The following is a 72089-nucleotide window of genomic DNA, read 5'->3' as shown; positions in this document are numbered from 1 at the left end:
AAGTTACTAAAATATAATTCCTCTGTCGAATGTGATTTTCCCTGCTTGCACAATTCTCACAAAAGGATTCCTTTCAAACCAATTCTTTTATAAACATTATTCCTTTCAGAGTAATTCTCATTCTAAAAAATCAACCACAAAATGCATGTCACCTAAATTAACAGTACTTGAAAAATTAAAATTAAGGTCAGCAAAACTAGAGATGAAAAATAATTAACAGTATTTGATGAAAAATTCAAATTTCTTCAAATAGTGCAACCGCTGCAATGTGATAAACAATACAAGTTCATTAATAAACTAAAGTCTTCTTAGCTTTATTTTCGTTTTCCATCAAATAAAATGTGTAAGCATCAAGTTAAGATGTTGAATGACACCGCAGCGGTGAAAGGAGCATGCCCTCAAGTTGGAGGGCGATGATTTTTCAACTAGTCTTTTGATTTCTCTAGCAACCTTAAAATTCAAGTGATAAGGTTCCCATTCATTAGTTTCTTTGACAACTGCATTGCATACGAAAAAACAAAGAATCAAGTGATAGATTCACAAAAATATTAATAATGGTGGCAACAATGGGCCTGAAAAAGTGTTAAGTAATTTGGTGAAAAGGCATGGCAAGATCGCAACGCCAGATTTTAGCTTCACAAATTATGCGGCAAAAGTGAAATGGGTGTGATGTGATGCGGTGTTCTGGACATGATCTGGTTTTAACGCGAAACCAAATACATACTAACATATGATGAGTGGACTGGAATGAAACAAAAATGTTGTACCAATTCTTAAAAAGGATAACTGGCAAATGACAAGGAGTATAGACCAATTTCCCTCATTGGTTGCATTATTGCATATGTAACATAATGTTTAAATTATTGGCAAATAGATAGCAAATGGCGTTGAGCAAAGTGATATTTGAAAAGACTAACGACATAGTGGATTGGAAATACATTTATTTTTTGAGTGGAAATTGAGATTGTGGATTCTAAAATGTTGAAAATCAGTTTGTGTAAATTTTCTTGAACGGCAGTCTTACTAAGAAGTTTGATCCGTGAAGGGTTTGAGGCAGGAATATTTTTTGCCCCCTTCATTATTCCTGATAACAACATATGGATTATGGACCAAATTTGGTGTGAAAGAGGACAATGAAAAGTAACCTATTTTACGCGGCTCTATCTAATTATGAAACAAATCCTCACCACCTATTGCGCAGCATTCGCGCAAGAGGTGAAATTCAAGAAGTCTGAGGTGTTCTTCAGCAGGAATGTTCCAACTCCTTTTTTCATGTTTGCAGCAGAATTTTCGCAGCAACAACATAGTAGCTGGTACATTTTACCCTGGAGCATATGGCATAGTCATAACAAACTCCTTTGCGCAAAATCACCTAGAGAAACACAGAAATTATCCACAAAGCGAGCACGCTGCTGCAACAGTGGTGTACAATAAATCAACTTGCAAGTCAGCGAAACAGACCTGCTACTCCACCAGTTCTTGTGCGTAAGCCAGCAGTCGGTAAAATAAAGTGTAATGTCAATGCAGCCTTAAGTGCAGTCGGTAAAATATAGTGGTTTGGACGTGCTTTCTTGATGAACACAATCACTTCATCAAAGCCAAAATAACAAGAGCTGTAACTTATGAGTGTGCCCGAAGAGGAAGCATATGGTCTTTATCATGCTATGCTCTGGGTGAAAAAGAACATGTTGAAAAATTGTATTCGGCACAAAGTATTTTTTTTTCAAACTCCGCTGTTGAGTTTTCTATGAGGAAAGCTAATGGAGCAGCTCATAGCTGAGTGGCTACATACACGGCTAATCCTCAAGTGTTTGAGACTATATGAAGTTGTATTTATGATGTTATTATTAATTAATGAAATGGCATAAGTTTGTTTACTCCAAAAATAAAAGAAAATTTGGGCACAAGTTGAACACAGAAATTGCAGGGTGAATGAAGGCATGTCTGCAACCCTCTGAAACAAATTCCGACCGCAGAGTATAAATTGCTAACTCTTTGACCATTTTGATGTTTTTTTATCTTTTATTTTAAGGGTCATCACGTGAGATTTTACATTAGCATAATTAATCCATGTCTATACTGTTATGTCATTAACAATGACAGTTTGGGTTTGTTAAAAAAAAAACAATGACAGTTTAGAAAATTGTAGGACAGAAACAAAATCAAAATTAATTTTTTTTGAAGGAAAAATCAAAATTAATGTTCTCTATATTTAACCAACTTGGAATGGCCTGGTGATATTGACTTAGGACCAAGTGTGCTTCTCTTCAAGGTGTTAAGTTCGATTCTCCCTAGTGCTAATTTAGATAGGCTAATTTAGCTTGTTAAAAAAATGTTTTCTATATTTAAACACACTAGGAAAAAAAAATCACTTTGTTAGCTCCCAACGAGAATGGTAAGTGGTAACTAATCAAATTTGATGGGTGCTCAATAAACCCTCCAGTTTCTCTCTTGATCGGATAATAATCCTCGATCAACTATTTTGTGTAATATTCCATCGGATCTAGCTCTCAATTGACTTTTTTTCAACAAGATGAGTAATTTTGAGGGGTTTATTCAACAATTTTCTAAGTCATGAATGGTGATAAGTTCACTCTGGCCCAGCCCATACGAGCAATCCCTTGAACTTTTTACTCTCAAAGATTGCAAGCCTAATACTTTGAACAACTCCCATCTTCTTTGGAAGAGAGGAAAACTAACAACAAATTCCTCAATTTTTAAAGAATGAAATATTTATAATATAAATTTATCATCATGCTATTTTTTTGTTGTCTTAATCCTTATTCTGAGGGAAAGGAGCTCCGATAGTCCGGTCTTTGGTCGAGAGATAGGTAACATCTTATTAATAATTTAGTGAAAAGTAATGTACCTTTAACCTGCATCGGGTTTTTATACAGATTTCGAGGTGAAATATGTAGAGTCTGTTGAATTGTATCAAGCTTTATTAATGGATCATTGTTTGATTGTCGTTGTGTGACGTTGACGAGATCACTAAACTCGTTTAAGTGTGTTGGTGTTACTCGTTTAAGTGTGCCGGTGTTAAATCATCCAAACATGTTGAGAAGCAACCTAATCTTGATACGAGTAAAAACAGATGAGAGAAGAGCAATTATCTTTGGTTCTAAGGAAATGGTATGGACAGAAAGCAGCAAGGAAAGAGTTTATTGATAAGTGTTCTTTCCACCATTTGGATGGTCTGTCAGAGAGGAAAGATAGTGTTATTTGTGTGGGTCCCACGTTGGAAAACCTTCCCCCCTATAATGCGAAGAAAGCACGGAAGAAGCATCAAATTTGATATATTGACAATACAACCCACACTTTTTGAAGTATATTTCTATTTTGCCACACATGCATTTTCATCAATAAATTGCTTCTGACGTCATCGTAAGGTTTAAGGCATGACACCGTTGTTCTATTTTAATTTGTTTCTCAGACCGTCACCTTTTTTTTTTTTTGTATATCTCCATTTTTATTCCATTTTTTATAACTTTGTCTATTCTATTTCAATATAAGGGCATTTATGTCATTTGAAAAGTATAAATCTTTCTTTCCACTCACTTTCTTATCACTTTCATTCATACCAAACAACTAAAAAATTCATCTCCCTTTCCACTCACTTTTTACTCACTTTCTTTCCTTAAACAATCTTTCCATACACTTTCTTTCCTTTGACTTTCATTGCTCATCCAAACATAGCTTATTGGACGTAGTCCAACCAAATAAGCTTATTGGGCCTAGCCCAATCCAGAACACAATTTAAGAAGAAGTATACTGATTAATTTTGGGGAAATTACATTCACCTCCCCTGAGGTTTTCTTAAAAAGCACTAACAACCCCTCTATTTTTAAACTAAACACTAACCTCCCTTAAATTTTATTAAAAATGACAAACACACCCCATTAGATTAACAGAGTTAGATCACTGTTAATTTCCTTTCCACTTTCATCAACAGAGTTAAAAATGACCTTCATTCATTGTCTCTCTCTTCCACCATGTGTTTCATTCTTCGTTCTCTTCCACTTTTTGCAATTTGTGAAATACTTCAATTTAGTTCTCTTTCACTCCCTTGTCCCTTATCAAATTCTGGGGCAGATTTTATCATCAACAACTTCAAAGTTCAAACCTTTATCATCAATATCTTCATCTTTCAAATACCATGAAGTGATTGAGGATCATGGTGATCATCCAAAAGGTGAAATCAAAGTTCAAACCTTTATCATCAATATCTTCATCTTTCAAATACCATGAAGTGATTGAGGATCATGGTGATCATCCAAAAGGTGAAAGAGGTTCAATGTGAGAACCTAATTGTGGATCCCAATATAAGCCAAAATGAAAGCTAAAGAATGATAATGAGGACAAAGTGCATCTCTTGCATCACCCCAACAGTAACAGAATGCGCACACAACTCATTGTTTCTAATTTTTGTTATTAATTTTTTAAATAAAATTAATTAAGATTCTCCATTAATACTTTTGTATCATTTTTTAATTAATAGATTCATCACACAATAGCGACAACGCACAACTCATGATGAAACTAGAAGAATCATAACAGCAATGGTGGAAGAGAATGAAAGAAATAGTATGAGAGAGACACACAATGAATGAGTGGAAGTAGATGAAATTGGAGGGTAACAAACGGTGATGTAACTCTGTTAATCCAAATGGGTGTGTTTGTCACTTTCAATAAAATTTAAGGGAGGTTAGTGTTTAGTTTAAGAATAGAGGGGGTGTTAGTGCTTTTTAAGAAAACCTTAGGGGAGGTGAGTGTAATTTCCCCATTAATTTTCTATCAGACAGATATTTTTGGTTCTAAATTCTATTCTAATATTCCAAACAATAATGTTCTTTCTTTTTCAATTCTCATATCAATTCCAATGATCTGAATTCCAATCTCCCCATACTTGCCTTGAAAAGGAAGTGGGACAGATTGAAGATTGACAAAACTTCCAACCCCAAAAATATCTCAGCCCACAACCATACCACGTGTATTATATTTACCTCATTTCATACAAAATATCCATATCTCACGCAACAAGGACAAAGACAAATATCTTGTACAAGAACATTCGAGAGTTAGCATGTGCATGTTCCGTGGTCACCACCACAATCGTGTTAACAATAATAATATCCATCTATCTTCTGTTTCTTAGATATTTTGAAAACTTCTAGAGCATTCCCTTCCTAATTAACCGACTTTAGCTTCAATAAATATCAACCATAACTTCCATAAATTTATTATTTCCCTTGTTCCTTGTCAATTATGCATGCAATCACAATACATGTGTCATTGATCTAAATACAAACACCAAAAACATACTTGTCTCATTTTGCATGATATTTTCCTTGATTCCTTTTTAGTTGTTGAGTTTGGTTCATATTTTATTTCTAGTGCATGGTTTAAACGAGTTACAATGGATGATTATAGTGAAGGGCCATTATCGTCATCTTACTACAGTATTCTTGGTGTTAGTTCTGATTCTTCATTAGATGAGATAAGGCGTGCTTATAGGAAGCTTGCTATGGTTAGTTAATTATAGTTCCCTTTTTTTGTCATTTGCATTGTTATTCAAGATTGAATTTTGATCTGAATGTGAGGTGCTGATTGTGAATTTCAATGCATGCAGCAATGGCATCCAGATAGGTGGATAAGAACACCTTCTTTATTGAGTGAAGCCAAGCGTAAATTTCAGAACATTCAAGAAGCTTATTCAGGTAGATATGCATTTCAAGACTTGTGAATTTTTGTATCATTTTGGTGGGAGAAATTATGTTATTGAAACTGTTTTGTTTTGTTTTGTTTGGAGCAGTGCTATCTGATCCCAAGAAAAGAACTATGTACGATGCTGGCTTGTATGATCCTCAAGAGGAAGAAGATGAGGTAATTATGTGCTTATGAAATGTTTTCCTTAGTTTTTCTTGAAGATTGTTTCTTTTTTGTTTATTAGTTTGTTATGGTTCTGAAAGACATGTTTGTTTCTAATTTTAGGATTTTTCTGATTTTGTGGACGAAATGGTGTCCCTTATGGCTGAAGTTAGGCGAGAGGTATGATTCTTCTTGACCACTTCCTATTAGAAAAGTTTGATCTTGGTAACTATTTCATAGCTCAATACCTCAATTGTTAATGAGATTTCATGACTATGTCCTAAGGTGCAAAATTTTGAATTGAAAAATGACTTATAGATTCCCAAACCAAATCTAAAAAGAGAGTGAATCGATATATGTGATAGAAAAAAAAAGATAGAGATAAAACACATGGTTGAATGAATTTGAATGAATGTTGAAAATTTGAAGGTTTCTAAATAAAAGTGTTCATTTAAATTGTACGGAAGGTAACAACTCAGTAAAGGGTGAAAAGATTAGTAACAGTTTTGGATCAAATGAATGAGTAATGAGTACATGGTTAAGGTTAATCTTAGAAATCGTGGTTGGATCTAACCCAACTCAACAAAACTAGCTTATGAGGTGGGGATTGTCTTCATTTATAAACACATTGTTAGACCATCTCCTATTCGATGTGGGACTCTTTAACACCCCCTTGCGTCCAAGACTAGACATATGGGGCATGGACATAAATGGTGGGTGGTTCGATAGCGAAAACTTAATAGCTGATGGTCTAACGGATCTTAGAGGAGACTCTGATACCATCTTAGAAATCTGTTGAGTTGCAAAATACTCAAGTATATTATTCTTCAAGGGTTTGGCTATATATAGCCTTATACACAACTTGCATACTAAGTAACCTTGTATGCATACCCTTCAATACACTCCCCTAATCTGAAATCTACTAGAAAAATTACAGATTAAGGCAAACAAAGACATAACAGAAAAATACAACTCAGAAACACATATTAACAGTCTAGACTATCAAAATCACATATTCCAAGCTTGGCTCTCAATCTGCAGAAGCTTTCTAACTTCAGAGGCTTGGTGAATATGTCAGCAATTTGATCTTCAGTCTTGCAGTGAACTAATTCAACCACTTCATCCTTTGTGAGATCCCTTAAGAAGTGAAACCTGACATCAATATGCTTGCACCTTCCATGCATGACAGGATTTTTGGAGAGCTTGATGGATGAACTGTTATCACAAAAGAGTTTTGTGCTCTCTTCCTGTGTCTGATTGAGATGATGAAGAATCCTTCTCAGCCATATAGCTTGACAGGCACATGATGAGGCTGCAACAAACTCAGCTTCTGTAGTAGATAGGGTAACAATAGGTTGCTTCCCCATCATGCAATCAGAGCACACATCAGTTTCTTCCTTCAGTACAGGCAAATCTCTCACCACTTGTTGAGTTGCAAAATACTCAAGTATATTATTCTTCAAGGGTTTGGCTATATATAGCCTTATACACAACTTGCATACTAAGTAACCTTGTATGCATACCCTTCAAAATCGTGGTTGGGCCTAACTCAATCTTACAAAAACGGTTTGTGAGACGAGGATTGCGTCACTTATAAATACATTCTCAGATCATCTCCTATCTGATGTGAGACTTTTAACAGTTAATTCAGTCCTTTACATTTACAAGATAAATGGTGCATTAAAATAAGTATAAAACCTTTAAACTTGCAGCACAGTTTTTCTTAATATTAATTTGATAGATATTTTTTATTGAAGGGATTAAATTGTTATTTCAGATATTTGATGATTAAGTCATGCCACAAAAAAAAAAAAAAAAAAAAAAAGACCCAGGTCACAGACATTCTTAGGGGTTTAGGATCTTATGAGTCTTGAATTTTTAACATAAAGGATTTGTTTGAAAGTGTAAACATTCATGTATGTTTTATCAACATTAACCATATATGTATATATCTTATTGCAGGAGAAGGTTTATGGTTTAGAGGAGTTGCAGGACATGTTCATGGAGATGGCTGAAGGATTTGAGAGTCCTTCAATGTATTGTGGGACACCATCTATGGTTGATGAATCCTTTGCTAAGAGAGGAAGTGTTTTGACATGATAATTGATAATATAGGCCGGGCCACATTTTTGGTATCCGGTTTCAACTTCATTGTAATAATGGATGCATTGTGTTCATTCTAAGAAAATTCCCCTTCATGTTATTATCAGTAATGGATGTGAAATTATTATATGGGGAAGCATAGGATAGGAATAGGATTTGTATCCTCTCCTACCATTTCTTTTATGTTGTTGGTGCTGCACTAATTCTGAGAGGGCACTGTTCTTTTCTCTGTGTTGGAAGGATTTTCATGTTAGCATTGTTCAATTTGGTTTTTGATTTGGACGAATTAAGCTGATTGTGTATTTCAGTGGAGTTTATGCTACATTGTTATACATTTCCTCTCATTCAAATTTACATCAAGGAGTGAATATTTACATCAACTGATGAACAGATACAAGTCTGTTTATAAACATAATATCTATGATAATAACTTGTTTCGCAAGCAACCAACTAACAAAGTTAGCTATTTCTATAATTAACTCTCAACTAAAACTCGACTTGAATTCAAACAATTTAAAGAAATTTACTCACTGAATTGAATTACTCTCGATTCATTTCTAAGAACAAAAAAAAAAAAAACTATCAGTTTTCAATGCTTTAGTTAGCACATCTGCAACCTGTTATTCTGCTGGACAATGTATCACTTATCCTTACATTATTCATTCACTCATAAAATGAAACCTTGCTTCTATGTGTTTCCTTCCTCCAATGAGTACAAGATTTCTGGCTAAATTGATTGCAGATTTATATTCAATTTGCAATTTCACTAGCCGCTAACTTCAATCTTCAGTTCATTGAGCACTGATTCGATCCGCAAAGCTTGACATGCACAAATGAACTTGCTATATACTCTAGTTCACATGATGATAGGTTTACATTACAGATTGTTTCTTAGAACACCAAGGGATTGGTGCTCCAAGAAATTTGAAGATGTAACTAGCGGTGCTTCTTCTATCAACTTGAACTCCAGATCAATCAACATCAGGGTAACAATCAATCACTGCATCTGCTTGCTTTGGAGTTTTTGAGAACAAGATACCAAAGCTCTGTGTCTTTCAAATATCTCACAATTCTTCTTGTTGCATTCATGTGTGAACTTCTAAGATCATCTATAAACCTGCTTTCTACATTACATAGCATATGTCTGGCCTGCTACGATAGTTGAAGATGACGACTCTGCCTCTTTTGGTTGTGTTAAGAAAGTAGCTAGAACAAAGAAAAGAGATAAATCTTGCACATATAATTGGGATTGATAGTAAAAAAAATACATAGAAATTAATCAACGTGATATGTGACCGATTAACAACTCATTCTTAGACCTTGTCGACTGTCTCTTTTTCATTTCTTCTCCTTGTTTATATTCTGTATTGATTTGTTGCCACTTTCCAATGTATAACATAAGGTACCTGTAGCTTATTTTCAAATACTTTCAAATATAGCATCAGAAAAGAAAATGTTTGAAATATTTTTCAAAAAGTATTTGAACTTTTAGAATCCTTATAATGAGGCCAATAATTGATTTTTCTTTTGATACAATATTGAAAATGTGGTAACATGCAGAATACCCATTAGAGAAGGTTTCATGTGATTCTTTCAAAAAAAAAAAGTTTCATGTGATAATTAATATAGACAACAAACAAACGTTTATAAATTAAAACATTGATGCAATTTTTATTATGAAAAAAAGTTGTTTCTGTTTAGAGAATTACCCTGCAATAGATGATTCCCTCACGCATACGCTTAACCTCTTCTGGTAAATTAATTGATGCCACTGAACTACCACAGTTGGCTCATAGATATGTAGATGTTGCTATCTACTTTTAAGGTGCATTTACTTCAACAAAAGTGACACTTCAATTAGATTAGAACATTACTCCCTCTATCCCATAATACTTGACACAATTGACCTTATTATGCATGATAATGCATAATTTTGAGCTTAAATATCTTGAATAATATATTAGAAAAAATTATGAAAATTTGATATTTTGAAAATACTCATCGAGACAAATCTAACGACATCTTATATGATATTATTTATCTTTGTGTATTAGTAGAAAAATATGGTCAAAGTAAGTTAAGTCAAAATTACACATTTTCAAATGAGTTTGCAGGACGGAGGGAGTAACATAGACCTTTCATTTGTAATTCAGCTTTGATTTCACCTCAAAAGTATTGCATCGAAAATTAGGGATCTAAGATTTAAACTCCAAATATTGTGCCAAAAACACCAACCGTCCAAAGTGGCCTAATCACTTTGAATTATTTTGGATTAACGACTATACATGTAACATGTATATGCATGTGGAACCCACACTATACACAAGCCACATGTTATTGACAATTGAGTTTCCCTTCTTCCACAAGTTACTTAAACACCAAGAAGCTAAAAGAATTCATAAATACTCAAAAAATAAATTCCACTTTCCCTCTTCTAGAAAAATTATATCATCACAACCAAAAAGGTCATTATACCAAATCTTTACTTCTTTCAATTTTTTTATTAGTTTCCATGCACCAAACGTAACAAACCCTTCATCTCTTCCAACCTTTTTTTTCACTCCATTCTCCAAATCCATTCATCTCATTCTCATTTCTATTGAACCAAGCAACACCATGTTAATCAAAAGCCATCAAATTAAGGTACCAATGATCCTAAATTTGATCCTTGTCTTTTTTTACATCACTACTTCATTAGTCAATGGTGTTGAAAATGAATCAAGAAAACTTGAAGAGACCATAGTGTCTACAACAAACGGTACCGATGAAAAGTGCACACCATGTGGTGATTCCTCTCCGCCACCTCCACCACCGGCAAATCCACCGCCATCACCACCACCTCCATCACCAAAGAAACCACCTTCACAAGTATATTGTCCCCCACCTCCCTCACCATCCTACATATACATAACCGGACCACCAGGGAACTTGTATCCAGTCGATGAGAATTTCAGCGGAGCAATTCATCGCCACCACCGGAGCTTCGCCGTCTTATTGTTGCCAATTGCTGTTGCTTTTTTGGGTATGATTGCTTTTTAGCACCATGCATTCCAAAGAAACGGTGGAAGAAGAATTTTACGGTTTATATAGTTATAATAATTAAGAGTATCAAAGTTTTACATAAGGTAACATGAGAATTGTGTATTCGGTTATTATTTGACACCTAAGTTCTATTTCTATTCCATATTATGTAATCACAATTTGTTTCAAAATAACAATTTTGAATTAAATTGTTATGTAACTTTGAATAGATTGGCCATGAACGATTTATTTTTTTGTTTTTAAATGTATATGTTTTAGGAGAACTCTGTTTTATTTTTCTATGTGCAAAAATAATAAATTTCCACCTAATTTCTCCAAATGTGTAAAAACAAATTAAATGGGTGAATTTATGGATTGGTGAACTGAAGTGTTAATAATTTATATAGATAGATTTTAATAATTGAAAAGGTAGAAATTTGCTTTTAAAAATGAACTTTTCATGGACCCCTATTTTTTTAACTCAAATAATGATATATTTTTTTTCTTGAGATTATTGCTAATGAATGAATAACTTCTATTTTTTGAAGAATGAATGAATAAATATTTTTTTTTTGTGTTCAAAAGAATGAATAAATAACTTATTATATTACACATGTTTTTTTTTTTAAAGGTAAGCCAATTGCACATGTTTACGTAGCTTTTACAATGTGAATTAAAATTGGAGTATCTTTCAAACATTGAAATGATATTGGAGTACCTTGTTTTTGACTCATCACCTAATAATCAACTGTTGGTGAATCAAAACAAGAAAAACAAAAGTCGGTGTTAATAGCTGTAATTGCAATATACTTTCAACACTTCAAAAATGAATAATGTTGAACTGTTTTCACCCATAACCTGCTTTATGATGCCGTGTCAATTCTAAATTTGTTCATTTTCAAAGGGACCACGCCTTATTCGTGAATAATTATATTCACATTAGGCGTGGAAAATGCTAGATATCAAGAATGGATTTTCTTGATGAATTCAAGAATGACATGGCAGAATAATCACCCTTAGATTTTAATCTTATTTATTAAAGTTTCATAAAAAAAATATATATAACACCCACCACCCCATGATTTCCGGCCAGGCTGAGATTTTATTGGCTAATATTAATTTCGGGACAATTTCTTGATAAAATCTTTCTTGATAAATAGCATTGCTCATTAGGCGTTGCCTTGCCTTATTGTACACATTGTAAATTATGGATAGTAATAGAAACATTATTATAGCAAACAGAAGAGCCTAGCCAAAGTGTTACAATTAGACAAGACATGTGTGATTGTGTGTGAGTGTACAATCTTATGATCGCGAGCGATCATATGTTAGGGAATGAAAAGGAGTAGTAGTGAACGTTAAGAATGATCTGTTTGATCTTGATGTCTGGTTTCAATTCATGTATGTGAAATGTCAGTTGTCACCGGCTTGAAAGTCTTATAAGCATTAACCTCAGTTACACCAACCATCCATAAGTGGGGACCCATCGGTTATGTTTCGGAAGACAATAATAACAACTAAGCGGTTTATTCAATAATATTTAGGGTAATGCACTAATGCTTGACATCACGAGAAACCAATTCACGACAAACATCATGAGTTTTAAAAGAGAGTTTCTATATGTCCCGAGAAAAAACACCCCGAACTCATAGCGAATGATTTCAAACCATTAGATGTTCATCTTAATGAAATACATGGGTGGTATTATAGTAAAGAGGTGGACCAGGGCATAAACAAATAAAGCATCCTGATCTTTTCGGGATTAGTTTTTCGCTATAATCAGAATTTCCCTTTTTAAAATTTTAAAAAATTTAACCCACAACCTGCTGTGATTTCTGGCCAATACTGAGATTTAATTGGTTGGCTTAATATCCGTGAGTAATTCGGGATGAAACCTCTCGCTGAAAATAGCACTACTCTAATATTTAACCTAGTGCAAATTTAACAACCCTATGTCTAGCAAAACCTCAATCATAACTAAATAACAATGAGAGTAAAAATCCACAGTCATGAGGTTCGATTGGACCTCATCCAAGGTGATAGTTCCTTCTTAACCATAAAGATTGTATTTAAGTGCTCAAAATATTCACAATAAACCAAAACTCTTATCAGTTATCATCATCATCATCATCATCATCATCAAAGTTTACTTCAATGTTCATCAAATTGTCAATGTTTTTGTTGAATTCCGTCAATTGCAATGTTGATGTCTTTTTTTATTTAGTTTTAAATCACCTTCTTTGATCTTAAAGTTCCTTTCATCAAGCAACAATTTAAATCACCTTCTTTGATGTTCATCAAATTGTTCATCAAATTGTCAATGATTTTGTCGAATTCCGTCAATTGCAATGTTGATGTCTTTTTTTATTTAGTTTTAAATCACCTTATTTGATCTTAAAGTTCTTTTCATCAAGCAACAATTTAAATCACCTTCTTTGATCTTAAAGTTCTTTTCATCAAGCAACAATTTAATTTAATTTCTTCAATAAAGGGCAACCCGGTGCACTAGAGCTCCCGCATATGCAGGGTCCGGGAAAGAGTCCCACCATTTGGTATATTGTACGCAACCTTACCCTGTTTTATGCCTTATCCTGTTTTACACAAAAGGCTGTTTCCATGACTTGAACCCGTGACCTATGACAACAACTTTACCAGTTGCGCCAAGGTTACCCCTCAATTTCATTTCTTCAATAGTCAAATAAAATCCTCCAATTTTGCCACTTTCTCATCCTTACCATGAACTTCTTCCTTGTCAAACCAAATAAAGTAGCTACAAATAGCATCAAGACTTCCCTGTATTACAATTACGTAAAACATTTATAGTTAAAGAAGAATTTCAATTAGAAAAAAATAAAGAACTTGAATGAATAATTTAACAAGTAGCTTAAAGTTCGTGCATCAGCAAAATTTAGGCCCATATTTAGCTTAAAGAACACATAACTCTTTGCACCTGCAAGCAGGCGTTGCAATTGTTCATCGACCTCCGGTCACGTTTGGTTCATGTCATTCCGTTGCAATTGTTCATCGACCTCCGATCTTGTTCCACAGTTAAAAGAGTTGTTAGCCGCCAATGATTGAGAGCTCGAATTGGGAGCCCTAGTTGGGAAATTCGAATTGGGGAAGAATGAGAAAACCATTATTTTGTGTTTCCCTCAATTTCAATTTTTGTTTTATACAGTATTACATTTTTCCTTTTCTTTTTTTTTTGGTTTAATAATTTAGAGTATTATGTGGCATGTGTTTTAAATTAATTACCCATGTGTGTATTTTATTAGCCATATAGATATTAAAAACGGAGTTAGTCAATCAATTGACAAAGATGACTAACTTATTGCAACATGTGGAGATTGTTGAATAAAAGATTTCCAACAAAGGTTAATTTGGTTCGTCATGGAGCTCTTCATTTAAGTTCACAATTATACTTGGCGGGTGTGGGAAGGAGGTGTCATCTAATCATTTATTTTTGGAGTGACTTTTTTGAGAGTGTTTAGGCCTTCATTTTGCATTGGTTAGAATATCTAGCGTGCAACCCTTTGACATTGGCATGCATACTACTCAGTTTGGCGATGCCTATATTTTCAGGAAGGATATTCGACATTGTTTTCGTATAATTTAGTTTGCAACTGTCTGGATCATTTGAAATGAGTGTAGCATGCATAGTTTTCAAAACAAAGAGTTATCTACCGCTCACTTGATCGATAGGTGCAACTTCATTCTTGGTGGTGGCTTTAGGTTTACGGACCTACTTCATTTTTCGATTTTCATGTTTGGTGGAAGAGAAATACTAGGGTCACACCCACTAACACACCTTTTTAAGTTGTTTACCGGTAACAGGAAGTACAAGTTGCAAAATATTTTTTTGATATTTTTTTTTAATAATCTGGCTGCAAGCTCTTCGTTGTCAAACGCTGGCTTTGAGTAAATAACAGAGTCCATGGAAGAAAAATCTACATGGCTTTTTCTCCTTCCCTTTCCATCTAACCCATCTCCTTCTGTTTTCTTCTGACCTCGTCTTTGTCTCCTTATGTTAACCATCCCGCCTTTTGTTTTATTCAAATCTAAAAGAAAATGTTTTCATTGGGTTTTGTTTCGGGAGTGTCGTAATTGAAAATCTATATAAACATTCAATATAGCAAGCAAATTAAACAACATAAGAAGAACAAAATTGGGAGGAGGATCGACAAGAAAATTGAAATTGGATCTTTTTTTAAGCTAATATATCATGTTTGTGTTATTGCTGCATAAGCATACCATCATAGGTTGGGTTAAATTTGGGAGGATAATTGATAGACAATTTTCTGCTTTTCAATTGGTCAAAGCAACAAAACTGACGAGACTGGGTTTGTGAGAGGTTATGCAGAGAAGATGAACAATTAAAATCTGATTTAATTACAAAAATAAAATAAAATAAATGGTAAAGATGAATCCAGTTACCAAGTAAAATCAACTGAAAAGTGGATGACATGGCTAGTTATGGTTGGGTGTGTTAAAAGAGAGTGTTAGTGGGTGTGACCCTAGCATTTTTCTTGATGGAAATGTATTGTCTGTTTGTTCATGTTATTCCACCTAGTAATGATGCGAGATGGCTTTTTGATTATTTTTGTTATACATGTCTTCTGGCTTCTTCCAAAATAAGTCATAATTAAAAATAGTAGTGATTGATTACCCATTTAGGATTGGCCTAGTGGTTGACTTGGGATCTTGGAGTTTGCTTCTCTCAAGGTCTCAAGTTCGATTCCCTCTAGTGCCAATTTCGGTGGACAAGTCCATATAAGAGCTTTGCTCTGGCTTTAAATGGGATCCCCACAAGTGGGCAGTGAGATTGATCACCTCGGATTAGTCGGTCATTGGATCGGATACCGAGTTTTCAGGTGGACAAGTCCATATAAGAGCTTTGCTCTGGCTTTAAATGGGATCCCCACAAGTGGGCAGTGAGATTGATCACCTCGGATTAGTCGGTCCTTGGATCGGATACCGAGTTTTCAAAAAAAATAAATAGTAGGGATTTATTTTATTTTATCTATTTTAACTTATTCATTTATTTTTCTTAAAAATTTGCTTTTATGGAGGAAACAACTATTATAAAAAGGGTCATGTTAACTTGTTCCCTTAGGGCACATAAGACACAAGTTAAGGAGCTTAAAATAGAAATAAACAATAAGTTTTGTATTGAAAACATAACTTTTGAAATTTTCAAGACATTAAATGCACAATTTTCAAGAAAAAACTTCTATGTTTGGTTTCTTAACTTATGCCCCAAAGACACAAGTTAGCATTTCCCTTATAAAAATGATTAACTGTACCAAAAAAAGTTTTTTTTTTTTGTGGTGGCCGGAGTTTGAACCCCGAACCTTACATATATTCTTATGCATTGGCTCTACCAACTGATGTATGACATAAAATTACATGTAATATAATCTAAGTGTAATTTTTCTATTACTGATGTAATGATAACAAAATAAATTGAATTCAAAGTAAAGTTTAACCAAAAGAACACTAATTAGCAAAAAGAAAATAAAAAAAGAACTCACAAAAATGTCTTAAACAAACAAATAGTATAGAAAATCCCACCAGACCAGCATTTCATCAAATGACACAACACCCATACAGTAACTAATGTGCTACTAAAATATCTTAAGAGGTAAACATATAGTAAGTGGATCCTTTTGTGGTTCCAATTAAGCTAGCTTTTATCTAATTACAGGTGCTTAATCGGATGGGCATCTTGGGCAGTCTGGGCAAAGGGCATATACTCAAAGAAGAAAACAAAATAATAACTGCTCTTAATAGAATCGTTTGAAGTGTTCAATTGATTTGGAATCATGTATAGTAGATATAACCACTACCTCACGTCAAAATAAGTGTCATTATTAGAAATTAGAAACGAGAAATTCAAGTGAGAAACCAACTACATGACCTTTTCCAACACAGAACAAGCTAAGCAAGACTACTATTTAGATGTAATTCATTTGTTATGATTGAACATGAAAATATTATGCATTAGTCCAGTTTGAATCGAAATCTTTTTTCATTTTATCAATTAAAATAAATTTATAGATTTTACAAAAAAAAAAAATTTAAATTTTTTATGTTATTGATATGTGAAGTAATCGAAAGAGAGATCTTTATAAATTTTGAAAGACAAAAACTTAATTTTTTTTTTTTAGTGAATTAACACACTAAACGGGCAAACGAATTACCATTTAAATCATATTCTTTAAAATAATGTCAAGTAAAAAGCTAACAAAACTAAAAGAAACAACAAAAGAGGCCATTATGACCCTCATTAACTAAGAAATTCGCACAATAATTTGCTTTGCGGAAACAATAAGTAATGAGGCAAATCGGATAATTGAAGAGACTAAAAACGACTTCAAGGAGAGCTTTAAGTAAAGAAATAGAGGTCGTTCTTCTAATGACATTTTTAAAATAGTTATTATTTTTAAAAATATTTCTTCAATAATTCATTTAAATCATTAAAGTTTCTTTTATTATAGCAGCCAGTAATCAAAGTCACACTGCGCAGTTTTGGGCTACGTGTCCATATTCCTTCTTATGTTTCTCCAGCTGTTCTTTGATTTCTTCTTGACTTCATGTGTATGGAATGGACTTTGCCGGAGTTACACTTAATTCTGAGGTCAGCAAATTGGAAACTAGCTTCAATTGGAAACTTGTTCACATGCTCTTCTTTGATTTGGTTTATCAATGTCCCTTGAGATGAATAAATGAGAATTTGGTGATAGAACTCTCACTCCTCCTACATGTCATAACGTCTCTGTCAATTAAACTACGTTTATACAACGGCTTGAAAACCAAGTATATATCTACCATGACAAGTTCGGAAGTAGTATAAATATTTATGGTATTGACATAATGGCTCTCGATTATAATGAAATTAAGGAAACCCTTTCCCTAATCACTGTTGAGTGGGTACGTCCAAATCACCCATTTAGAATCCGAGCAAATTTCTTGGCATATTCTTTTTTTTTTAATGGCAAAAATATATATATATATATATATATATAGATAAAAAAACGATAAGCTGTACAAATACACCAAAAGGCCGCCCGAAGACGCCACACCAAAACACCCCTAGGGGGAACTCCAAGCCTCACAAACGAGGTAGGAGAAACAGTCCGGGGGCACCACCAAAAACAAGAAAAACGACAAGCAAAAGGACAGAAACACCCAAGCTGCAACCCCGCAAAAGGACACAACACACACACCAAACCCTGCAAGGAAAAAGAACGCAAGGAGAAACCCATGAAGCCAGGCCGGAAGGATAGAGGCAAACGGACCCCTACCCAACCCCCCCACAACCCCAGGAGCACAACCACCACAACACCCAACCGCTGCCAACAAAGGACGAGCTGCACCTCCCACTCATAAAAAGAACGGGAACTAGCAGGGCACTTAGCCAGGAACCACTTCCAAGCTAAGAGTTTCGCACGGTCCACCACAGGCTCCTCTCGACGGGTGCCACCAGAAAAAATAAGGTCATTCCGGGACGTCCAGATAGGCCAAGAGGAATAAAACGCTATTCAATAGTGTTCGATTACCCTCAATGTTACAATTGTAATTTGATTCGTAGAAAGAACTATCTTTAAAATTTTTATATAAGAACATACATTACATTGAGAAAAAAAATAAACTTAACTATTCAAAACATTGACGGATTCTAAAATAATAATAAAACTATGCTTTGAGAATAGGAAAAAAAAAAAAAAAAGTGCTTTGTGATGAGTTTATAATGGACTATCTTTGCGATGTTCCACCCTTAACTTTGTCTAGTGCATAAAAGGTTTTGATTACAAGAAATCGTGTCCACCTTTAAGAGGAGACTGTCTAAAATATTTGATATAAGAAAACAAAACTCACCACATGCTATTTATACCTTAAAAAGGACAGCTAATTAAGCAATAAGTTTTTCTTCTTCTTTTATATACACACATATATATTTCTATTTAACATCAAATATAAGTTCCTTTCCAAAAAATCAAATATAAGTTAAAGCTAGTTGTCCACTTAATTAAATTCATTTTCAATATGCTAGAAATAACATTGCTGCTTATAACCACTTGAGATGTGAATTTGATTGTAGTTTACTCCATCATGATTTATTAAAGGGAAGAAGATATGCCCTGTAAGTATAAACTAGTTTTACACTGACGTCTAATAAATTTTTTTTATAGTAATTTTCTAAAGATGGTTAAGAATTAGGGCTGCATAGTCAAATTATAGATCATCATCTCCATCTCATTAGATGATAGTATAAAAGTGCTTAATAATTAAACTCATATCAAGATACACTTCCTTGCTATTGTAGGCATCTCATGTGCAATCATTATTATTCTTTACCAACACTACAATAAAAAATAAATTGTTATCGTAGTTTTAATATTCAAAAGCTCCAAAATGAACCCCTCTATTGTCCCCCAAGCTTCTTCACCAACTCCTCCTTTTCCCTAATTTCATCTAAACACTCTCACTTAAAAGTTAGAAGTTACTTAGAAATTGCTCCAAGCCCTAATTTGACTCCTTCTTCCACATCATTACTCAAAAAGTAACTAAAACTTTATTTTAATTTCATTTTCACTCTCTCAATTCTTCAAAATGTGACAAAACACATGTAGCCATCTAATAAGACCACCCACACATCTCTTCCAATTTCCAACTCACTCACTTTGTTTCCTCACCTTCACATATTCACATCACTACACACAACCACTTGTTCCTTTTCCTTCTTCATTTCCCTTAATCATTTTACCATCTTTTTCATTCCATCCAAACATGTCTATCTTGAACTCAACCACTTCCACTCTCTTCTTCCTCTCAATAACACTCCTCTATTTTCCAACCACAACAAAATCCGACACCCCTTGTCCCTATCCATGTTACCCACCACCCACAGGAAGTGGAACCGTCACTCCTACTAATCCAACTCCTTCTGTTTCAACAGCTCCACCAGCACCACCACAATCTGGATTACCATATCCACCACCTTCTGGTAATAACAATTACCCTTATAATCCTACACCACCTTACGGCAACGGTGGCGGCGACGACGGCAACAATAATAACAACAACAACGGTGGTGGTGTTTATGGTGCTCCACCACCACCTGATCCTATTCTACCTTACTATCCATACTACTACAGATTGCCTCCTAACAAACCTGATGATTCCTCAACATCATCAATCACTGTGGAGAAGAAATTGATAGGGATGATTGCCACTACTATTCTGCTATCATTATTTCTTGTTCTTGGTTTTGTATAACAACTATTTGAGAATCTTCATGTAGTGAAACTGTTATTGAACACAAGAATTAGTACTTGTTAATCAATTTTAATAGTAATTTATTCAATATTGTGTTGTCTTGTTAATGTTTTCTTTGGAGGATGCAAAAGCAGAGGAGATGAAACAGAGCATATGGGTTATCATAAAACTTTGATTATAATATATTAAATACGAAGAGCTCTAAAATTTTGATCGTTTGTATATATAAGAATATTCATAAAGTAAAGTAATTAAATATATTCAATTGTTGGGTTTGAGCTTTTTCTTTGGATTAATGCTAATAGATTATTAGGAAAGTTGAATTGCATCATCTGCTTTGGATGGTTGTGTATTGCACCGTAAGCCCTTCAATGTCTTTCCTATTTTCGTCCTATATAATTTTCTTCTCTTTCTGCCATCTTGGTTTGTTCTTAGTTCTTAACAATTACTAACATGATTCAACAAACCTTTTCCTTTGTCGAGAAAAGTAACAATGAAAAGTATGATGCTTTAGTTTAAAGATTTTCAAAGTAAATCCAGCTTTTTGTTTTAAGTTTTTAATTCTATCTACATGTTGTTTACGTTGGATTTTCGTAAACAACCGCTGGTTTACAAATGGTAACTTGCAAGATCAACCAGTAAATCTTAGGACATATTGTGTTTGTTCTTGTTGTTAGAAATTCTGCGTTTTTGATGTCAAAAATATAAGAAATATGATAAAAACAATCGAATTCAATCCACTTGAACTCAATCGAACTTAATAAAGTAAAGTGCAAGAACACTTAAAGAACAAAGGGTAAATTGCATTGATTAAACAAAGGTTGGTACACAGATTCATACATTGCAACTTGTGACTCGTTTCTCGCTTCCATACGGATACTTTGAGTGTAAGTTTGTATGACGGAATTGTGACCTGTTTTTCCTATGAAAAACTACTATTTATACTAAGTCTAGAAATAACTACACTTCTTTGAAATTCAAACTACAACTGCCACAAGTCGACAGTTTTACTTATTTGAAAACAAACTTAAAATAAAAACTGACTTAAAGAATAACTGCTGATAACCACCTTCGAAAACTGCCTTATCGAAGTCTTCTACCATCTTCGAACCCATATTTGCTTTCAACACAACACTCTTGTTCGAATCTTCTTTAAATCTAGGTCAACTATACTTTGACCACATTTATTACAGCTAGTAAAATATATTGGCTAACAAATTGCCCCCCAGAAACGCCATTTTCGATTTCATCGAAGAAGAAAAAGACGTTTTTGAAAAAAAACTAACATTCTCCATCGAAATGAATGATGTCAGTATTTAATTCAAAACTAATTCAAATTTCCTTTAAATACTGACCCCACAATCTTAGTTAGTGGGCCACGTTCTCTAACATTGGAAAAGACAACACTTTAATGGTAAAACTGTCAAAATAAGATCTTGACATGTGTCATGATCAAAAGTCCATATAAAAGCAAACTCACCTTTACTCTTTTCACTTTTCACCATTTCATTTTCACTTTCACTGTTCCTCTTCTCCGCCAAAAGTTCTCTCGAAGAAAAAACTTTAAATTTTCTGCAACTCCTATCTTTACACACGAACTATTCATCAAATTCTCACAAAAATACTTAAACAATGACGAATGCAGCAGGAACTTCTCATGTGAATCGCGAAGAACCCATTGATTTTACTAAAGAAATCGCCAGTGCTGCTCCTGCTTTTATGAACGAACCAGAGATCAATGAAGCTGAAAAAGCTATCTGGAAAACCCAGGTAATCATCCCTTGTACTGATACTCCACATGCATTTTTAGGTCCTATTTCTCTAGAACCTGAAACTCCAGAGATTAATTCTCTTTTCCCATGCATTGAAACTCAACCTCCTTTAATTTTCACAAAAGGTCCTTTTGACCTAAGTTTTGTAAAATCCAAAATTAGGACTGAACCAAAAACTTATCCAGAATATATTGCTTGGTTAGACAAAGTTCAAAAACAAAAGGGACAGTTCTGGAAGGAGAAAGGGATTTTTGATCTCATCCAAATATCTCGATATGGTCCAAAATACCATAATGAATTGATATTTGCTGCTTTACATTTTTGGAACCCATCGAACAACAGCCTTCACTTGAAATGTGGAATGCTCACTCCTACCCTTTTAGATGTGGCTGGCCTTACTAGCTTAAAACCAACTGGATACACCTTTAATCCAGATGTTACCACTTCTCAATACTCAGTAAATTTCGATAGCCCTGCCTATGGTTTATTTATAGCTAACAACCATGATACCGAATGTGCTGAAGTATCTGCAGATGAACATGTAGCTTTTTTGACCTACTGGTTATCTATGCATGTTTTTTGCTCGAGGTCAGTACAAGTCCCTAAGAAATTCATGTGTCTAGCTAGTCAGTTGCATGAAGGAACAGATATCTGTTTAAGCAAACTGATTCTAGGTTCTTTATATGAAACCCTTAACCAAACAACTAATAATCTTAGAGATTATCCCCAAACTGGTGGAAATTTAGTTGTATCAGGACCCATATGGTTGTTTCAACTATGGCTTTTAGCCATTTTTGGATCAAAACTTGCTTCGATCCTACCTTCCTCTTACACATCAGCATACTCAGACAAGACCACTGAAGGTATAGGCTTAGCTATGTTTCACCCCGATGGGAATAAGTCTTCACAACAACTTTTTGAAAATGCTTATACAACCCTGCTTGATTGTCCCATTTTCACCCCTATGATGGCACCATTTACCACTAGGAAATATGGACCTAACTGGTTCAAAGAGGACTTTCCCACTACTTCGAAAAAAAGCCAATAAAACAGAAATCAATGCTATATGGGAAGCTTATTTGACCCCTACCTATCTATCTAGCAGACTTACACCTGGTAGCCCTTATGGAGTATATGGTTATCAACCTAACCATGTAGCTAGACAGTTTGGTATGGTTCAATCAAAACCCAGCTCCTTGTTCAAAAGTATAAGTGAATGGAAAATTCCTCTGATCGAACCTGTGTGGAAATCCATAATTCAAGCCAAGAGAACAACTGTGTTCGAGCCTACATATTTCTCAACATCATTTGCATGCTCTGAAGCATTCTTTCGATGGTGGCGAAATTATTACATGCGCCAATCCAATCGAGGGAATCCCGATGAATTGCTGCCTCAATTGACCAGTACTTTTCACACTTTGCAGAACAAAGACAAGAAGACTAGAGGTACGCACATTAAAGAAATTCAGCAATTTCAAAGATATTATCAAACAACATATGACCCTTTACATCCAAAGAGGACAGTATATTATGCTGCTCAAACTCTGAGAGATAAAGTTCGAGAGAAAATTTCAGAAACAATTTTTCCCCCTGGAACACCCAATAAATATCTTTATGTTTTAGAAAAGAAAATGAGACTAGCAAGACTTCCATCTTGTAATCTTGCTTTGGCCTTCAGGCCACCATACCCAAAATGGTTACTTTATAATTTCAAATTCCCACAAAATAATTTAGTAACCTATGCTAAATGCAATTTATACCAATATAATGGTGAACTTGGCTATGAATTATCCCAAGTTCGAATCGAAACTCCCAGTATCATGGGTATGATTTTTCTTTCGCTAAAACACATTAATACTATTGTTAAAAGAAATAGTACTTATCTGTATAATCACATATTTCAGCTTTGCCTTTAACTCCAGGAGAAGCAAAGCTCGATGATGCCAGCACCCAGAACACTTCGAAAAGCAAGTCTGACAAGAAGAAAAAGAAAGCTTCCCAAACTAAAGAAGTTGAATCGAAGAAATCTGAGGCTGCATCGAAGGAACCTCCTAAATCAAAGGAACCCAAAGTGAAAACAACTTCATCAAAAGGACATTCTAGATCGAAGAGCAAGAAAGAACAAGCAACTGTCGATCTCTCTGATGATGATAGTGAGGTGGAGATAACTAAAGAACAGATCGAAGCTTCCAAAGTAACACTTCCCAAAGTCCATACTGAAGGAAGAAGAAAAAGAAAACAAGAACAAATATCACTTGTCCAAGAAAAGGAAGTCGAAGTGGAAGCTTCTGAAAGTTCTCCCCCCATCTCACCATCTAAACCATTCAAACGTCGTCGAAAGACTTCTCATTCTAGTGCTCATTCACATGTTGGTGATAATGGTTCGAAGGTATTTTATCGAAACCATATTTTATACGAAATATCTCTAAATGTCTTGTTTTTTAAGCATCTATCTTATTCTTTTTAGGGTATCGAACAAGAACAAACTAATCCATCACAACATGGGCAAGTTCTTCCTTCTTCGAAGACCACTTCACCAATTGCTGAAGACAAAGAGGATGAGCATGATGATGCTAGCAGTCCAGAAGGTCTTAAAGTGGATCCTCCTCAACAACAACAGGCAGAAACACCCACTGATGACTTGGTAAATGATGAATCACTCAACAATGACCAATCTCATTCTGCACCCACCCTTGGAGATAATGTACCGAACTTTGCTACTGAAGATACAAACATAACTACTCAACAAGATGCTCCTGGTGATGCAGAGATGATTGCTCAACAAGATGCCCCTATGATCGATCTGGAAGAAATCGATCGATTGGCCAAAGATGATCCTTTCAATGCCTTTGCCTTGATAGCTAAGAGTAATACTCTTTTCTCAACTAGCACTGGCCAAACTTCTGATTCATCCAAGGGAAATCCCTCTGAGACTTCAAAGAACAACCTGCTAGCAGAATTTCAAAAGAAGATCATCGAAGCCAACTTGCTAGAGTTGATTGAAAAGGATGCTGGAACTCTTGCTGAAATCAAGAGTTTATTTGAAAAACTTGGTGCTCTCCCAACTGGTTGGAAGTTTCGAAACCTGTTTAATTATCTTGAACCAATGTTGGAGAGTGCTAATCAAAATTTCCAGAAGAGGAAAACTGGTCAAGCTCAGATGGCAGAGAAGAAAGCGCATCATGATCAAATTGTGATCGAACTGTCATCCTTCCAAGAGAAATTTAAAACTCTTCAGCAAGAAAGAAACAATGCGAAGCAGCAAGTGGTTGACATCGATGCCAATATTAAAGAACTGGAAGCTCAGAAAGCTGAAATTTTGGCTAAGGATGAAGCCAGAAATCGAGAAGCCAATGAAGCTGTTAACAAATTCAAACTCTCCAAGGAACTAGAGTCTACCATTGCTCAACTTGCAAATGACAACCATGCTCTCGATACCCAACTGGCTGAATACAAAAGCCAAATTGAGAAACTCATCTCATCATTTGAGATTTAGTTCTGTTTCTATTTTATTCTCTAAGACTTTTATTTTATTTCAGCCTTATCGAATATCTTGGTCTGTAATGTCTTTATAACAATCTGTGGACCATTTTCTATTTCGAACGGCAATTTCTTTTCAATCATCGAAATTCCTTTCTTATTTTCTTGTATCGAATTTAAATTTTATTTAAATCCAAATAAGATTGGAACAATTTCCAAGACATTTTAATGATGAGGAAACAAAAAGTAACTTTTTTGTTTAACCCAACAAGTTAAACTTGCCTAGGAAGTTGAAAAGAAATAAAACAAATGAATGACCTTTTAACACAAATTAATCCTTTTAAAATAAAACCTTTAAAACTTCCCTCAGATTACAAAGTTAAGTAACCATTGGCCATCGGAATAACCGTTCCCACGTGTCATCATCTTCAAAGCAAGAAGAACCGTTTGATTGAGCCACTTCTTTCAACTTCCCTCCATTATAAATATGATTTTCCCTTTTATAAAAATCACTCTTTTTCTTTGTTTCGTCTTCGTCTGAAAAAATCCTTCTTACTCAAAGCTTTTCTTTCTTAAATCATCATGACCACCATTGATAATCTGAGTGATGATCTTTTAGTCAAGATTGCTGCAAAGATTGCTGCTCAAAGCAGGAAAGATCTTTTCGCCTTTCGCCATACCAATAGCAGGCATTGGCGCATCAGTGAGGATTCTGAAGTTTCTAGGGCTTTTGGAAATGATGTCCTCTACTTCCTCTACGACCCCAATGAATGGTATAACAATGCTATGGTGGCTCATTCTAAGTTTGCTTTTAAACTTAGACTCTGGAATCATGGCAACGCCATGTTCTGTATTCTTCGAAGCACTCAACACATGTTGGATGCTAATCCAAACGTTGAAGAAATGAAACGCCTCCTTACTACTGCTATCAATGCCACTGGCTCTCTGAGTGCAAGGTACTACCTTCTTCTCATCAATGCGCTCTCCATGCCTATGCCAGAAAACATCCTCGAAGACTTCAAAGATCTTGCATGGACACATCGATTGGCAGAATTTCGAAGCGACATTTTGGGAGGAACTTCGAGTTATCGATTTCGCTGTCCTTGGTGGAATAGGCCCATGCCTATTTGGCTTACTAGGCGTCGTTTTTGCAACAACTACCACAACTGTGCAGGAGATGGGAGAATTGGAGGCTGGTATTCACTTCTACCTGGGCCAGATCATGACTACTACCTGGTCAATGCTTGCTTCAGGTGTCGTCTCGATACAGAAATTCGCTGGTTTCTCGATCGCTTTGGGATTGTAACTGAATGGTGAAAACCATTTCTAAATGCTTTTTTGTCTTTAAGTACTTTGTGTTTTCTTTTGTAATGGTTTTTCCGTTTTAAGCATTTCGATGTAACCTGCCCATCAGTTGGCATTTTTAAATTAATGCCAAGTTTTATTTCGAATCAAATTACTCTTGTGTAATTTTAATTTCTTGTAACATCGGTTTATATTTTTTCAAATATTTACCGTTTATGCGTAGAATTCTCTGATCTTCTTGTAGTTCCTCGATCTCATACGCATTATTCGAAAAAACTCTTAGAATTTTCCATGGTCCTTCCCAACTAGGAGACCATTTTCCTAAACATCGATCTTTTTTATCCATAGGCAAAATGACTTTCCAAACTAAGTCTCCTTGCAGGAATAATTTCGATTTAACTCTTTTGTTATAGGCTTTTGCTATTCTTTCTTTTTGCTTTGTAAGCACTTCTAAAGCCATCAATCTTTCTTCATCAATATCTACTAATTCATCCAACATCATATCCAAATATTGATTTGTTGGAATTTCGATTTGTCTTTGAATTCGAGTAGATTGAAGTAAGATTTCTGTTGGCAATACAGCATCATGGCCATATGTTAATCGAAAAGGAGTAGTATTTATAGATTCTTTAGGAGAAGTTCGAACTGCCCACAAAGCTTCATAAAGAAACTCATGCCATTCTTTGGGTTTTTTCTTTTGGCTAGCTTTTCTTTTGATTATAGTAATCAAATTCTTATTTGCTGCTTCTACCTGACCATTTGCCTGAGCATAATATGGTGTTGAAGTCAACAATTTATATCCCATTTCTTCAGCAAATTTTACCATCTTTCGACCAGTGAATACAGATCCTTGATCTGTAGTAATAGTTTCTGGTATGCCAAATCTATAAACAATAAATTTTTGAATGAAGTTTATAACTTCATCTTGAGTAACATCTTTTAGTGGAACAGCTTCTATCCATTTAGTGAAATAATCTATTCCAACCAAAATATATTTGTAGCCTTTGGATGACTTAGGTTTAATTTCCCCAATTACATCTAAAGCCCATCCTCTGAATGGCCAAGGTTTTACTATTGAATGTAATTCACTAGCTGGTACTTTTTGAATTCCAGCATGTTCTTGACATTCTTTACAACCTTTAGCAAAGTTTATGCAATCTTTTAACATGGTTGGCCAATAAACACCTTGTCGAAACAAAAGCCATTTTATTTTATGGCCTGCTTGATGTGTACCACAAGCACCACTATGAGTATTCGATACAGCCAAATATGCTTCTGCTTCACTAAGGCATTTAAGTAAAACTCCTTCTGGAGTCTTTTTAAATAATTCATTGCCTATTATCACATAACTCAAGGCTCTATATTTGACTTTTCTACAAGTTGTGTCATCTGGATTTTCCAAAAAATTGACTATGGGTTTTCGCCAATCATCATCATCCAAATTGTTAATGACCAAAATTTCAGAAAATTTTGCACTCTGAAGGTATCCTTGAGATGCTTCCATGCCCCCAAGTTTTGGTCTTAACAATTTGTTAGGCACAATGTCTATCGAATTACGCTTTGTTTTAATTTCAATAACCTCTTGCTCTTGTTCCTTCGAAAGTTTGTACCCAGAAGCCAATTGAGCTAAATCATTAGCTTCTTGATTTTCTGCTCTAGGAACATGTTGAACTTCAATTTGAACAAAATGTTTAAGTAATGCATTAACTATAGTGTAATACATTATCAAAGTTTCTTTGAGGCATTTATACTCTTTTGTTATTTGCTTTATTACTAATTCAGAATCACCTCTAATAATTAAACATTTTGCCCCCAGTCCGAGCAAAATCTCTAAACCATTTATTAAGGCTTCATATTCTGCCTCATTATTCGAACAATATTGGCTAATTCGAAATTTATATTTGGTTACCTCATTTGTTGGTGAAACAATAACTATACCTATTCCAGAACCATTTTTATGACTAGACCCATCGAAATACAATGTCCATGGAAATGTTTCGATGCCCCCAGTCACAGGTTCTTCAATGGAATGATCAGCAATAAAATCAGCCACTATTTGGCCTTTCACAGTTTTCAAAGATTGATAAGTTAAAGAATATTCTGTGAGTGCCAAAGCCCATTTACCAACTCTACTATGCAGAATAGGTTTAGATAACATGTGCTTAATAATATCGAAATGGGAATAAACATAAACATCAAAAGGCTTTATATAATGTTTAAGTTTCATACATGAGAAATATAAACAAAGACATAGTTTCTCACTAGGATGATATCTTGTTTCAACATCACTTAAAACTCTACTAAGATAATAAATGGCTCTTTCTATACCATTTTCATCCTCTTGTGCTAACATACTCCCTATAGTTCTTTCAGATGATGCTATATATAACTTCATCTTTTTGTTTTTTAACAAAGGTGAAAGAATAGGAGGATTAGATAAATATGACTTTATGTCTTCAAATGCCTTTTGATGTTCAGGCTCCCATCTAAAAGTTTCCTCTTTCTTTAATCGAAGTAATGACGAGAATGCTTGCGCTCTGCCACTGAGATTAGAGATAAATCTTCTGAGGAAATTTATTTTGCCTAATAAAGACTGCAACTCTTTTTTGGTAGAGGGTGCTTTAGCCTCCATTATAGCTTTAGTCTTATTTTGATTGATTTCGATGCCCTTTTTATGGACAACAAATCCTAAAAAATCACCTGCACAAACACCAAACGCACATTTTAATGGATTCATTTTTAATCCATATTGTCTCATCCTTTTGAATGATAACCGTAAATGTTCTAAGTGTTTGTTTTCAGAAGATGATTTCACAACAATATCATCAATGTAAATTTGCATAAAATCTTCAATAAAATCATGAAACATTGAATTCATTGCTCTTTGATATATAGCACCAGCATTTTTAAGACCAAATGGCATTACTATCCACTCATAACATCCTAATGCCCCTGGGCATCGAAATGCTGTTTTAGAAACATCTTCTTCAGCAATAAATATTTGATTATAACCTGAATAACCATCAAGCATACTCAAATATTCGAAACCTGCTGCAGAATCTACCAACATTTCTGCTACTGGCATAGGATATTCATCTTTGGGAGTAGCGAGATTTAAATCTCTAAAATCAATACAAACTCTTATACTACCATTTTTCTTTTTAACAGGAACTACATTAGCTAACCAATCAACATACCTTGCAGGTCTGATGAAGCCACATTTGAGGAGTCTTTCGATCTCTTCTTTTATTTTTGGTAGAATCTCTGGTGCAAACCTTCTTGGAATTTGCTTCACTGGTTTCTTGTCTGTCCTGATTGGCAATTGCAACTCTACTACCTTTCTACTCAAACCAGGCATTTCATGATAATCCCAAGCAAAGCAATCCTTGTAATTTTTCAAAAGCGCCACAATTCGATCTTTGAAGCTCTTAGGAATCTTTGAACTTATGTATGTTGGTCTTTTTACAGAACCATCTCCTATATCCACTTCTTCAAGAGGATCTTGGGCCTTCATTTTTATTGTAGATCCCATTGGATCTTCTTCAAAACCCAAAGGTTCATCATCATAAATACAATCTAATTTTTTATCATCAATGATGTCATCAGAATTATTTTTCACTGAAGCATCGAAGACCTCTTCTTCTTTGGCTGTTTCAGCCAAATCGAAGTTTTTCTCGGCTACATAAGCCGTAATCTTTTCCCATATGCTGGGCTCAACCATTGATCACTTATTGATATCCCACCTAGTTGGTGAGATTCCATTTGCTGAACATCCTTGGTCATCAGTGACCCTCTTGTACGAAGTACTTCTTGTCTTCAGCAAATCTTTTTCCTTTACAGGTATCTTCTCATGGCAATCTTCGTTGTTCACCACTACGAAGTCATCGTCGAATGCAGTTTTCCAACGAAAACCCCATTCTGGTGCAAGTTTTACAAAGAATTTTTCTTCTTTAGTCATAGAACTTGATGCATCATTTTCCATAAATGGTGCAATAAATTGAAGCTGTTTGTCAAAGTTCTTTTTGTTGATATCTTGATTATCAACTTCAGCTTTAAAATAATAACTCTGATCAGCCTCAATATTCTCTACCAAACCATCTTTCCTCCAAATCACAATCCTTTGATGCATTGTAGAAGGAACTGCACCTACAGCATGGATCCATTCCCTTCCTAATAATGCATTGAAATTGGCTTTAGAAGGAACTACCAAAAACACAGTTGCTCTGGTTATGCTTCCTACTACCAATTCTAGTTCGATAGCACCAAGAGATTGTCCAGTAGATCCCTCGTAATTAGTGAGCACTACATTATGTGGTTTCAAATCACATTCAGAAATACCAAGTTTCCTTAGAAAAGATTGTGGTAAGAGATTAACAGTAGCACCACCATCTACCAACACTTTGTTAATTCCAACACCATTTAATTTAGCTTGAATAAACAAAGGCTTTAAATGAAGCTTCATGCTATCATCAGGTTTCTCGAACACTGCATGTTGATCTTCGATGCAGCCATTATTCATAACATAATAACATAGAGGCCTATGACGAGCCATTTCCTCAGTGAAATCACATTCATCATCATGATTGGCCTTCGAAGATACATCATGTGCATATTCAATTGGTAGTACAGAAACCACACATATAATGTCAAGACTTGGTTCAGAATCTGAAAAAGTAGAAGTTAGAATATCATCATCCCCTTTAGGGATGTTTAAAGCAGAAGATAATGGAGGGAAAATTCTTTCAGTAGCTGGTTTTTTAACCATTTCGAAAACTATTGGTTGTTTTCCCTTACTTTTGTCACCATTAGTGACATCTTTTAAAACTCCTTCCTTTTTCTGGCGTTGAAAACGGCGCCATTGAGTTCTAGTCATAGGATTCTTACCTTTATAATTATTTTTGTAAGCATACTTGTTAGGATTAGAACTCTCTGGTTGGTCTGGAACTTTGACAGCTCTTTTTACCCATTTTGTTGGTGGTGCTGGAGGCGCAGAATGACCAGTTTTCTTGCCTCCAGAGAAAACCCAAGTATCAATAGGAGACTTCGATGAAGGAACGAACGTCTTCTTATGGTTCTTCACTTGATACTTCTCTGAAGTTTTCATCTTGTAAGGAACACCTCTTTTGTTAAAGCCAAACTTAGAACGGTTCTCGAACCACCCTCCTTTACGTTTTGTTTGAGGTTGATATCCTTCAACTGATTTCGCAGCTTCTTTATCGAACACTGCACTGCATCGAGGACAAAGCATAGCATGGGTGTTAGATATTTTACATCGGTTTAAAAAATCAACCAAATCTTCTTCAGCCTTTGGATATGCTTTCTCCATTTCCTTGGCCAATTGATCTTCAGTAACCACTGGCTCTTCAATTCGATGGTCCTCAGTAACCATTTCTACATCAATATTATCTGAAATTTCCACCATATTGATAGAAATACCAGCAAACATGGATTCTACCACATTGGTAGACACATCAGCAAACATGGACTCTGCCTTTTTCATAGGATCTCCATCCACTTGTTGTTTTGGTTTTTCTCCGAATTTTAGCCTCCCTTCATCAAGAGCTTTTTGTACAGAATCCCTGAAACGAGTACATCGAGATAGGTTATGACCTAAAAAACCATGGAATTTACAAAATCCTCTTTTCTTCCTTTGTTCCAAAGGAGGTAACTTCATATTAGGTGGCACCAATATTATGCCATCATTAACTAATAGATCAAAAATTTCTTCACTTTTAGTAATATCAAAAGTATAAGTTTTAGAAGGATATTTGTCACTCTTGGGATCTTCAGGATTTTTTCCATTGGATGGCCTCAACATTTTACAAGCATATGGAGGTCCATCTTTTAATTCTGCCAGGTTTATATCATTGTCTTCAACGATATCTAAACCCCAATCGAATTCGGGTTCACTATCTCCTGTTTCTATATAGGCAATTTTTTCTTTTTTAGAAAATTTGTTATGAGTTCTAGTTTTTTCAGCTTTAAGTCTTTCAACTTGTCGAACTCTGTCTGCCAATTGGGCCATGTCTCTTAAGTACTGGGTATCTAATTTCTTTCGAACAGAATAATCGAGGCCACCAGCAGCCATTTCGACTAATTCATATTCTGGAACAGAAGTAAAACATCTAGCCTTAAGGAGACGAAACCTATTGAGATAATCATCGATTGACTCATGACTTTTACGTCGAACACTGGCCAATTCTTTCAAACTAATCTTAGATTGACCCATGTAAAATTGTTCATGAAAAGCTTTTTCTAATTGGTTCCAACTATAAATTGAATGAGGAGGTAAAGTTGTAAACCAAGTAAAAGCATTTTTTGTCAAAGAACTTGGGAAATATTTCATTCTCAAATTTTCATTTTCTGCAATATTTCCTGCTTCCATGAGAAACCTAGCAATGTGTTCGACAGTAGATTCATCAGTTTCTCCAGCAAATTTGGTAAACTTTGGAATTTTCCAATTTCTAGGCAATTCAGCATCTAAAACATACTCAGACAAAGGAGACACAAAATTTGGTCTATGTAAACCCATATTAAAACCATTTTGGGCTAACAAAGCCTCGACAATACCTGCTATATTATTCTGACCATCGAAATTGTTCCGACGGGCTTGTAAAACCACTTGATCGGCATCTTGGTTTCTGTTAACCAAAATGGGTTGTCTTTCAGGTTCTGCCTGAATTTGTGGTTGTACTACTTGTGGTTGGACAATATTTTCATGATTTCGAACCACTGGTTCATCAGCAATTATTTCAATTGCCCTCACATTTCGATTTTGAGGCAATGGGTTATTTTGGATTGGTGGAGCGCCAAAGAAATTGGCAATTCTTTCCATTTGATCAGACAACCGTTGATAACTAGTGTTGGTGTCTCGAATTAAAGGATTTATGACAGTACCAATTTGTTGGGTCATCATATTAACCATATCATGATTAGTTTCTTCCATAGTTTGCCTAATGGCAGCCATAGAAGCGTTGGTTAAATTTTGTTGGGGACTTCTATATGTTGTAGATACCCCAGGACCAAAAAGTTGTGGTAATGAAACATTTAAATTCTCTGAAAACATATTACCACTAGTTTGTAAGCCTTGCATCAATGATGATGGCATACCATATGGCATTGATCTATGATCCCAAACTCCTTGAATAGAAGTATTTGGATAATCATGGGAAGTTTGGGTAACCATCGAAGGCATGGCTTGAGAAATTACTGTGGCCATCGAAGGCATGGCCTGAGACGATGTTTGAGTGACTGTATTACTAGTTGGAACAGCCTGTGATGTTCTAACATTCCCTGGGGATGAAACATCATCTTCAACCGTCACTTGATCCACATCTTCATTTGAAGATGTTGGATTTGTTTTCTTTTGGTTGTTAGCGCGTGTCATATTAAGAAGCAATTTCTTGTTTCTTAATTGCATACACAACAAAACAAACCAGAATTAAAAGAAATTCTAACAAAAACTATAAACAAAAAACACAAACGGTCCCACCGGGTGTGCCAATTTGTTTACGTTGGATTTTCGTAAACAACCGCTGGTTTACAAATGGTAACTTGCAAGATCAACCAGTAAATCTTAGGACATATTGTGTTTGTTCTTGTTGTTAGAAATTCTGCGTTTTTGATGTCAAAAATATAAGAAATATGATAAAAACAATCGAATTCAATCCACTTGAACTCAATCGAACTTAATAAAGTAAAGTGCAAGAACACTTAAAGAACAAAGGGTAAATTGCATTGATTAAACAAAGGTTGGTACACAGATTCATACATTGCAACTTGTGACTCGTTTCTCGCTTCCATACGGATACTTTGAGTGTAAGTTTGTATGACGGAATTGTGACCTGTTTTTCCTATGAAAAACTACTATTTATACTAAGTCTAGAAATAACTACACTTCTTTGAAATTCAAACTACAACTGCCACAAGTCGACAGTTTTACTTATTTGAAAACAAACTTAAAATAAAAACTGACTTAAAGAATAACTGCTGATAACCACCTTCGAAAACTGCCTTATCGAAGTCTTCTACCATCTTCGAACCCATATTTGCTTTCAACACAACACTCTTGTTCGAATCTTCTTTAAATCTAGGTCAACTATACTTTGACCACATTTATTACAGCTAGTAAAATATATTGGCTAACACATGTGTGTTAGGCTATGTTTGTGGAAAGTAGAGTAATAGATAAGCTAGTATTTTATATTATAAAATAAAGTTGATTAAATTTCAATATAAACTCATAAAATAAAGTAGATTAAATTTCAATATAAACTCATCATGAAAGAATGATCATTAAGAAAAATAGCTAAATGTTTTTTTTTGAAGAAAAATAGCTAAATGTTTTAAAGTCACAAACTTTTACGGACAAGCATTATAAGCTTTAAAGTGGACTTATTTGTTCAACTTTTCTTTTCAAAGACCCTTTTAGTTACTAATTGAAATATCCTACTTTAAGTAAGATAAAAAATTATTTTTGCGAAACGTATCTGGAGCCTCTTTTAAATGGACTAATCACTCACACTATAATTCAACAATCTCACATCAAGTTTAAGTCTTGCACATCTTAAGTTCAATAATGAAATTCAACTCATGATTACACGGTTATAAAGATTTTTTTTATACAAGAGCAATGTTATTTCTCCATATACATTTTGTCCCGAATAGCTAGCGAACATCATTTGTCCAATCAAAATTCTTCCTAGCCATAATTTAGGTACAATATTGAGTATATGTTAGCTCGTGAAACGCTCGGGACAAAAATTGTCGTGATACATACCATTAATTAACTTTTATACAATGATCCAATATACAATGATCCGCTCCTACGCCTCTATCAAGTTGAGCCAAGCTCTTGTACCCTTTGTTGATGAGATCCAATAAGGGTAGGAAGCAACAACCAAATAATTAAGAGCACTCGTAAAATCATATTATCTAACACATTTTTGATACACTTTTTTTTATTGTGTAATATTCACATGAATCCAACCAAATTATGTAGATCTTATATAAATTTGATGTGACTCATAAAATTTAACGGATAAAAGAGAGTGTTGAAAAAAAGATATGAAAGAGTGCATGTGAGACCAAAGATTTTTGTTGTTGAAGGGAGTATGTGACCAAAGATATGCCCTCTATTTGCCATGCAAAAAGGGATCAACAATTCCCTTAAAGCGTGTATGGCTCACCGCTCAAGATTTAGCATAACAATGATCACATAAAACGAAGACAGACTAAAGAAAGAAACTGAAGTTGATTTATCCTTAAAACAAGGAATTGAGACATGCAATTAGCTCATCATTAGAGCATAACAGTTAACAACACAGTAGAACTTGGAGAATTTCTTGCTTTGCTTCATCATAAGGTCAAATGTAAAATGCTTTTTTTTTTTTTTGGTAGTGAAATGTACAATGCTTAAGCACACGTACAATGATAGAGTTATTCCCAAAATGTTAAATCAATTTTATTATTTATTACTACAAAAATATCTCTCTGTATATGCTATGCATGCTTGAACACTATATATTTAAGGGTTAATTATGTTTTTGGTCCCTACAAAATGGCGACCTTGTAAGTTTAGTCCTTACTTAATTTTAATAGCATTTTTAATCCCTACAAAAAATTTCTGCACTCAATATTAGTCCTTACTCAATCCAAATTTGTTTAATTTATGCTTAAACTCTTAAGTTTTTCAACAATTTTTTACAGGCGTGTTAAGAACGTTATTAAAAGTCCTCCAAAAAAAATATCGCAAAAATTTGATTTCTACGTCCATATTTTTGTTACTTATATCTTAAACTTTTGTCATTTTAAAAAATTCATATTTAATTTATTTCATGTTAAAAAATTATAGTTTTTAGTAAATGAACCATTCATAGTGTTTTAAACTTGTATAAAAAGAATCGTTAAAAAATTTAAGAGTTTAAGGATAATTAAACAAAATTTATTTTAGCAGGGACTAAAATTATAAGTAAAATTTTTTTTTGTAGGGATTAAAAATGCTATTAAAATTAAGTAAGGACTAAACTTACAAGGTTGCAATTTTGTAGGGACCAAAAACATAATTAACCCTATATTTAATTTTGTGACTTACAAGATTAACTCTAGAATTTGTATAGAATAAAAATAAAACCTTTAGAATTTGTATAGAATAAAAAAAAACTCAAGAATTTGTATCTTCATTTTTCAGTTAAAAAAACTGTATGTTTTTAAAAGTAAGAGAAGGTTTTTTTTATAACAAGAGGTAAACAGAGGTTATACTAACAATAGCAATACTCCCTCAACCCCACAATATATCTCATAATAGCTAAAATAGTCTGTGTTTATATGTCATTTTACAATTACAAAGAATCATTGATGTTTATTTTAATTTTATACTCATTGCTTCTTATGTTGTTCAATATTTTAAATTTGTTTTTATCATACTATTAATGAAGAGTAATTTTATAAATTAGTCACAATTTTTATTTTTATACAAAATTAACTATACTTTTTAATTCATCTACAATGTGCTAAAAACTCTTTGGGCCCGAGCTTGATTCAGCATATCTGGCCCAAACAAATGGTGGCCCAAACATTCACAGCCCAAATATTAATACCAAGTCACAAAGAGTGACATCCTCTTCTCTTCTCTCTCTGTTTCACTGAAACCTACCCTTAGCCGCTAGCCATTCGCTCCGGCTCTGGCTAACACGATTTTTTTTGTTGAGGAAAACACGAATTTGTTGCCTCTATCGATTTGTTTTTTGAGGTTATCTTGTTTTTTATTTGACATTGCGGTTGATTTTTTATTTTTTATTTTTATGATTCTAGATTTGGAACTGGTTGTTTGAGTATACTTCTCGTATATTATTTCTACCGAAACAGTTGTTTTAGAATTAAATCCAAGTGCGAAGATTTTGCAAATGATGTTTTTACACTTGATCTCTGAACTTTGAGGTAAGTTAATGTTTGACAATTTCATTCGCTGATGCATTTTCTTTGCACTTGGTTATCAAGCTGGATTCAAATATTTAATCTTTTGGCTGTATATTTTGAAAATTCCTCATTTATACAAATCTTATGGGTAATTGACTATTGAAGAAAATACTTCAAACGTTTATTTTTATGTTGTTACAATTTCATATACTTCAATTTGTATAGGACAATCATCTTTATCAGTTTAGAATTACATGTGAATTGCTTGTAAAACAATTTTGTATATAACATGTGAATACAACTTATGACATATTCATTAGTTGTTTTAAACTTATTTTCTAAAGTCCTCTAAGATAGCTTATGAATATGACTTATAGGCTATAGCATATATGAAAATAGTTTAAATTTGTTATAAGCTGCAAAGTAAGCTATTTACCCAAACAGAGTCTTAAAGAAATATGGAAAAACAAGTTGGTATCAGTTTAAAATGTTTAAGTTACACAGGACATCTATTTTTAATTCCTCAAAATAAGTGTTTATTGTTTCCATTTTGTGCCTTTATTTGGCATAGCCTTAAGTTGCTACTCGTAGTGTTTTCTGGCTCAAAATGGTGTCTGTTTTTGCATTCTCCTGCAACCAATTACGACACCCCTCTGTAATTATCAATTGTAATCAGAACAATAGAGATTATTGGACAAACGAAGACCAATGTTATTAAAATTGCGCTGGAAAAAGGAATTATCTGTAACTTGATTTGAAAAATAAACACCTTCATTTCCCGGTTGTTAATGACGCTATTTGAAAAAGATTGATTGGGTGGATGTTAGGTTGTTTTGCTTGGTTCGGTTATGCCCTCTTGGTGTTCAAACAATCTATGTGTGTGGTTATGACCTTCATTTCTATTGGTTTGGTTTTTGCTTGGTTTTAGGTTGTGGATCGGAAATGTTCCAATTCAACTGTTTTAGATTGAGGAGCATATGTAATAAGTGTCATTAGATAACACATTCGATACATCTAACCATTGCAAAATTGTAAACCAAACTTTTTGAGAAACAATACATTCAAAGATAAACCAAACTTTTTGAGAAACAATACATACATTCAAAGAAAAAGTATAATAACCAACTTGGGTTGGACCGATAGTGTTTGCTTGGGACCTAAATCGAGAATCATTGTGTACTATTTTTGAGGGAGAACCATCGTGTACTATCTCACATCTAAATAGATTACCCGTTGTAGGAACACAACAATCTCCTCTTAAAAAGAGATATACCTTCAACCGAAACATTCACATGCCAAATCCTTTTCTGAAGCATAACGATTTCTTCCAACTCCTCCTCCATACACCTCGACTACTTACACAAGGATCAATTGTTAACCCCTCCCATCTCAAAAATAAGAATTCTCTTTGTTACCCGCAACTTTAATTTTATTTTAATTTCCTTTAATTTTTTTAAACCAACTAATAATTTTTTTTTAAAATAACAATATTTTATATAAAAATAATTTCTCGTCATAAAAACAATAACATACTAGCTCTATATCAAACAGTTGAGTTCAAGTGTTTAATAAGTTATACCATAGACGAATAATTCGGGAGAATCTAAGTTCGACAATCAAATTAAACAATTTTTAATCAAACTTTACTTACTTCTGAACTCTGAATCACCGAATCCTTCCCTACACAAACCCGAAGAGTTGGCAAAAAAAAAAAATTAGCTCCATGATAACTCCCTTAAGTCTCTGTTTACTAAATGAGAAATCACATTGTTTTTCATTATTCATATAAACAAACGGAAATTATAGTTAGTTGAATTTTAATCTCATAAAAATTTTGTATTAAGTAATGATATTTTATACAATGATTAGATGACAAATTTTATGTCTCCATGAACATAGCTCAGTTGGCAGAAACATGCATTATATGCAAGGTCTGAGGTTCGAGCCTCAGACACTCCACTTATTCACCTTAAAAAGTGAATTCTAGTCCCTATACTTTGTGAAGTAGTTTAGGGACTACAAATTTTAGGATAATTTTTTTTCTCCATTCTTGTTAAAAAGGAAGAGAGAGAGTTGTGTTATGGTTTTACAAATATTTCTCTTTTATAACCCTAGAAAATGAGAATAATAAAAAAATAAAGGTCAAATACATCTAAAGGTCCTTTAAGTTTTTCGTTTTTTCCAAAGTGATCCTTTAAGTTTCAAAAGTCCCAAACAAGTCCTTTTAGTTTTTGAATTGTTTCAAACAAGTCATTTTAGTGGATGATGGTGATGATTCAGATGATAGCAACAAAGAGCATTATCCACCATTTGCCATACCTAAAAAGATGACTAATTTTAAGTGGGTGTTAGGAGCTAGATTTGGTACCAAAGATGAGTTCAAGGAAGCAATTACCAACTATGCTATCTACAATATGACTTGTTTGAAACGATTCAAAAACTAAAAGGACTTGTTTGAGACTTTTGAAACTTAAAGGGTCACTTTGGGAAAAACGAAAAAATTTAAAGGATCTTTAGATGCATTTGACCAAAAATAAATCATTTGTGAGAATAATTCTTAAACTTTAAGTTTGAAACAAACAACATTGCATTCCCAATCTCATCCTGCAACTCCAACATCAAATAAAAAAGAACCCAGGCGCTGCCGTCGGTCTGCTCTTGCATCAGAAACATGTCGGAGTCCCACTGAACTCAACTCACCGGAAAACGCTGCCGGAGTTGGTCGTTGGCCCCAGAAACAGTGACAAATTCGTCCAGGTTTTCCTTTTTCTTTTTTATTATTATAATTTTTTGGATTTTTGCATGATTGCAGAGAAGTTATTTTCTACTAGTAGCTTAATACCGATACTGGAATGTATTTATAAATGCAATTTTCTATTCAGGTATCTCAATGGTAATAATTCAATCCCAAAATTTCTAAACCCTGATAATGGAATGTACAGTTTCATTTCCCAGTGTGCATTTTGTTCTATTAGGAAGAACTTTATGCAGAAACCAAATAATCACTTTAGCTGCAAATTCAAATAGAAGAAGAAAAAATCCAACCAAGAATCTTCGATATCCACGCCGTGATAAGCTACCTCCAGAGTTTGGTGTTAATTTATTCTTGAAGAAACCTACCACCACAACCACTGAACAAACCCATGATGATGATGATAAGGATTTCGATGAAGAGAGTAATGAGGAGGAACAAAATGTAGATACTAATGTTGTTTGGGAATCAGATGAAATCGATGCTATAGCATCGCTTTTTCAAGGTAGAATTCCACAAAAACCGGGGAAATTGGATCGGGAAAGACCTCTTCCTCTTCCATCTCCTCATAAGATTCGTCCGTTGGGACTACCTACGCCGAAAAGACTACCAGCTATGGTTTCTACTCGCGGTTCTATGGATAAGAAATTATATAAAAGCCCGAGTTTTTTAGTTGGGTTGGCGAGAGAGATTAGTAGGCTTAATCCAGATGAAGATGTGTCGATGATTCTTGGAAAATGGGTACATTTTCTGAGGAAGGGTTCTTTATCGTTGACGATAAAGGAATTAGGACAGATGGGGTACCCTGAGAGAGCTCTACAAACATTCTGTTGGGCACAAAATCAACCTCATCTTTTCCCGGATGATTGGATTCTGGCCTCAACGATTGAGGTTTTGGCCGGGAAGCATGAGTTGAAGGTTCTATTTAACCTCGAAAAGTTTACTGGTTTGGCGAGTCGAGGGGTGTTGGAGGCGTTGATTAAGGGTTTTTTGAAAGGAGGGAACCTTAGACTTGCTTGGAAGATGTTGGCAATTGCTAGAAAGGATAAAAGAATGTTGGATCCTAGCATTTATGCAAAACTGATAACGGAACTTGGAAAGAACCCTGATAGATACAGACATGTTGTGCCGTTGTTAGATGAACTCGGAGCACAAGATGATCTGAATTTGAATTCACAGGATTGTACTGCTATAATGAAAGTCTGTGCTAAGATGGGAAAGTTCGAAGTTGTTGAGAGCTTGTTTAGTTGGTTCAAACAGTCTGGTTCTCAACCTAGTGTGGTAATGTACACCACTGTAATTCACAGCCGCTATGCAGAGAAGAAATACAGAGAGGCATTGGAGTTAGTTTGGGAAATGGAGGCTTCAAATTGCCTCTTTGACCTGCCAGCTTATCGTGTGGTAATAAAGGTGTTTGTTGCTTTGAATGATCTATCGAGAGCCGTGCGGTATTTTTCAAAACTTAAAGAAGCAGGATTTTCTCCGACTTTTGGTTTATACAAGAACATGCTTGAAATTTACATGGCCTCCGGGAGGATAGCAAAGTGCAAAGAGATCTGCAAGGAAGCCGAGATAGCAGGTTTCACATTACATAAGCATTTAGCATCATATGATTCAATAAATAAAGCACAGTAGACTATGAGAATTCAAGCATTATCATTGTTTGTGTCATTTTTAAATTTTTCTGTATAGTCTAATGTGCAATGGCTACACTAAACCATTATGGGCTTCCATTTGTACATCAACAAACATCTTCAACATCGAGGGTAAATTTTTTTATGTAAAAATACTAAACCCTCCAATTATAGTTCCAAGTTCCAACTGTTAAAAAGACTGGCATGATATGTAAAATTTGGGTCTATTTAGTTTGAAAAACATTTTCTGATTTCACTTAGGCTTTGTTTGGGAGTTTGGAGGGGAAGGGAGGGGAGGGCTTTGGGGGGTTGGAAATATATAGAAAAATGGACAAAAAATTCACATTTTTTGAAAAAACAGTTTTTTAGAGAATGATAAACTAATACTTATGATTAATATACTTTTAATTTTAAGAATATTATAACAACATAGATTGAATTTGAAAAATTCATATAAACCCTCCATAACCCCCCAAAACCCTCCCCCAATACAATTTTTGAGTTCCCCCAAATGAGGGGGATTTTTTATTATGAGTAAAAAATTAACCTCCAAAGCCCTCTCCTCCCAATGTCTTCTATTTCTTCCACTTCTTCCTTCCTTTTTTCCAAAACCCTCCCCTCCCCTCCCCTCCAAACTCCCAAACAAAGCCTTAATTTATGCAAAACTAATATAGGAACTTGGAAAGAACTCTGATAGATACAGATGGAAAAATTTGTTAAACCTTAGACGTTTAACTATTCTCTAAGTAAAATTTGAGTTTAAGACCATAGTTTTGCAGTATATTATCACCAAATAACTATATAAATATACTAGATAATGTAAAATTTATAATGTACTAGATCAACTATATATGATATGAGATTAAAAAAACCCATCAAATCATCATTGTCAAAACAGGTTTACTAAAAAGTACCGTGGATTCATTGCTTTAAGTGGCATTCCTTTATTTTTGTAAGGTGACTTTCTTTTGAAAGGTCCGTACCAATCATCATAGTGTAAAGCTTATTCCTCTTTTTTTATACTTTTATTGAATACACATATAGTTGTCAACATTGTTGTTGCCCCATTTTTTGAGTCACACTATTGTTTGAACTGTCATATTCATCTGCTATGCAAGATCGAAATGCGGCTTATATAGTTTCAAACACCTTAGGATTGATCAGTCTTTTAAAAGGAAGTTCTACAATATGAGCATACCACTATATCCAAGTATTCAAATCTAATGATTTTGGACTACTGTTAATGGCATGTCAATGTTTTGTCATTTCAAGAACTGCAAGAAAACATGTCAAAATCTTTTTAATCTGTATAAAGTTGATGGTAGAAATCGGTTAAACATGAGAAAAATTGATAAGGTTCTCAAGGCCTAACCCTTGGATGTATTAGCCATGCTTGATTGGAAAAGCTGTAATTGCAATTTTCATTCAATGATCTAAAAGGCTTTGCTTGTGAATGATGTTGAGAAGCATTTTCCAATAAGCTTATATTATATTGAGCAGCTAGGATGATTTTTAAGTGTCTATATTTCAAGCTAGTATCTACTTATAAAAATCAACTTATGTCTTGTTACTGCAAAATTCACTTATCGGACTTAGCATACTGGTTGTACACTGAACAATAGAAATTGATGATTTCAATCAACGATGAATTTAACCAGATCTGTACTGTGGACATAACACATGATTTAAGTTTAACCTCAAAATATTCTTTCGCATTTTACTAATGATTAATGTGTGCTCACTATTTAGGTGTCATTCCTCAAATATTTTTTTATGTTTGTAACTTTGACAAGCGTTTAACTTATATTTTCAAGACAATATCATGTTATGGATTCCTCAAACAATCCTTTCAAAACCCTTGTTAGCCATGAATCATAGGTGTACTTCAATATCCTTTGATGGCCTTTGTTATTTTCCTTCCTTCCTTCCACAACTTCATGTTGCAGCACCTTTAACAATTGAAGCATCTTGTATTTCTCATTCGTAAGTATTTGGTTCCATATATTGGGAAACTTACCTTTTCCTTGTTTCTCCAGCTATATATATTTCGACTAACTATTTTTTTTTTTTTTTGAGGAAACTATTTAAAAATACATTTACACTACCTCTTAAAAGTAGCACCTGGAGATGATGATCCATACAAACATTTTTTTCCACAATTTATCTCAATATCTTATCATAAATAGATCTGCAGCCGAACTTGTAGGTCAATTCATAAATAATTGGTGTGGTTGAGATTGGTGAAACAGCACAAAAATGACAAGGTTCTCATCACTCATTGTATTCTTATTGTCTCCCTCCTTTCTCTTTATTGTTTTTGTCCATTAAAAAGAGGAAAAAAAATTGTCACAGAAGCTGTTTAGAAATTATTATACAAATATTATTCATCATATACTTGATTATATATTGTCTTCTTTGAGTGGAATTACACATTATCTTCTGGCATGGGTTCTTAGTTATATAACATGCGTCATGTGGCCCTATCTTGATTAGCAATAAAATTAACAATAAAATAAAGCATTAAATCGATTCTGCTCTACACTATAAGTATCTATGATGCTTCACTTTCAAGTTAATTAACAAAGCTTCCGCCATTTTGCATTAAAAAAAAAAAAAAAAAAAAAAGAGTCTATGGCTGAAAATTTAAGAAACCAATATGTGGGAGGCCATGAATGTTGGAACCTACTTAATTATATTATCTACTTGCATGTTTCCCAAAAAAATTCATTTAACTACTAATTTAAAGATCGATTGAATAGGTACACTTGAATTATATAGCATGCATGATGTGGCCCTATCTTGGATTAGTAATGAAATTAACAATAACATAGAGGCATTAAATCGATTATGTTCTACCTTATCTATGATGCTTCCCTTTCCCTTCACTTTCAAGTTAATTAACAAAGCCTCCACCATTTTGCTTGGAAAAAAAGAAGTCAAAGGTAGTATTTAGTTATTTATAACTTTTTTGCATGTGATTAATATGTGTGTATTTTTTATTTTTTGTCAACGATTTTGTTTTATAACATTCATATATAAATTTTAGATAAACATGAATGGTTTCTTATATGTGCAAATTAATTAATGCCCAATCTACTCTTAAAACAAGTCTATAAATAGAGGTTTTGAGCTATGCAGCAAATGCAAAACAAATACACAAAGATATACATCAACATTTACTTGACAAACTATGAAACCTACATTGGTAACCACCCTTTGTTTTCTCCTCTTTGCCCTAACCACCAACTTTCCAATAGCATTTACACAAGATGCTGAACAAGTAAAAGATACAGATGGAAACCCCGTTGTTTCTCATGGGGAATACTATATTTATCCAGCTAGTGGAACAACTGGTGGTGGACTGAAGCTTGGCATGCCAGGAAATCAAGATTGTCCACTTACTACTGTATTTGAAGACACTTTTCCGGAGGCTGAACGTAGCAAGGGTACACGAATGGAGGTATTTGATTATTATGATTTGGAATACAACGCTGTAATGTCAGTAGGCACTCAACCAGCAGAATTTGAAGTTGTTGTAGACAATTCACAGACACTGTACTGAATCAAACAAGTGGGTGATGGTTAATGAAATAAGTCAATTACCATATGTTGGTATTAAAGGTATTAACGACAATAGGACTATCATAAATGGGTGGTTTATAATTCAGAAACATGGTTCTGGATACAAGCTTCAATTCTGTCCTATATCTCAAGTTTGTGTTGATATTGGGAGGAAAAAATTTGATGGTGAAGATGTTTGGCGTCTGGTCCTAAATACATTAAATATTGAAGATATCTTTGAATTTGTATTTGTCCGAGCTACTGCTTAATAATAAGTTATATATAGTGTAATAATTGCTCTATAAAGGTTTTGCATGTTAGAACCATGCAGCCTAAAGAGTAAAACTATAATTGGGATTTAAACTGTATTTATCCCCTCTTAAATAAAAGAACTTAATTCAAATACTCCTTTGTTAGTTACTATTCTGTTGCTAAGGAGCTAGTCACCTGTTTAACTTGTAATGGAAGTTACTTCATTGTATATAAATACTTGATCACACAATGAATAAATATTAGCAATTTAGTTTTCTAAATTCTCTCCATACTCTCCACTTTCTATATTGCCTTTCATCTAAGAGTTATCTCAAGATTTGAGATACATACTCCAATAGCAATCCAGATTCTTGATGCGCAAACAATCACCAATTTCCTGGTGATGTAACGGGTTCTAATGGAAACTTCTCGACACAGTTACCCAATTCGACGAGTGATAATTGGGATAGGTGGAGTGTACAGATGAAGACGTTGTTTGGCTTCCGATAAGTGATGGAAGTAATCACCAATGGTGTTCAAGAGATTAGATACAATGTAACAGACTTGGAACGTGCAACGAATAGAGAGCAGAATAAAGATTGCAAAGCAACTTTCATGATTTATCAAAGTATTGATGAGGTGAACTTTGATAAGATTTATGTGTGTGCATCATCAAAGCTTCTGTGGGATACACTTGAAAAATGTCACAGGTGGTGACAAAGTGAAGAAGGTGAAACTGCAAGCTTAAACGGGATTAGCTTCTTCTGATGGAAGATCATGAGAAAGTCATTGATTTGATCATCAAGATTCGTTCTATTCTGTATATGTACTAGACTAGATCAACTATCGACTATATATCAAGTGAGATAAAAAAATCGTCAAGTCCCACATTGTTTTTGCTTAATAAAACGGAGGTCAAGTTATCGGTTTTTGCTTAATAAAATCGAGGTCAAGTTATCGGTATAGCATAGAGGTAGACTGAACATGTTTGATAGCATGGAACCATGCAGCGAGTACAAAACAAACTATTCTTTTGCCTTTTTAGCATGGAGCCATGCAGTGAGTACAAAACAAACTATTATTTCGCCTTTTATTAAAGGATATCATGTGCTCGTTGCTTTGAGTGGCATTCCTCTATTTTTGGGAGGTGACCTTTCAAAAATATACTTCTTTTTCCAGAATGTTACCTCAATATTTCAAAGCAACTAAAGCAATTGAGGCTTTTTTTTTTTTGGAACAGCACAAACCAACTCTTATCATCACAATCAAAACATCAAAATGGTACAAGGTGACCACCATATTTTTTCATCAGTTTGTATGTACAATCCAGTTCTCACTACTGTCAATCCTTCTCCTTGTGTCTCGTTCAGATAAATTGATAGACATACATGTTAACATGATAATACATTAGATAAACATTCTCTTAACCAGCCCAAAACCAAAAAATACTACCAAATTATCCAAGAACTGAAACGCAAAGTGCTGCCAAAGCTTATGCAGAATCCTGTTAATTCATTTGCGAACTTCCAATACCAGAAGATACTTGCCTTTCTCTCTTCAGCTCAAGAATTCTACCTTGGATCTCATTAAGTAAATCCTCAGATTCAATGTTGTAATCTGAAATGCATAGTAGAACAATTACCAAACTAGCAATTTCTTCATCTCTTGCCTTATCCTGATTCCAAATTCAACTTATTTATAACTAACATGAAGTTGCATGAAGATAGAGTGTTACATAAAATATATAATATGAATTAAAAAAAAAATGAACCTTGACTTCAATGGAGTTGGTTGTCTTGCAATTGCTCTCATAAATCACTTTTGCACTCTGCACATGTTCCCGTAAGAGATCAACTGATTGATTCTTGTTGGCCATGTTATAAGCATAGATGAACCTAACAGCTTCAATATGTTTCTGCTTTTGGATAAGATTCTGAACAAAATCTGCATGGTGCAATAAAATTTCACTTCAAAGTAAATGGGGTGGAGAACACCTCAAACCATTTAAAAAAATCGAACGTCTACATTTTTTTTGTCTTAACCACCCTCCGATTCTTAAGGGAAAGAGACCGTGGTAATTTGGAGTTCGGTCGGAAGATAAGTAAAGTTTGGCCTGGGACTGTTCGAGTAAAGATTTGAACTCCAAGATCTTCGAAGTTCTTTACGAAGTTCTTTCTTATACCATTGCCATCCTTCCACCACTGTCTATACCATTGCCATCCTTACTTTACGAAGTTCTTTCTTATATTTCTTGAGCTCATGCATGTTCTTGTCAATCAACTCCTCAAGTAAACCGACCTGTGCTTTCTCTGCTGCAAGATCTTCGACACATTCTTCAATTTTGGTCTGCATTTTCTTATAATATTGGTTTCTTCTTTTAATACCACTAGCTTGCTTTTTCTTGTTTAGAAGCTCTTTGGAGCACTCCTCAATATCTCTCTCCAGGGAGTGCAATTCCTGTTCCTCCGCGCTCCTTAATCCGAATATGCTCTTTTCCATGATCCTCATGGAAAACTGTCTGAACTTTGGTTTTTTAACCGAAGTGTGCAAATTGCTGTCATCAAAAGGCCTCTTTTTTAAAACCATTATTGAACTATACCACTTCAAATCCTGGGAAGAAAAAGAAAAGAAAAAGGTTAAAATAAGAAAGTTCATCCATCATGTATTTTTTTTTTAATTCAAATGATACTAGTAACCATTTTATGACCGTTTCCAAGAGAATTTGAATTCCATCCCTTAATGTTACCACTGAGCTAAAACTTCATGAAGTTAACACCTCATAAGGATCAACCATCATGTATATTAATACATTACTAATACAGGGGTTTCAAATATCAATCACAAATCAGCTAGGGAAAAATAAAACAACATCATGCATGCATGCAAAAAAGAAAATTAGTATATTTCTTGGGTCTTTAATGCATGATACTACTTTCCATGGTTTTCACAAGGCATGCAATTATGTTTGGGGGTTTAAATGTGAATGATAAAAAAAGAAGCATGAAAAAGGCAAAAAAGACAGAAAGAATGCACTTACCGTTGTTTGGCTGAATTAAGAAAGTAATGAAATGAGTGAGGAAGAAGACAACACTTCTAACTTCAGAGGTTCCCAAAATGAAGTTGGACTGGGCAGTAGTGTTTTGTACCTTTGTGCCATGTGGATGTGGGGTCCACAAAACAAGCCACCTGTCTTGCACACAGAACTGAAGATTTCCATGTTGCCACTATCCGACTGATCCGTATTTTTTAGTCTTAAAAATGCACTTTTGGGAGTGCATTCTAGCTAAAACAGAATTTTAATGTGCCCTTTTAAATCTAGAATTTTAGTACCAGTTCAACAAATCGCAAGGTTGATCTAGTACAATACTATGTTATAGGCTATGATCATAGTTTACCAACCGTATATGAGGTGATATAAACAACAAGAGAACTGACATGTCGCATTTAGGACACTTAATAGTATATTAAAGAATAAAAATTCATGTTGAAAATTGTAAATTCTATTTTTTAAAAGAATTAAAAAAATTGTTGTTTTTAAAGCATAATTACAATTTGTGAATTCTCTAATTGTATCCTTATGACACAAATTAATATGATCTAAAATACAATAATGATATTCATACAACTTATATTCTACGATACTTATTCAACACTTCATATTTTCTTTATCTTTCTCATTTCATCACATTATCAACATAACACCTCATCATCTCTATTTCTTTCACTCAAGATGTTATTTTGATGTATGAGTGCCCGTGAAACATTTTTCGACTAGTAACTCATTAACTGGAGTCAATGGAACTACAACCCCACTTTTAGTAACTCAATTGATTTTTTTTTTTTTTTTAGGGAACGTAGCTCAATTGATTGATAACTAATTAACACATTCACTTAGAAATTAGTTTTTCACAAATGTGTAATAATCTGTTTTATTTTCTACAGTTAACCATGTCTCAAAGCAATATGCATAGTCAAAATCATGGACCTATCACTACAACTTCAATGAGGGCTTACTACTCAAGATCAACTAAAGAAGTAGAAAATGCCATAACTCACCATGTAGGATTAAGTATACTTTTTTTTTATTAATAAAATCAATCTAACGAGGAAAAATTAACTGATGCTCTGACTATAAGCCATACTAATTAGTTAGGCATATATACAAGATTTTGAAATTGGACGTCAAAGTCATTCTCAATTGTACACCATAACATAATTTATGGTTTACAACTTTTGTTATGCTTTTTTTTTTTTTCTCGAATAAACAACTAATGATATGTTTAGTACGAGAGAAAACATGTAAATGATACATGTAACACATTTCCACATTTTATCCGATAGAAAAGTATAATATCAAACGTAAGATAAACATTAACCCAAACATGCAAACTAAAATGAATAAAAAAAAGTTTCTTCAGACAAGATAGTAAGGAGTTTGTTGCATTGCATAACCCAACATGCAGAAAGCCATGATTTTCATGCCAACATCAAAAACATAATCAAGATATATACTTATTTAGCATATTATGTTATCAACATATTCTTATACTTCATTCATTGCTTAATGCCGTAAGAGGTGTACTAATAATGTTCCAATCCTTTCCACCAAGAAAGCAAGCATCTCCCAACAACTCTAACATTGTTTTACTTCAATGAATGACAGGCTTTAAGGGATGAGCTCTCAGCTGGGACAAGTCTAGGCTAGAATCTAGTTCTTCATCCAATTCACCAACAACGCTTCTGAAAAATCCAAATGGAAACACTATTAAACCAACATATGATGGGTTCAGATGTGACGATAAATATCCAAAATGGAATAAAGTACAAGATATAGGATAAACAGACATACATGTTGTCACCCCTAATGATGTATAAACCCAGAACAAGCTGCTGAACACCTTCCTGTAATTAGAATTGAGAATGAGTGACATGAGGAAAACAAATAAAATTATGACATGCAAGACAGAAACAGGTAACAAAACTATAAATTAAAAAATATTCAAAGTGAAGGGAGGGGAAGCCGGGAAGGCATAGGAAAACTAGCAACCACATGAATTTGTAACCGGCATTTGTCAAATGCAGAAAATTCCAATTCAAGTTATTTAACAATCACTGCCTTAACTTCAGACAGTAGGGGTGAAAGAAAAATAAATAAGCCATTAGCCACTACTGTTACTGGCGCAAACCCATATATTCAAATTCACTAATTACTACAAAAGTCCAGGAAAAAAGTCCATGGCTTCAAATTCACTGGCTGTATAAACAATAAAAGGAGAGCAAGATAAAGAATTTCAACATCCTGATCCTAATTAGTAAAAAGACAAATATTCAAAATTCACTTGTGTCACAAAAAGTAAAATACAAATGCATATCAAGCTCAAGATGTTGGATATCATGTCAATAGTCAATGCCTCATCCCATCATCAAATTCAAACATGCCTAACTTTTTTGGATTAATCTAACATGCACAATGGCCATAGGTCTTTCATGTGAACAAGTACTCATTTACCACTGGATCAATGATGTCCATCATATTTAACGGTACATACTACACACTGAGTCATTTGTCATCTTTACACCAAAGTTTTTTCTGGGTAGCCTAGCCTTGGCAGATCAAGAAGTTTTTTTTATCACCATCAAACAAACGAATACCACTTTCCATTTGATTTCAAATTCAACCATGTAAAATTGAATATGCTTTTGAGAATTACATGTCACAAATAAACCTAAATATCATCACAAGTATTCTGAATTACAATCACGTATTACAGCAACAGCAAAAAAAAAAAAAAAATCTCTTCTTGAACCTATCATGTCTCTTGAAAAAAAATAAGAAACGTAGAAATAAGGGGTTTAGGTCTTTAATTTGAGACGGCCATAGGCGAAGCGCCAAGAGTAATCACATAGTGTTGAAATCAGATTTACGGCAGAGAGCCGCCTACATGGCGGTTGACCGTCTTTCCCTCTCCGTATACTCAAATACTGCTTTTACTGTCAATAACAGATGTTGAATTATTTGTGGCCAATATAATTATGTTTTCAGATCTGGGCATTAAGGTGTGTGAAGAAGATGAACAGGGGCAGGGATGACCAGATGCTATAGAAGCAAAGGTGCGAATAGGAGGGAATAGATGAGAAAAAGATCCAGTGAGGTAGGTTTGTGACAGATATACTATGCCTTTATCATCCAATGGTATAAAGAAACCGTGCACAATCTAATTGACTTGTGCATTGGAGCCATCGCCAATTTTGTCATGTCAAAAGAACAATTATTGTAGGTTATAAACACATATAGCTTGTATTTGGATAGAGTGCAAAAAAATTCAATATCAGGCATATCTAAGCTAATAATTTAGTTGTTATTTGAACATCAAAACACAGATGCCTTATGTGACACCGTATGCGTTTATCTCTATCTCTCTCTTACCTTGTACAACTTAAACACATTCAAAAATACAAAAAAAAATAAAATGATACCGTATTCAATATCAAAATTCTAATGCCAACAAATCATTCCTCAAAGAAATTTAAGCGAGTGCATAATGTAATCCTTACCCTGGTAGAAAAAACACGTTCATGGGATTCATCAAGAATTATATTTGTTGCCTGGTCAAAACCTTTTAGAACTCCCTGAAATGCAAACAGAATAACATCGCAATCAGAAGTTAAAACAACATTAGACATTAAAAACAGACTCACACACCGTACTGTCAAGCTAATTTCATGTAGAATACAAAGACTTACCACTATGTTTCGTCCATCATTTGTAATGACCGAAATTTGCTCTGCGAAAACAACCAAAAAAACAATAAAAACTTTAACCAAAATTGCCTCTCATAGCATAGCTCAAAACAGAAAACACATCTCAATAAAATCAAATTTGACAAATATCACCTTCAAAGTTTCGAAAGCAAACACGATAGTAAATAAATATTAAAAACTAAAACCCTATATTTTAAAAGAGCCTAGCTGCGAGACTCAGACACACCAAATGCTGAGAAGTGGGAAGTTACGGGTTCGAACCCGCGCCCGAACATTTCAATTATTTTTGCATCCTTTTAGTTTAACCCTATTTTAGTTTAGTCCCCTAAAGATAAACCTACCATAACAGGTTAATTAATACTTAATTTTCATCAATTAATCCCTTTAAGATCAAATCCCTAATATTAGCTCCACCATAGAAATTAAAATATAAATATGAAAAAAATTAGAATATTAGGCATAAAAAAAATGAAATAAGTTGAATATTGCTTACGATCTACAAGAGACTCGAGTCCAGGGCCACCGGTTGCCATAATGATAATCTCACAACTGCAAAAGTGTTAATTAATTTAAATAATTAAATGAATGAATAACAAAATTGAACTATGTAGTGAAAAATTGCGGAGCATAAAATAAAATTTGGGGAAGAAACCAACCGAGAAGAGAGTGGTGAGTTGAGAGTGATGGCGGGGGAATGAATGAATAATAAGGTTTCAGTTTGTGAGATTAATCAATCAACTTCACCGCAACACTTTGGTTCTTTGGGCCGGGTTTTCACTCAACCGGTCCAACATAAAATAGGTCTATTTTATTTAGGGTAGTGTTAACTTGTGCCTTTAGGGCACATGATAAGATGTCCGAAAAAAGAAATATTCCCTTAAATTTTATGCATTCAATTCATTAAAACATAAATTATTAAATTTAATGTAAGCATTCCAATACATTATTTCTACATTTGGCTTTTAAACTTGTGCCTTAAGGGCACAAGTTAACATTTCCCTTTTATTTAAACTAGCTACCTATCTTTTCCCTCTTTTTATTGCGAAAAATTATGAACGGTGTTTTTTTATGAAATTTTGATTTTGATTAAAACTAAAAATATAAATATTTGTTGCTTTTAATTTATAACGAACCAAAATAACCATAATTATCTATTTCAATCACACCAACAATATAACAAAAAAAATATAATCTAATTTTTTTTTTTAATAACACCAACAACAACCTTTATTGTAGAAAAAGTTTTTTAAAGGTATAATTGGGATAATAAAAAAGTAAGTATAAATATACTCATCTAGTTCGTTACACTTTTTAAAATTCAGCAATAAGTATAAAAGTAAGTATAATCCAAAAGCATTCGAAGTGAATTCGAATTCTAAAATCCGGACAATGCTTATGTATAATCAACCATCAGAGTCTCTCATATTTCAGCAGTTTTGAGTTTTGCTTTTAAAAATAACAAAAAAAACTAAGTAAAAAAATGCTAAAAACTAGTCAAATAAAATCATAAAAATACCACCAAAAAATTCTAAAAATCAAATAAAGCTAATGCAAAATTTTTCGGATTTTCTGAGAATATTTAAAATTTTAAAAAAATGAAAAATGGGTCTAAACGATGGAATTTTGGATTTTGAAGGGCGGAGTCCCGTAAGAAGTTCCTTCTAGGGGAGTCTTGGTCCTTAATTTTTTTCTGATTTTCTGAGGAAGTTTCGGAGCAATCTGATCAAGTAGCTCGAAAACCTGATTTTTGACTAAGAACAGCTAACAGTGACCCAAAACAGAAGGATGAGAGTTAAGAATATTAATATTGTCCATAAAATGATTATCCATGTTACAAGTATGTTCAGAATTTGTTCTGATACAGTTCGAATTATATCATCTGAACTGTTTTTCACTTTAAAAAATGGTGTTTAGGGGGTGTTCAGATTATATAATCCGGAAGAATCAAATAGTGTGCCCTATTTTTTTTAGGGTTTCGGATTACAAAATCCGAAAAAATCCGAAATTGTGAAAAAAAAACTCATTTTTTCACCCTACGGTGGGAAAAACTCAAATTCGAATTACATAATCCGAAGGGCATTTTCGTAAAAAATAGGCGCACAAGAAACAAATAGGGTGGAAAAAGTAATAGTCTATAGAATATTGGATCAGATTAGACTATCTCATAAGACTTCGTGTCGTTCCACTATCAATATCTTTGTGTGATTTTTTCTTAAAATATTAATGAAATATTTTAAATTTATCATCTAATTTTAAAATTATTAGTATTTTTTTAAGAAGTCAAAAGATAACTATATTAAAAACTTTTAGAGAAATTATATATTAGAAAAGGGTACAACTCCACGACATATCAGATTATCCTTCGTTGAAATCCTTTTATTAATAACTCTCCAAACAAACAGTGACCCTTTGAGAGGTGCATCTTTGTTCCAGACTAAGTCGTTAACTCATTATACAAGTCGTCAAATAAAAATATATTAATTATGAAAACTACAAGCTAAAACTTTTTAATTTTTCCCTTGAAAAAAACTTTCAAACTTTTAAAGTTTATAAATTAATTACTATTTGGTTCAATTATTCAATGTTAATGTAGAACACTGTTACACTTGTTTCGAATCATACCTACTTGAATAGATAATTGTATAAAATAGAAGAGTATTACTTTTCCCACCCTATGACCTTCTCCCGCGCCCTGTAAAATTTTCAAAAATGCCCTTGTGCATTCGGGATTTTAAAATCCGGATTCATGTTTACTATTTAGGATTTTATAATCCGGACAATCCTTATGTATAATCAGCCATCAGACTCTCTCACATTTCAGCAGTTTTGAGTTTTGCTTTTAAAAACAACAAAAAAAAACTAAGTAAAAATGCTAAAAACCTGGCAAATAAAATCATAAAAATATAAAAATAGCACCAAAAAATTCTAAAAATGAAATAAAACTAATACAAATTTTTTCGGATTTTTCTGAGAACATGAAAAATTTTAAAAAAAATGAAAAATGGGTCTAAACGATGGAATTTTGGATTTTGAGGGGCGAGTCCCGTAAGAAGTCCCTTCTAAGGGATTCATGGTCCTTGAATTTTTTCTGATTTTCTGGGAAAGTTTCGGAGCAATCCGATCAAGTAGCTCAAAAACCTGATTTTTTTTATTAAGAACAGGTAATAATGACCCAAAAACAGAAGAATGGGAGTTAGGAAGATTAATATTGTACCTAAAATGACGATCCATGTGACAAACATGTTTATAATTTGTGCCGATACAGTTCGGAGTATATAATCCGAACTGTTTTACCTTGAAAAAGGGTGTTTAGAGGGTTTCCAGATTATGTAATCCGGAAACATCATGTAACGTGTCCTATTTTTTGAAGTTTCCGGATTACAAAATCCGGAAAAGTCCGTTACTCATTTTTTCACCCTTTAACAAAAGAAAACACTATTCCGGATTATAAAATCCGGAAACTCAATGGCATTTTTGGAAAAAATAGGACGCGCGAGGAAACCCAAAGGGTGGGAAAAGTAAATCCCAAAATAGAATGAGTAAATGAAAACGTTTTAAATGGGCTGGGCTGGCCCACATGGCCCAATATGGTCGGACTTTATTTAATAAGAGTACCGTGTTGGAACAAAATGTGTTTAACAATGAACCTCAAAGAGTTTTGATGATAATAAGGTATTAAAAATTGTAAATTGGACTAGCTAATATTTGTTCAAGTGTACAGGACCACAGTTAAAAAGTTACATCATTAATTGGTTCTGAATGAGCAAATAAAGAGCAAAAGAAAATGAAGCTTAGACGATTCTGAAGGCAATACGCTCCTGAAAGTTGAAAGCGCTCCTGAAGTCAAGCTGCTCCTGAAGATAGTAAAAGCGCTCCTGAAGAAATAGTGCTCCTGAAGAATAGTGCTTTTGAAGACAAGAGGTCCAGAAGCCACATTATCAGAAGCTGCATCATCAGAAGCTGCATCATCAGAAGCTGCCTCATCAGAAGTCATTTCACCAGAAGCTGAAGATCAACTGGATTTGCAGAAGATTCAAAGATTGAAGAATCTACATTGCAAAAGCTGTCTATTGGACTCGAAAACACAGCAGAAAATTAGTGGAACATTGCAACGGTCATTTCAAAGGTGTTTGAAGGCATGTGCTTGCAATTTGGACGAAAGCGTTGACATTGTACTATTGTACGAACTGTACAACCACCTTCTCCACTACTCTGTTTTGTGTCCACGCTACAAGACAAGAAAACAACTTCAGAATACGGCTTCGCCTGCAAAGATGTTCCTTTGGATAAGGAATGGATTTCAAATTTGTTCTTCATAGGACAACAACCAAATCAGGCAAAATATCATTGGTGAAAGATCAAGCTTCAACAACGACTCTTTGGTGTGCTGGCAATTTCATAACGTCTCTTTCACACCTCTATTTAAAGGAGTGAAGACTTAGAGTTTTGGCAATGCAAGAACGCTGAACGAAAGACTCACAACATTTTTACAAGTGCCAAACCTCTGCTGAAATTGTTCTGCATTCACTTAGAATTTCTGTGTCTCAAAGTCATATCTTAGAAATTCTTAAGTCCATTGAGTCTGTATCTGATTTATATTGTGAGCACCTCTGATTGTATATCAAGTGTTCAACCTTAAACAATTTTCTGTGTAATTTTGTTTAGTTAGGAAGTCTCTTGCAGTTGTGCTTGAGCAGGAAGTCTCTTGATTGTGTTCTTGAGCAAAGGAAGTCTCTAGCTTGTGTGCTTGAGCAAAGGAAGTCTCTTGCTTGTGTGCTTGAGCAATTGTAATCAGATATTACTCTTAGTGAAATCTCCTTGGAAGTGCAAGGGGGACTGGACTACTTCCGGATTGTGGAAGGAACCAGTATAATTGCTTTGTGTCGTTCTTCTTCTCTCTCTCTGTTTTATTCCGCTGCATTTAGATTTTGATCATCACTTCAGAAGCTGTCTCACTTAGCTTCTGATCAGTGTGTTCAGTTTTTAGGAGAAACGAAGAATTTTTCAAAACACAATTCAACCCCCTTCTTGTGTTTTTCTCACCTTCAATTGGTATCTAGAGCCTTGGTCTGTTGTGTAACACTTAACCGTGCAACAGTCAAAGATCTGAGAAAAACATGTCGACTCCTCCTCCTACTGGTTCTGGTGATACTATCTATAAAAATGTCTCACATGATTATAGTGATAGTAAGAAATCCAGTGTTGGGAAGATTCCAAAATTCAATGGAGATGCTGAAGAATTGTCTTGGTGGAAGACCAACTTTTACAGTTACATCATGAGCCTAGATGAAGAATTATGGGATATTCTGGAAGATGGTGTTGGTGATTTAGTCCTTGATGAAGAAGGAGCTGATGTGGATAGAAAGAAACATACTCCAGAACTGAGGAAACTCTACAAGAAGCATCATATTATCAGAGGAGTCCTTGTCACTGCCATACCCAAAGCAGAATACATGAAGATGAGTGACAAATCCACTGCGAAAGCTATGTTTGCTTCTCTCTGTTCAAATTATGAAGGGAGCAAGAAGGTCAAAGAAGCAAAGGCTCTCCTGCTTGTACATCAGTATGAGTTATTCAAGATGAAGGATGATGAAACTATTGAGGAGATGTACTCAAGGTTTCAAACCTTAGTTTCTGGGCTACAGATTTTAAAGAAGAGCTATGTTGCTTCTGATCATGTAAGCAAGATACTCAGAAGCTTACCTGCCAGATGGAGACCAAAGGTGACTGCCATTGAGGAAGCTAAAGATTTAAACACTTTAAGTGTCGAAGATCTTGTTAGTTCTCTCAAAGTTCATGAGTTAAGTCTTAATGAACATAAGTCTACTAAGAAGAGTAAATCAATAGCTCTTTCATCCAAAGGCAAGTCATCAAAAGCTCTCAAAGTGGTTGAATCTGAAGAGGAAGAACAGTCAAGTTCAGATTCTGAACCAGATGCTGCTGAAATGGCCATGCACTCAAACAGACTTCAATATCTGACCAAGAAGAACAGAAAGTTTCTCGCCAGAAGGGGTAACTCCAGAAGCTCAAGGAAAGAAGATCAGAAGGGATGCTTCAACTGTAAGAAGCCGGGACACTTCATTGCTGAATGCCCTGATCTTCAAAGAGAAAAGTCAAAGGACAAGTCAAAGAGGTCTACATTCAAACCAAGCAAATTCAAGAAGCAGATTAAGCAGAGTTTAATGGCAACCTGGGATGATTTGGGTAGTGAATCTGGATCTGATAAAGAGGAAGCTGATGAAGATGCAAAGGTAGCTGTTGGGTTGGTAGCAACAGCAACTTCAGAAGCTGGATCAGATTCAGACTCAGAAGATGAAAACGAGGTATATTCCAAAATTCCCAGAGATGAACTTGTTGAGTCACTTAAAGAACTTCTTACACATTTTGAAGTAAGAACCAATGAGTTGAAGGATTTAAAAGAAAAATATGCTGATTTGGTACAACAGCAAAAAATCAAATCTATTGGATCTGAAAGCTTCTGAACAAGGACTTAGGGGCTTTGACTTCATGTGTAAAACATATGAAGATCAGCTCAGGTTCTTATGTCAGAAGCTACAAGAAAAGTGTAATGAAAAACCTTTAAGTAACCATGAAATTGCTCTTGAAGATTTTATTATATCTGGCATTGACAGAAGCAGAGTAGCTTCTATGATTTATAGCATTTACAAGAACAATGGCAGAGGAATTGGTTTTCCAGAAGTGAAACTTGAGAAAACCAATCTAAAATCTTGTTGTGAATGCATCAAGGAAGGTCTGAAAACCTTCTTTGTACCAGAAGGGGCTGAGTTGGAAACTGTTGTTCAATCAGAACCTGAAGCTTCTAGTTCTAAGGCTAAGATTACTTCAAAGCCAAAGAACTCTAAGTCAAAGGCTATGATCAAATCTGATTCCAAGATTTCAAAGGTTAGGATCCTGAAAAGATCAGAACCTATTCCTCAGAGTCTGGTGAAACCAAAATCTGGGGTTCTGAAGTCTAAGTTTCAGAAGAAGACAGTTACTGCTTCTGAAGTACCAAAACCTAAGGTGATGGTTAATCAGAAGCAACCCAACTCACAGCACAAGGTACAAGAAGTGAAGAGTAAAGCCTTAAGTACTAACCTTCCAGGACCCATAGGACAATGGGTACCTAAATCTAAAAATGTCAATGATGCAGGTATGTCTAAGAGCAGTGCCAAAGCAAAGATCATGGTACCTAGACAGCGGTTGCTCAAGACACATGATAGGAGACAATTCCATGTTCCTCAGCCTAACAATGAAAGAGGGAGGAAATGTGAAGTTTGGAGGAAACCAGACAGGCAAGATCATAGGTACAGAAACTATTGGTAATTCCTCTACCTCAATTAATAATGTATGGTTGGTAGATGGTCTTGAACATAACCTTTTGTGCATTAGTCAATTTTGTGATAATGGTTATGATGTGCTTTTTGAAAAACCCAACTGTACAGTAATCAACAAGGAAGACAAATCCATTGTGTTCAAGGGAAAGAGAGTTGACAATGTCTATAAAATCAATTTTTCTGAACTGGCTGATCAGAAAGTGATTTGCCTACTATCAGTGAATGATAAGAAATGGATGTGGCACAGAAGGTTGGGACATGCTAACTGGAGGTTAATCTCTAAGCTTAGTAAGTTACAACTTGTGAAAGGGCTACCAGACATTGACTATCATTCAGATGCACTCTGTGGTGCATGTCAGAGAGGTAAAATTGTGAAATCATCTTTTAAAACCAAAGACATTGTTTCAACCTCAAGACCTTTAGAATTACTCCATATTGATTTATTTGGACCAGTGAGTACTGCATCCTTATATGGAAGTAAATATGGATTAGTCATTGTTGATGATTACAGCAGATGGACGTGGGTGAAATTCCTGAAAAGTATGGATTATGCATATGAGGTATTCAGTAACTTCTGCACACAAATTCAAACTGAAAAAGAGTCAAAAATTTTGAAAATCAGAAGTGATCATGGTGGAGAATTTCAAAATGAGCCATTTGAAGCTTTTTGTGAAAAAACATGGAATCATCCATGAATTCTCTTCTCCTAGAACTCCACAACAAAATGGGGTTGTAGAGAGAAAGAATAGAACGTTACAAGAAATGGCCAGAACCATGATCCATGAAAACAATTTGGCTAAACATTTTTGGGCAGAAGCAGTGAATACAGCATGTTATGTTCAAAACAGGATCTATATTAGACCTATTTTGGAGAAAACTGCATATGAACTCTTTAAAGGAAGAAAACCAAATATCTCTTACTTTCATCAATTTGGATGTACATGTTACATTCTGAACAACAAGCTCTACCTAAAGAAATTTGATGCCAAGGCCCAAAGAGGAATCTTTTTAGGTTACTCTGAAAGGTCAAAGGCATACAGAGTGTATAATTCAGAAACACTCTGTGTTGAAGAATCTATGCACGTTAAATTTGATGACAAAGAGCTTGAAGATAAAACTTCAAAGCAATATGAAAGTTCTGCAGAGATACAGGTTCCTGAAGTTACTCCAGAACCTGATCAGATAGCTGAATCTGAAGATAGTCCAGAAGCTGAACCCACATCAGAAGCGCAAGATGAAACTGCTTCTGATGAAGCACAAGATGGCTCACATCAAGCAGATCCTCCCAGAAACATATTCAAACATAAGTCTTCACATCCTGAGGAGCTAATCATTGGAAACAAAGATAGTCCAAGAAGAACAAGATCACATTTCAGACAAGTAGAGTCAATGATTGGACTAATCTCAATGATTGAACCTACAACAGTTGATGAAGCACTCTCAGATGATGGATGGATCCTAGCTATGCAAGAAGAGTTGAATCAATTTCAAAGAAATGATGTGTGGGATCTGGTACCCAAACCTCAGCACAAGAACATTATTGGAACAAAATGGGTATTCAGAAACAAGCTGAATGAGCAAGGTGAAGTAACAAGAAACAAAGCCAGGCTTGTTGCACAAGGGTATAGTCAACAAGAAGGCATTGATTACACTGAAACATTTGCTCCAGTTGCAAGATTGGAAGCAATCAGGTTACTTCTTTCCTATGCAGTTAATCATGACATAATATTATATCAGATGGATGTCAAGAGTGCATTTCTCAATGGTGTCATAGAAGAAGAAGTGTATGTCAAGCAGCCTCCTGGATTTGAGGATATTAAATATCCTGACCATGTTTTTAAACTGAAGAAATCACTATATGGCTTGAAACAAGCTCCTAGAGCTTGGTATGATAGACTAAGTAATTTCTTAATCAAGAATGATTTTAAAAGAGGACAGGTTGATACAACACTTTTCAGAAGGACCCTTGGGAAAGATATTCTTGTTGTGCAAATATATGTTGATGATATAATATTTGGTTCTACTAATGCATCTCTTTGCAAGGAATTCTCTAAGTTGATGCAGGATGAATTTGAAATGAGCATGATGGGAGAGCTGAAGTTCTTCCTTGGCATTCAAATCAATCAATGCAAAGATGGAGTCTATGTTCATCAATCAAAGTACACAAAGGAGCTTCTGAAGAAGTTCAAACTTGAAGATTGTAAAGTGATGAACACTCCAATGCACCCTACGTGCACCTTAAGCAAAGAAGATGAAGGAGCTAAAGTAGATCAGAAGCTGTATAGAGGTATGATTGGTTCTTTGTTATACCTTACTGCATCTAGGCCAGATATTTTATTCAGTGTATGCTTGTGTGCAAGATTCCAATCAGATCCTAGAGAATCTCATATGACTGTTGTCAAGAGAATCTTCAGGTATTTGAAAGGAACAACTAATCTTGGACTCCTTTATAGGAAATCCTTAGATTATAAGCTAATTGGATTCTGTGATGCTGATTATGCTGGTGATAGGATTGAAAGAAAGTCAACCAGTGGCAATTGTTAATTTCTGGGTGATAATCTTATATCCTGGGCTAGCAAAAGACAAACAACTATTGCTATGTCTACAGCAGAAGCAGAATACATTTCAGCTGCAAGTTGTTGTACACAACTACTTTGGATGAAACATCAGTTGGAAGACTATCAGATAATTGCTAACAGTATTCCCATTTATTGTGATAATATTGCTGCTATTTGTTTGTCTAAAAATCCAATTTTGCATTCAAGAGCTAAGCACATTGAAATCAAACACCATTTTATCAGAGATTATGTTCAAAAAGGAATTTTAGATATACAATTCATTGATACTGAAAATCAATGGGCTGATATATTTACTAAGCCTTTAACTGTTGAAAGATTTGATTTTATAAAGAAAAATTTGAACATGCACTTTGTATCTGATTAAATGCTTGCTTGCTCCTGAATAGGATTTTAGGTTCTGAAGTTAGTTCAGAAGCAGTAGTCCATCAGAAGCTCTTTATTGAGGTTCTGAGGAAAACTCGCTTCTGATAATGATGACGTCAGCATCTGAAGTCCAGAAGCTGGATTTATTGCTTTCGAATAGTTGAATTAGTGGAAACGTTGGGAGTTACTTTTTAAAAGTAACTTCTGGCCCACTAACTTGGTAGTTACTCTGTGAACTTCTTACGTGGCCTGTATGTGTTGGTGTATAACTAAAAGGGCAATGATGATTTAATAGCTTTGAAAGTACTTTTCACGCGCCCCCAATGTGTCATTAATGTTATGTTTGTTTGTCTCTTTTGAATTGCAAACGTTTTTACTCTTAAACACTTTTTCAATTCACACACTACTCACTCACAACAAACACATTTTGCTCTCAAACCTCTTGCGAAGTAAGCGCAAAAACCTTAGAACCCTATATTCTCTAAATCTTCTTCAATCATCATCAAAATGGCATCATCAAGCTCAAAAGTTTCTGAATCTACCTCAAACATGCAAAGCGCACCAGAATCTGGGTCCGTCTACAAAGAGAAGACTATGGATATTCCATGGAAATCCTTAACAGTTCAAGTAGAATCACCGGTAGACTTCGCTTCACTTAAGAAGTACAAAGTGAACATGGAAGGATTGATAGAAACTCAGAAGCTGTCTGAGTATTTCAAGATGCTAAATGGGCCAACATATGTGAACTTGGTCAATGACTTTTGGTTAAAAGCTGAAGTGTACAATGAAAAGCCTGCAAAAGTTGTAAGCAAACAAGCTGGGTCAAAGAAAGGGAAAATGACCATGGATATGAATCCTACATCATTTGATAGCTTAGAAATAAGGTCTGAAGTGATGGGCATTCCTATAACCATCACTGAGGGCGTTATAGCTAAAGCTTGTAGAATGAATGCAGAAGGAAGGTTTCAAAAATAGTCAAGAAGGAAGATGTCCTGCTGCAAAGCTACTACAACACTCTTCTGGGTGGAAACAAAGATGCTAAGCCTTCTGAAATGGAGATTCACAACAGAATGTTGGTGAAATTCAGTAACGATTGCTTCTTTCAAAGAGCAGGTGGGTCTGATCAACCCAACAACCAACAGAAGCTAGCAATTTACTTCATGACCAATCTGGAAAAGATAAACTTCCCAAGATATGTAATGGATCATCTCTGCTGGGCTATAAATGAAGGCACTATTAAAGGAAGAAAACAAGTACCTTATGGAAGATTATTGTCTGAGATCTTTCATCAAGGAAGAGTGCTGGACTTCTTGAGAAATACAAGGAGTGCTTTTGATAAATGCTTTGAATTGTCTACTGCGGAAAGGACTATTAGTAGTAGGAGCTTATTCTCTATGAAGTTTATCAAGAAAGCTCCTGAGAATGAAAAGTGGTTGGAGATGACCACAGAAGAAACTAAGATTATCAGGAACTTTCCTTCAATCTTTGAGGAAAGTAATTCTAAAATCTTGGCTAAATCAGTAGCTGAGTATGTCTTGGAAGAAGATGCAAGCACTCAGGAGGAAGCTGTTCCTGCTAAAGTGAAGAAGGTTAAGAGTGCTACTGCATCAGAAGCAGCTACTGATAAGGGCAAGCAACAGAAGGTTGCTAAGAGGAAGAGAGGGAAAGTTGAAACCGTTTGTCATAAAGAAAGGTTGGAAGAAGCTTGGGAGGAGATAGAGAAAGAAGAGGCAGAGCCTAAGCTGAAAAGAAAGAAGGCTCCACTTGATATGAAAAGCTCTATGGTTCAAGTGACTCCAGTCATGAAGAGAATGGCCAAGGAACATTCTGATGACTTTTTAGCTAATAGGCGAGAAGTGAAAGCCTTGAAAGAACTTGGAAGAGAAAAGGAAGGAGAAAGGATGTTAATCGTGGATGAAGCTTGTTTTATCTTGGTTTTTCGGGTGTCAAACATTGATTACGTTTGAACCTTTTTAACCGGTGATATCTCATTTTTTCTTGGGAAGGGAAAAAATAAGCAAAACCCTTGAGAATCGAGGTCCGGGAGTTGTTTTCGCTACGGGAAGGTGTTAGGCACCCATAACGACTATAGTAACCTATAGGAACCGTCTTTACTTTCTACGCGCGCGCTTTATTTTTTAAATGCTATTTTGAAAGATGATATTAAGCCTAAGAGTTTTCTAAGTGAAGAATTGGAGGGAGAAGAATGTGTTTGAATTTTTATTTTATTTGAATTGAAGGAATTTTGTTCCTTGCCTACGTACCCGTTTAAGGGATCAAATCCACCGTAGTTCTCTTCCAAAAATGTTTTTGTTTTTGTTGGTTGATTTTAAGTTTGAAAATGGGATTTTGAAGAATAGAAAGAGGCCTCAAGGGTATGAGATTTAGAAAAGGTGAGGTGGATTTAGTTATTTTGGAAAACAGCCAAGTATTATTAATTTTCATTGGAATTTGATTAAGAAAATAAAAGAGAAAATGCAATGGGATTTTGATCCCAAGGTTTATTATGAAAAGCATTTGAGTGAAGTTTGTTCATATTTTTTGGGAAATTGATTTTCTAAGTATGAATCCTAGGCATTCATCTAAACATACAATCCTAAACATACATCTAAACATACATATTCTAGCTATATATCTAAAGTGAAGTGTGTGCATGTGTCGGTGCTTGTGTCGGTGTACATCATTAGAGTCCATTGTTCTTATTACATCATGCCCTAGTTTACATTCTATGGTCTTGCAAGAAATTAAATTGCATAAAAGTAAAGTACAAGAATTTCCTAAGTGTTACATTCTAATTTTTTTGGTGAAACTTAAAGTGCAAGAAAATAAGATGGACATGGCGTGAAATGGAAATGCTTATGAAAAATATGAGACATGAAATGAAATGGTTAGTAACACATGGTAGTATCAAAGGAAATAAAGCAAGAGAAACACTATAACACAAAGCATAGAAAACAACCCAAAATAAAGGCAAAAATGAGTGCAAAACATGACTAAGATTTGCTCATAAAGTGCAAGACTCATGTGACCTATAATTCTCACATTCCAACACACTTTCAAAGGCTTAGAATCAGATTTTGGAATGGGAATTAAGGCACCATGGTTAACTTGACATTTTGGAAGCAAACTTAGGCATATTTGCATTATTTATTTACACAAGTAACTTGTAAACTAAGTAACCTATCAAGATTCACACTTATGCAGCAATATCAAACACAAATAGTGGCTAAAACTCCATAAAATCAAGTGGCATAGGTCACAAATGTTCATCAAGAAATTGGAATTGGAATCAAGCCAATTTCCATCAATTTTTTAGCACAAAACATCACAAAATAGCAAGAAAATTGACACCTCATTTTTTATCAATTTTTTATATGCAAAATTATCACAAGAGTACTACAAAATTATCAAGAAATGTGTATGAAATTTTTTAGAATTTTTAAAGAACTTTTAGACACAAAAAAAACATATAAAATTTCACAATTTTTTACAAAAATAGTAAACAATTGGCAAGAAAATACCACACACTTTTTAATCAAGATTTAACATATGGCAATATCACAAAAAATATCAAGAAAATGATCAAGAACACATAGGAATTTTTTAGGAATTTTTAAAGGATTTTTTAGGCTAAAAGTATGCAAGAAAATCACTAATTTTAACAAGAATAGAAAAAAAAATGCTTCAAATATTTTTCTCAGGCTTTAGCACAAAAAATGTCACAAAAATGTTAGGAAAAATGTTAAGAACACATAGAAAAAGATTTAGGAGTTTTTGTGAACAAATTTGGACAGGCAAGGGTGCAATTAGCAAGAAACCAGTAGAACATGCAAGAAACAGGGGGTTTGCATAACAACTAAGCTTTCTGGCATGGCAGTTAGGCCCAAAACGGATAGGCCTGGGTCGTTGGAGCATGGACGGGTCAAACCAAGGGTCGAACCGGTTCAGTGGCCTATATAAGGCCTTGAACCGGTTCCTTCTTCATTTCCCCACACCTTTTCTCTCACTAAAAGAAACTAGAGAGAGAGAGTCTGCAAATGACTCTCTCTTCTCCGACGAGGCTTACCTTCTCCGACGTGGTGGCCGGAGGTGGCGCCGCCGCGTCGGAGCTTCGAACTACTCCGATCCAAAACCTAATTACATGATTTTAAAGCTCTTTCTCTCCTCTATATGATTTTGAAACTAGTTTTTTGAGGAAAGGTCGGAATCGGAGTAGATCTACATTTTTCTGATTCGGTTAAACCTAAAACGAAAAGGAAAAGAGAAAAGAGAGGAAGCTTTTTTTTACCTCGGTTTGTCCGTAGATTTGTGATTACGTCGGAGGAATTGAACTTTTCCTTCGTTCTTTGCTTCTTCTTGCTTTTCTGTGATTGTATTGAACCGGTTCTTTCCTACTTCGATCCCTCTTCTTCTTGCTCTTCTGTGATCGTTCGGATTCACCTCTTTAATGGTGGATTTGAGCTCGAATTGCAGGAACGCAGATTCGATGATGATGATTCACAACGAATCTCTGAGAATCTTGCCAATTCATTGTGATTTTTGATTGAACGTGTTTGTTTCTGGTGTAATGGGTACGGATTCTTTGAGGAATTGAATTTCTGGAAAAAACTAGGGTTTACGTGATTCTGTGAATTTTTGTGTTTTCTGTGAAATTGGAACGATTTGATGATGGTGATGGTTATGTTGAATCAAATTCTGGTGTGATTTGGAGGATTTGGTGAAAAAATAGAAAGGATTAGGGTTCTTGGATGATGAAGTTCTTGATGAACTTCAACGTGTTCATCACTTTTTCTGCGTTTGATCTGTTTTTGGTGGAGAGAGAAAGAGTGGAAGTGTTTGTGCTGAGTTGTAACAGAATGAATGGTATCTGACCATTGACTGTGACTGGATTATTTATAGCTGATGTGTAAACCACTGGACCAATAAGACATTGCCATGTGGACTGGATTGTAACTAACTCCCTGTGGACAAATGAATAATTGACACGTGGCACTGGACTGTGACTTGGACAAAAAGAAAAAGATTAATCTGCAATTAACTAAACTAAAGGGATTAAACTGCAACTTTAACAAAAAAGACTTAAAATGAAAATTAAAATAAAATGAATTAAAATTGGTAACTGGAAAATAACGTAAAGTGAAACGATTAAAATTGACAAAACGGACTAAAACGAACCAATGGCCTAAATGAGGTACTTTAAAGTAACCTCTCTCTGCCGAAATTTCGTGTGAAATGACCAAAATGCCCCTGGGGCTAAAACGACTAAAAATGACTCGGATGCAAATTTTAAAAGAATTTTTAACAGGGATTAGAGCAAGAACTCATACAAGCAAATTAAAAGACTCAGAGACAATTTTTAGAATTTAAACAGGGTTTTAACACGTGAAAAGACTAAAATGCCCCTAGGGGCAATACTGACTCAAAATGACTTCAAATGCAATTTTTTGAAATGGATTTTTGACATAGAATTGAAATGAGGACATATTCAAACTACTTGAAAGGACTCAAATAAATTTTTAAAAGACTGACAGAAACTTTGACATAGGAGATGACTAAAATGCCCCCTAGGACTAAAAAATGACTCGACTGATATTTTTGAAATGAATTTTGACATGAGATTGAAACAAGGACCTATACAAACCAATTTAAAAGACTCAAACAATTTTCAAGAATTAAAATGAGTTGAATGCAGGAAATGACTAAAATACCCTTCTATGTGAATTTTGCAAATAACATTGAAATAAAATGCAGAGAAAGATGTAATTGATCAGAGACATATCAAATGAAAATACAAGAAAAGAGGAATTGAGTTAGTATTTTTAGGTCCAAAATTAGGGTATAACAAAGCTGATGCTAAAAATGTAGAGCAAGTTCAGAATCTTGGAACTTCAGAAGCAGTAGATAACTCTGCAATGTTATCTAAGGTACCTCAAGTTTCTCACACATCTTGTACCACATCCTCTATTCCTTCTGAAGACACTTCTCTTTTAGATCACCTAGAAAGTCATTATCTAGGTGAACTACCCCAATCTGGCTTTAACACAACCTCAGAGAAAGCCTCCGAGACAACTCCAGAAGCAGCTGCTTCTGATAAAGTTGTTTCAGAAGACCCCCCACAACAAAAACCTTCACCAGAAAAAGCCTTTTCACCCCCTACAACTTCATCACCCCCAACTGTTCCTGAACCATCTGTTCCTGAACAAGTCATTCCTCAAAAGACCGTTCCTGAACATATTGTTCCTGAACAACCAGTTGCTAAACCCATTCCTGAACCTGAACTTGAAACTGCTGCTCCTGAACACATTGTTCCTGAGCCAACCCCTGCTTCCATAACTTCTTCACCAGTACAAGTTATCAAGATCACCCATCATACTGATGTATGTGATATGGACACAGACTCTGAGGATGATCAAAATGATCATGCCTCTGATATGGTAGTTGACCCCACTCCTGACCAACCATCAACTAGTCAATCCTTAACTACAAATGACCAATCATCATCAAACCTACCCATTATACACTTAGCCCCTCCAAAACCCTCTAAACAACCTTCACCTCCCACCATTTACCTGGATTCTCAAGTACTAAAAGATGTGTGGGAAGATATTGCTTCTGAAGTTCTCAGACTGATAGCAGGAAGAAATGACTTGGGTCATCAAGTTAGCTATCAGAAGCAATGGAGAAGGATAAAAGAAAGGGTCGTCAACCTGATTTCAGCTTTGCATGATTCCTGCATTGAGGCTCAAGAGCAAGCCAAGCAGAAGCTGGAAGATTGGTTGAATGGAATAGAAGAGAATACTGGAGATGTTGAAGTTCTTGGTACTTGGGTGAAGAATCCACTCGGTATCAGAGGCAAATAACCTGATGAATTCCTGCCTAAGGAGCTGCATCTGATTATTCCTTCTGAGATCCTGGAGAAGATTGATGCACCTAACCTGACTCTAGCTCAGGAGAACAAGGTGCTCAAAGAAGAAAATGACAGGCTTGAAACAGAGCTACTAGAGCAGAAGCTGAAGATATCAAAATTGGAAGCTGATATGCAAGAAGCCAAGATCAGAGAAGACAACTACAGAAAAGATATGGACAAGAAGTATGCTGATGTTCAAGAGCTTCTGAAGAAGATTTTAGAGAAATAAGCCAAACCCATAGTTGCACACTTTTAGCTTATTTTTTTTTGTCTCTTTAGGCTTTTAATATTCTTTGATCATCTCTGCCTCTGATTTAGTTCTTTTCGCTTCTGATATTATAAGCTTCTGAATTATTCTTGCTTCTGAAAATCTTTAACTGTTTATACCTTGTGTGTTATTATTTGCTTTGATAATAATGCTTGCTATGCTTGTTATTTAATCCTTGAAGATGGTTAATATGCTTTAAAATAATTTGAATTATGCTCTGAACCTTTAATCTTATGTTTTTCTCATCTCTTCTTTTTGTTTATGTCTCTTTGCTAATGACAAAAAGGGGAGTATATGTGATAGTATTTAAAGGCTCTGAGCCCCATTAATAATATTTGAAAATTTTGAAAAATTTCTATCTTTTTGTTTTACCTTTAAAAGGGTGTATCAAAAAGGGTGAGTATCAAATTTCAAATAAAATTAATTGAACCATTCTTCTTATCTATAAGTCAATTCTTTCAATTTTTTTTAGCTCTGATATTATTGTGCGAAAAATGAATTTAATTAACCTGGATAGAACATAGGGGGAGCTTACAAACCTCACCTTAAAGACTATCAGACTCAGGGGGAGTTAGAGCTTACAAACCTCAGACTCTGAGCTTACAAACCTCAGAAACCCCAAAGTCAACTCGTTAATTAGATTAACAACAATTGACCAATTTTAAATACTATTGTTTGTCATCATCAAAAAGGGGGAGATTGTTGGAACAAAATGTGTTTAACAATGAACCTCAAAGAGTTTTGATGATAACAAGGTATTAAAAATTGTAAATTGGACTAGCTAATATTTGTTCAAGTGTACAGGACCACAGTTAAAAAGTTACATCATTAATTTGTTCTGAATGAGCAAATAAAGAGCAAAAGAAAATGAAGCTTAGACGATTCTGAAGGCAATACGCTCCTGAAAGTTGAAAGCGCTCCTGAAGTCAAGCTGCTCCTGAAGATAGTAAAAGCGCTCCTGAAGAAATAGTGCTCCTGAAGAATAGTGCTCCTGAAGACAAGAGGTCCAGAAGCCACATTATCAGAAGCTGCATCATCAGAAGCTGCATCATCAGAAGCTGCCTCATCAGAAGTCATTTCACCAGAAGCTGAAGATCAACTGGATTTGCAGAAGATTCAAAGATTGAAGAATCTACATTGCAAAAGCTGTCTATTGGACTCGAAAACACAACAGAAAATTAGTGGAACATTGCAACGGTCATTTCAAAGGTGTTTGAAGGCATGTGCTTGCAATTTGGACGAAAGCGTTGACATTGTACTATTGTACGAACTGTACAACCACCTTCTCCACTACTCTGTTTTGTGTCCACGCTACAAGACAAGAAAACAGCTTCAGAATACGGCTTCGCCTGCAAAGATGTTCCTTTGGATAAGGAATGGATTTCAAATTTGTTCTTCATAGGACAACAACCAAATCAGGCAAAATATCATTGGTGAAAGATCAAGCTTCAACAACGACTCTTTGGTGTGCTGGCAATTTCACAACGTCTCTTTCACACCTCTATTTAAAGGAGTGAAGACTTAGAGTTTTGGCAATGCAAGAACGCTGAATGAAAGACTCACAACATTTTTACAAGTGCCAAACCTCTGCTGAAATTGTTCTGCATTCACTTAAAATTTCTGTGTCCCAAAGTCATATCTTAGAAATTCTTAAGTCCATTGAGTCTGTATCTGATTTATATTGTGAGCACCTCTGATTGTATATCAAGTGTTCAACCTTAAACAATTTTCTGTGTAATTTTGTTTAGTTAGGAAGTCTCTTGCAGTTGTGCTTGAGCAGGAAGTCTCTTGATTGTGTTCTTGAGCAAAGGAAGTCTCTAGCTTGTGTGCTTGAGCAAAGGAAGTCTCTTGCTTGTGTGCTTGAGCAATTGTAATCAGATATTACTCTTAGTGAAATCTCCTTGGAAGTGCAAGGGGGACTGGACTACT

At 34.6% G+C, this 72089-nt stretch overlaps 6 protein-coding genes and 2 non-coding genes across 12 annotated transcripts; 7 read left to right on the top strand and 1 right to left on the bottom strand.

Moving 5' to 3' along the window:
* Positions 1 to 4821: 4821 nt before the first annotated feature.
* Positions 4822 to 8235, top strand: LOC146932053 (uncharacterized). Of its 4 annotated transcripts, none has more exons than XR_015006911.1 (6): positions 5098 to 5527; positions 5630 to 5717; positions 5813 to 5883; positions 5992 to 6048; positions 7058 to 7276; positions 7831 to 8235. XR_015006911.1 is itself a non-coding variant. In XM_085703662.1 (5 exons), exons 1-5 carry the CDS (start codon positions 5417 to 5419, stop codon positions 7966 to 7968), a joined length of 465 nt encoding a protein of 154 aa, XP_085559788.1. In that variant the 5' UTR covers positions 4822 to 5416; the 3' UTR covers positions 7969 to 8235. The 4 variants fall into 4 exon arrangements, 2 of the variants coding, with proteins under 2 accessions (XP_085559788.1, XP_085559787.1); XR_015006910.1 differs by having other exon boundaries at positions 5122 to 5527; positions 5810 to 5883; positions 7831 to 8014; XM_085703662.1 differs by lacking the exon at positions 7058 to 7276 and having other exon boundaries at positions 4822 to 5527.
* Positions 8236 to 9410: 1175 nt separating this feature from the next.
* LOC146932052 (proline-rich family protein) lies at positions 9411 to 11241 on the top strand. Its single transcript, XM_085703660.1, has one exon. The coding sequence runs from the start codon at positions 10264 to 10266 to the stop codon at positions 11008 to 11010; it is 747 nt and encodes a 248-aa protein (XP_085559786.1). The 5' UTR covers positions 9411 to 10263; the 3' UTR covers positions 11011 to 11241.
* An 8277-nt stretch (positions 11242 to 19518) lies between these two features.
* On the top strand, positions 19519 to 20359 carry LOC146932051 (uncharacterized). The gene has a single exon (XM_085703658.1). It carries the CDS (start codon positions 19783 to 19785, stop codon positions 20269 to 20271), a length of 489 nt encoding a protein of 162 aa, XP_085559784.1. The 5' UTR covers positions 19519 to 19782; the 3' UTR covers positions 20272 to 20359.
* A 2676-nt stretch (positions 20360 to 23035) lies between these two features.
* On the top strand, positions 23036 to 25638 carry LOC146932050 (uncharacterized). Its single transcript, XM_085707719.1, has 3 exons — positions 23036 to 23048; positions 23948 to 24432; positions 24511 to 25638. Exons 1-3 carry the CDS (start codon positions 23036 to 23038, stop codon positions 25537 to 25539), a joined length of 1527 nt encoding a protein of 508 aa, XP_085563845.1. The 3' UTR covers positions 25540 to 25638.
* Positions 25639 to 37738: 12100 nt separating this feature from the next.
* LOC146932049 (small nucleolar RNA snoR101) lies at positions 37739 to 37802 on the top strand. The gene has a single exon (XR_015009268.1). It is a non-coding gene; the product is annotated as a small nucleolar RNA snoR101 (small nucleolar RNA).
* Positions 37803 to 40340: 2538 nt separating this feature from the next.
* On the top strand, positions 40341 to 42386 carry EMB975 (Tetratricopeptide repeat (TPR)-like superfamily protein). 2 transcript variants are annotated; one of them, XM_085703656.1, is made up of 3 exons: positions 40341 to 40451; positions 40484 to 40502; positions 40628 to 42386. In XM_085703656.1, the coding sequence occupies exon 3, from the start codon at positions 40675 to 40677 to the stop codon at positions 42130 to 42132; it is 1458 nt and encodes a 485-aa protein (XP_085559782.1). In that variant the 5' UTR covers positions 40341 to 40451; positions 40484 to 40502; positions 40628 to 40674; the 3' UTR covers positions 42133 to 42386. The 2 variants fall into 2 exon arrangements, with proteins under 2 accessions (XP_085559782.1, XP_085559781.1); XM_085703655.1 differs by having other exon boundaries at positions 40341 to 40502.
* A 4608-nt stretch (positions 42387 to 46994) lies between these two features.
* Positions 46995 to 47111, top strand: LOC146932047 (U5 spliceosomal RNA). Its single transcript, XR_015009007.1, has one exon. It is a non-coding gene; the product is annotated as a U5 spliceosomal RNA (small nuclear RNA).
* A 3242-nt stretch (positions 47112 to 50353) lies between these two features.
* Positions 50354 to 53490, bottom strand: LSM8 (Small nuclear ribonucleoprotein family protein). The gene is made up of 6 exons (XM_085703654.1): positions 53363 to 53490; positions 53200 to 53255; positions 52689 to 52729; positions 52500 to 52574; positions 50794 to 50846; positions 50354 to 50684 (listed from the first exon to the last, which is right to left on the bottom strand). Exons 2-6 carry the CDS (start codon positions 53237 to 53239, stop codon positions 50594 to 50596), a joined length of 300 nt encoding a protein of 99 aa, XP_085559780.1. The 5' UTR covers positions 53240 to 53255; positions 53363 to 53490; the 3' UTR covers positions 50354 to 50593.
* Positions 53491 to 72089: the final 18599 nt, after the last annotated feature.

The sequence above is a fragment of the Medicago sativa genome, chromosome 4, assembly GCF_051527215.1.
Source record: "Medicago sativa cultivar Bolivia chromosome 4, Bolivia_mono, whole genome shotgun sequence".
Classification (NCBI taxonomy): Eukaryota; Viridiplantae; Streptophyta; class Magnoliopsida; order Fabales; family Fabaceae; genus Medicago; species Medicago sativa.
Note: the sequence above shows the minus strand (reverse complement) of the source record. Positions and strands in the feature narration are given on the sequence as shown.

Bases quoted from the DNA above. Each gene is read 5' to 3' on its own strand.
- LOC146932053 (XM_085703661.1), top strand. From the start codon at position 5,417: ATGGATGATTATAGTGAAGGGCCATTATCGTCATCTTACTACAGTATT. The intron at 5,528-5,629 runs GTTAGTTAATTA...CAATGCATGCAG, and splicing joins CTTATAGGAAGCTTGCTATG to CAATGGCATCCAGATAGGTG. The intron at 6,049-7,830 runs GTATGATTCTTC...ATCTTATTGCAG, and splicing joins TGGCTGAAGTTAGGCGAGAG to GAGAAGGTTTATGGTTTAGA.
- LOC146932052 (XM_085703660.1), top strand. From the start codon at position 10,264: ATGTATATGCATGTGGAACCCACACTATACACAAGCCACATGTTATTG.
- LOC146932051 (XM_085703658.1), top strand. From the start codon at position 19,783: ATGTCTATCTTGAACTCAACCACTTCCACTCTCTTCTTCCTCTCAATA.
- LOC146932050 (XM_085707719.1), top strand. The intron at 24,433-24,510 runs GTATTTTATCGA...TATTCTTTTTAG, and splicing joins TTGGTGATAATGGTTCGAAG to GGTATCGAACAAGAACAAAC.
- EMB975 (XM_085703656.1), top strand. From the start codon at position 40,675: ATGGAATGTACAGTTTCATTTCCCAGTGTGCATTTTGTTCTATTAGGA.
- LSM8 (XM_085703654.1), bottom strand. From the start codon at position 53,239: ATGGCAACCGGTGGCCCTGGACTCGAGTCTCTTGTAGATC. The intron at 52,575-52,688 runs GTAAGTCTTTGT...TTTGCATTTCAG, and splicing joins ATGATGGACGAAACATAGTG to GGAGTTCTAAAAGGTTTTGA. The intron at 50,685-50,793 runs GTATGTCTGTTT...TGGATTTTTCAG, and splicing joins ATCATTAGGGGTGACAACAT to AAGCGTTGTTGGTGAATTGG.